This window comes from Hermetia illucens, chromosome 3 (genome assembly GCF_905115235.1).
Source record: "Hermetia illucens chromosome 3, iHerIll2.2.curated.20191125, whole genome shotgun sequence".
Classification (NCBI taxonomy): Eukaryota; Metazoa; Arthropoda; class Insecta; order Diptera; family Stratiomyidae; genus Hermetia; species Hermetia illucens.
In genome coordinates, this window is record NC_051851.1 from 129,390,708 (window position 1) to 129,462,796 (window position 72,089).

The 72,089-nt window shown below is 43.4% G+C and overlaps 1 protein-coding gene across 1 annotated transcript; it reads right to left on the reverse strand.

The window, feature by feature from the left end:
* Nucleotides 1-22,379: 22,379 nt before the first annotated feature.
* LOC119651745 (tribbles homolog 2-like) lies at nt 22,380-48,786 on the reverse strand. The gene is made up of 4 exons (XM_038055475.1): nt 47,726-48,786; nt 39,426-39,718; nt 23,572-23,763; nt 22,380-23,445 (listed from the first exon to the last, which is right to left on the reverse strand). The coding sequence occupies exons 1-4, from the start codon at nt 48,290-48,292 to the stop codon at nt 23,160-23,162; spliced, it is 1,338 nt and encodes a 445-aa protein (XP_037911403.1). The 5' UTR covers nt 48,293-48,786; the 3' UTR covers nt 22,380-23,159.
* Nucleotides 48,787-72,089: the final 23,303 nt, after the last annotated feature.

A 72,089-nucleotide genomic window follows, 5' to 3' on the forward strand; every position in this document is an offset into this window, starting at 1 on the left:
TTGCGTCCACCGTAGAGTGGGCGCGTCGGAAACCAAACTGGCGTTCCAACAAACCATTGCTGGCTTCGACGGTGGGCAGGAGTCTGTTGTAGATGACTCTCTCCATCATCTTCCCCATTGTATCCAACAGGCAGATAGGACGATACGACGCTGGGTTTCCAGGTGGCTTGCCAGGCTTCGGAAGCAGCACCAACTTCTGCTTTTTCCACTGGGCAGGGAATATCCCTTCTTTTAGGCACGCCTTGAAGGTGTTGGCGAAAAGGTCGGGCCTAGTCTTCACTGCCAGTTTCAAAGCTCGGTTGGGGATGCCATCCAGACCTGGGGCCTTGTTATCACCGAACCTACCATATATTTCCCTCAGCTCCTCCACAGTTACAGGCGGTATTATGCCGTCATTTAGCTGGACAAAAATTTGCCTTCCCGTATTTTCGTGGTGAGGGAACAGAGTGGTAACAATCTGTTTCAGGAGGCGCGGACAGGTCACCTGGGGTGATTTCCGCAGCCTTTTCATCACTACTCTGTAAGCCTCGCCCCAAGGGTTTATGTCGGCATGGTCGCACAGCTGTTTGAAGCAGTTCTTTTTGCTCCTCCGAATGACTTTCTATAGGCGGTCACGCAATTGCTTGTGTGCCTCCTCTCGACCGTCGCCACCGGGTTTTCCCCTGAGCCTCTGGCAAAGCCTCCTTGCCCGAAAACATGCGGCTCACAAACTTGCGATTTCGTTTGTTCCACCAGTAGTTGGATTGCCTACTGGGGAGCCATCGCCTTCTAGGCATAGTAGCATCGCATGCTTCCGTCACCCATCGAGTGATCTGGGTGGCTTTCTCTCCAGCCGTACCATTCAGGGATATGTCGGATTTGAGCACCGCGGAAAACGTGTCCCCCTCGAAAGCTTTCACTGTCCAGCCAACCCGATCCACCCTTGATCTCTATGCAGATTGCCTGGTGGTCGCTGTGAGTATAGTCCTCACTGACATGCCAAGCGATTCTACTGGCTAAAGTGGCACTCACGTATGTCAGGTTCACTATAAACCCCAGGCCCCTTCCCCGGAAAGTGTACGAAGACCCAAAATTCGCTAGTACCACGTCCAGCTCCGCGAATGCTTCGAGGAGAACACGTCCCCTGACATTAGTTATCCGGCTGCCCCATTCAAGAGCCCACGCATTGAAATCGCCTCCTATTATGATCGGCCAACGTGCTCTTGCATCCAGAACAAGAGCGGCAAGCATCCGCTCATACTCGACGGCCACCATATATATATAACTATGCTAGGACTCAAAGACTCAACGGAAGCCAAGATGAACCCCTACGTGAGGGCAATCGCAAATTCTCCTGATTTAGCATTTTATGTAACCATGTCTTCTTTTTCTACTATAGATATTGCCCTTATAAACTTTTCCGAGCTGGATCATCTTATCCATACGGATTAGGTAACCGGCCCATTGCAACTTGTTGAGCAGGATTTTATTCGCAACCTGACGGTCATAGTATGGCTGATAGATTTTGGCGTTATTTAAGCTACGGAATCGTCCATTCTCATGTAGGGGGTCAAAAATTCTTCGGAGGATTCTTCTCTTGAACGTGGCCAAGAGTTCGCAATTTTTCTTACTAAGAACCCAGGTCTTCGAGGAATACATAAGGACTGGCGTGATCATAGTCTTGTACAGTAAGAGCTTTGACCCTATGTTGAGACGTTTCGAGCGGAAGAGTTTTTGTAAGCTCAAATAGGCGCTGTCAACAATCGTGCGCGGATTTCATCGTCATAGCTGTTATCGGTTGTGATTTTCGATCCTAGATAGGAGAAATTTTCAACAGTCTCAAAGTTGTAGTCTCCTATCTTTATAGTTCAACAGCGCTTCGATGCTGTTGGTTTTTTTTTGTTCTTGCCTTGATGTGCAGAGGTTAAGATTTCGAACAATTTATGCAATGTTACTTCTGTCCTGGGAGGACCGGGAAACTGATACGTTAACAACGCTAACTTCTGTTTGCTTGTTTTGACTAAAATCTAGAACTACTGATTTTTTATTCAAACTATTTAGTGCGCCGCTGCACCGCTTCACCAACTAGGAGGATGTCACCCTTGCGTACAAAGCCTTAATGGTTGCTTGGCTGTTGGTCATAATGACTATGCTATCCTTGACGCTTGCATCGTACCCCCACGATCGACAAGCTTCCAGAATATTCTTGCGGAGTACCCAGGCGAATTCCTGAACACCATACCACTACGATACACTAAGCGTATCTGCGGAAAACCCCACACTGACTCCACAAATCATCATTAATGCGTCGGTAATGAATATTGTGTCAAAACCTTGCGACACGTGGCCGCTTCCACTATGAAGATCGGCTTACGTGTGGCGTAGTCCGTGCGGAGTGCCCAGAGTTCGTCTAGGAAGTATGGCCATGGGGCTTCGCTGTCCAGCACCCGGACTCACGTAGTCTAAGAGCACTGCGCGCTACAGCATATTAAATGTCGTGGTCTAGGAGAAGGAGGTGTTGATGTACATTGAGATCATCTGCTGGGCAAGACTCGAGAGCCCCGGGAGCATCTGCACACGTGGTTCTTTGAATCGTATTGAGCTCCAATCTATTGTACTTCTTGCTCAGCGCCACACAGCGTAATCAAACGTAAGGTACATTTAGAGAACCATAATCGGCCGGAGACCCCATTTGCTTGCAATAGCCCTCTTGCTTTGCATCGCCAGCTATGCAGACTTTCTTAACTCTCAGTTCTATGTTCAATCTCCAATTTAGCGTAAGAGTTGTTCATTTGGCCGCAGGAGGTGAGTCCGCATCATGCGGCTCACAGATATACCTCTCCCGATAATCCTTCCATGATGTCACTCATAATGGAGGGAAGCATCACTGACACCAATATCACCAAGTCGTCGGCGTACATCACCACCCCATCCAAGATGTGTAGAATCACTATCAATCAGAGCACCAGAGAGGTTTCGTCACCCTGGGGCGCACCTCTGGTCACAGCTCTGGTCCGGTACCTACATCCTAAATCAGACTGCATTATCCCAGTTCATAGCATGGATATTATCCAATCCGTCAGATAGCCGTCCAATCCAATATTGGTTAAGACTGCCTTGATAGCGTTAGTCCTAATGTTGTTGCATGCTCCCTATATCTCCGGGAGGACAGCTAGAGTACACTGCTTGTACGGTAGTGCTCGCTCAATCGTGCCAATTACCAGCCGTTTCTCCGTAATCGACCTTACGTGGATATCCAGGACGTACTCTAAGTTCTTCTTTGAAAGACTCCTGGCTGCGTCTGTCCGCTTGCGGTATGAAAACCACGCGCGTGCGCCGCCAAGAGGGTGGTACGTATCCCAAAGAGATTCAATTCCAATAAATTTCAACTTTCACTTTTTGTCGCTTCTGTAGCATGACTGGCATTACTCTATCTGGGCCCGAAGATTTGTATGCGGAGTACTTTAGTAGTAGGAGTATCTATTATCGGTAATTATCGAATTGATAGCTTCACAGGGCTGGAGCTGCATACCTAAAGCTCTAATTTGCAATCCTCCTCGTTGGCGGGGTTTCACCCGAAGATTCCGTCCAAGAGCTTCCCGAATTTTTAATAAAGGATGGGCCCCTTTTTTCTTTGGACATAATTTCACTGAGTCTTGCAGATTAGCTGGCAATGGGCTGACAATAGTGCAACCCGCCGCCTCTTGAGCGTCTTGATGACCGACCTGTACCTTTCCAAGCAGTGCTTGTATTTCTACCAATATTTGTACTTGTAGCGGACATGTTGAAGATCTCTCCGGTTAGCTTCGTAAGGCTGGACAGGTCTTCATTTTATCGCGACGACAATGTCTCCTTGCTGTATTTAGCAAGGCACGAAGCTTTAAAGTCGGTTTCAAATATCTTTCCATCCATCTTTCCAACTTTCATTCTTGATAACTTGCTCAAAATTTCCTTCATTCAATCCTCCTGAGGACCCTGAAAGGGTTTGAGCCCTCTACAGTTAGATCTAAGGTCTGTGTTCTGAGAAAGATTTCTGGTCAGATACTTTCTAGTTTTCCACCCTAAGAATCCCATTTTCGGCTAGTACGGTGATATTAAGGACCTGCTCCCAAACGTCACAGTTCTCCGAACTGGGAAAATGGAAGGTTGGTGTACTGACCCTTCTACACACGGATAGATTTCTGTTAATGATAAAATCAAAGAATGGCTCACCTCTTTCGTTAATTTTCGAGCTACCTCAAGCGTATGCCTTGCATTGGCATCACAATCTATCAACAGGTTGTCCATCTTTGCTGCAATTGTGGACGGTCGGTCGTCAGCCATTTAAGCCAAGGAAATAGACACGTTCTCCGCTCTCGCCTGCTCCAGCTTGACTACGAGTAGGTCGCTGGAACACTGAAAAGCGTGCACATTCTTTCTCGCGAGAATACATGCTCTGTTCTCGTGAGTCCTCTTGTGCTACGGAATAAATTATAATATTTGCTTTGGAGCCCTTTGAACCTGATCCTCTAGGAGAAAGACCTGCTGATCAACTGAGGTGCACTTCGAGTTTTACAGAGTTATCTGCACTAGACTCAGCATGATCTGCTTGAAGCTGGTTCGTCAATCCCCGTCGGACCGTCGATTTTCATCTTCCCCAACAGTTCACTGGCGGCGCTGACTGGATCCAGGTCGTCGTTCGGTCTCGCGGAACGGAACATTTTCACCTTTGCGTTCCAACTCTGAACCGCATTTTTTTGTAATCGGCCTCTTCCAATGCTTCCAGGCACTGTTCGTTTATAAGGAGCAGAAAAGGTTGGCTGTTCGCCTTGGCTTCCTCCTCCTTGATAACACTGCAGTCATCCACGGGAATCCTGGGGTTCTGCAGGCGCAAGGATTGGACCAGCTGGCCCTTGTCCATGCGGACCCTCGACAACCAGATGCGAGTGACCGGCCTCCTGGGGATATTGTTGTATGGCATGATTTTCAGCTTTACTCTCTCCTAGGCGTTCCTGATTTTAACGCACAAACTGAAAAAGTCTCTGCGTGCTACAATGTGGAATCCTCCTTGCGTGCTGCAATCTGGAATCCACGGACCACCGGAGAATGAATCTACCCTGTCCGCCCTTACCGTCCAGGAGATGCTCGATGACCATCTCCGGCGGCCTGGCCTCAATACTGATCCACAATTGCGGCGCTACGCCCACCTAAGTGACTCTTCCACTCCATTTAGTGGCGCTACGCGCAAGTAAGTGACTGCTGGCCATATCGCTGAAGGGTTTCGGAGTTCGTGACTCGTCGGCCGGCTGTTGCTGCTTAGCTGTTTGCAGATGTCGCTTATCGTCCGAGCCCTTGCGCACCCTGCTCCGCTTGTGTTGTTGTTCGACCTCGTCTTAAGATTGATTTCATTTGAAGGCGGTGGGCTTCGCCGTCTGCGCGTTTCCCAGGTGTTTTTTCTTATATTCTTCGAAAATTGTCTGGTATTTAGCGAGGTTCTCTTGATCCCGCTCGTAGACAATATCGGCGTCTTTATTCTTCTGGTACTGTTTCTTAAGTAGGACTCCACTTCTTTCCCGGCTTCGGATGACCGACATTCTTGTTAGTCCTTGCTTTTGATCTTGAAGAGTATAAATCGGGTGTTCCTGGCACCCCAATTACATACATCAAAAATATTTTATTATTCTAGACAATCTGGTTACACTTGCGTGAACGGTTTTTTATGAACATCCCCATTGGGCCTTGATTATAGATCATCATCGTGTACAGATGTTTCCATAGAAAGCAGCAGGTTGTTATGTGTACACCTATATTTGCGCTAATTGCCCCCATCGCGGCCATTCCAGTCACTGCTGATAGTCGATTTTCTGCACGGGATTTTTTGCTCGTCTACCCTCTTTCTAAACTTGTGTAGGAACGGCTTTTATTAACTCCCCCTTTTAGTAGGATAGAAATGATGTCATCTGCAGCCATAGATTTCTATCACAGGATTGAGTTAAATGCCAACTTCACCCGCCCAAGTGACATCATTTTGGGGGCTGTAGACAAGCTACAATCTAATTTTGAATTCTATCTGAGAAGTGCAGTTCCAGAAGATGGTTTACCATTTATCTATCGCTTTCTGTATATGCTTCTCACTCTGTAAACGAAGGCTACCCAATTGTTAGCCACGTTTCTTTTAAGGATCAATCTCAATCTCTAGCAGACTAAGTATGCTCGCAAAAACATTTCCATGATGGAAGTTTATGCTCTGCTTCACAGATTTCTGGGAATGACACGTAAAAGTACTAACCCCTCAACAACGTCTTTTCGAATAACTAGGATTTGCTTCAATTTCAAGGTTGCGAGTTAGTTTTTCACAAAAGCGTTTCCAAGATAGTCATTTGGCCGATCTTACGCCCTCTTGCACAGGTTTCTGAGCCGGTTTGGGAAAAGAGTTTACATACGCGTCTTTATTTCTCTCAACAGGCGTTAATCTTGACGTGTAATTTGGAGTCCGAAAATAAGGAAGCCACAGGCAACAATTGGCAGAAATTCTACTGACCTGACCTTAATCAAAATTCAAGCAAACAGTAAACGAGTAAATTCTATAACTCATCAGTATTAAACTGGGAAGCGGCGTTAGTTAATGAAGTGCGAAATCTAAATATGTACATTTCAAATCTAAATATCTACATCTTAATATGGCCTAACAGTAACAAGTAAACAGCAGTAAACTGTCTAAACAAATAAGAATTCAGCTCCTGCAAAGCAGTAGCAAAACGTAATGGACGGATTTTATCAAATCATTAGTTCGATTCCAGTGGAGTTTAAAGATTAAAATTGTTTGTAATATCCGCCAAAATATAAACAAAATATGTTTCTCATATTTACATATGTTCGTAAATATGATATGCTCCTAGCATAACAGCCTGAAGGTCCAAATTACATCTACAATATCCTTTTCGTAGCTCGTTGAAAGGTTCTCAAGAGGCTTCGCGATGCACTGCACCGGGCTTCGATCACAATCGTAGACACTATCCAGACTTTGCTTTGCAGGAATAGGAACGTTTTGCGTGGTTTCTTGATCCGTTTGATGTTTGAACAATCTACAAAGATAGGGAAAAGGATAGCATTTTGGACCACCCTGATTCTGTCTAATTGACCCCTAGTTTTCTAAAATTGAAACCCTAATTAATTGGAGTAAGGAAAAATCAATTTGAAGTGCAGATTCAATCGATGAAAAACAAGACAACAGAGTCGCAATGGCGGGCGTTCCGAACATGGCTAACCTATTAAATAAATTGGGGATTCCCCATCAGTCAAGAGTAGCACTCACTGATTGACGTGAGACTTTTTGTGGTGATATTATCAGCACTATGTTATCATCAGAATCGAATTGGTTTTAAGTTGCGTAAATAACTTTAGAAATTCCTTATAGTACAGCTGAGCAATGGGACGTCTGTGAGTTGTATTGTCCAGAGGTTTCATTCTAAATTTTTATACAAAAATCTTTATACATTTCGAGGTTCCCCACTGTGCGTCGGATACTACGAGGAAGAGATGTATCGTCCATTAGATGATGAAAGACCTGCTCAGTTTAGCAACATTTTATCAAATACTACTGAGTGAACAGGATATTGTCGTTTATTATAGGTAGGGTTCTAATCTCCTATTATAGATGGTCTTGAAATGGCATCAGGAGACAGTTTTTCACCGTGCGCAAAGCGGGATTTTGACAAGTGTCAATGTATGTCCATTGTTTGGCACTTAAGTTAAGAGGGCAGATGGAAGATGCGTAATTTGTTACGGTTCTGCCAATCGTTTTGTGGGTTACCAGCAGGCTTTCCTCATCGTTATTCTCGTAGGAACTTTAAGCCAAAGTTTTGAAAACCTTGTTCCTGCTTGACAACTGGTTACATATAATAGAGGCATGTGCCAAGTGGTAAATAGTGGAATAGGATTGCCTTCTAACATACCCACCTGCATCTTTACTTCTTTGATTCATGTGATGAAAAAAATTACTGTGGACTTGAAAGTAGCTAGTTTCAAGTTTCTGGTCTTCAAAAATCTCTCAACTTTATCCAGATATGCACATGCACATGTTGAGATATCGTTTGCGGTTGTCAGCATCGAAGTCCTTTTGATTATTAGATACGAGAGCCATGTCTGGCTCATGTCATCTAGAAGTCTTGTGTGACTGACCTTCTCAAATGTCTTTGATAGGCTTAAAGGGCCACCAAAATTGTTCGTCGACCAGGATGAGGTGATGAGGTTGGTTGAGACCATTTGACTTTGGCGTGTTATGGCATTCAAAATCGTCGTGGGATTGTGCACCTTCCAGTATCAAGTCATGTTGATAATTAGTGAGTTGAAGAATATCGCAAGTATCGGGTAGTAGTGCTTCGATAATAAAATGATTGGGTAATAAAAAATTTGGGGCGGGGTAGTGTATATCATTTTAGTGTTATTCCCTATGGATGAATAGCTTCTTAAACAAATTTGGATGCCGTGAACAAAAACAACTTCAGTAATAAATGGAGGTGGTAAATGGTGCAGGAAATAAAATATTAGATTCATCATCATCAACGGCGCAAGAAATGGGATCCGGACTAGACCTGCCTTAATAAGGAATTCCAGACATCCATCCCGGTTTTGCGCCGAGGGCCACCAATTTGGTATCCCTAAAAACTGTCTGGCATCCTGACCTACGCCGTCGTTCTATCTCAGGCAGGGTCTGCTTCGCCTTTTTTTTCTACCATAGATACTGGCCTTGTAAACTTTCTGGGCTGGATCATCCTCTTCCCTACCGATTAAGTGACCCGCCTACCGCAACCTATTGGACTTTATCGACAACTAGACGGTGATGGTATCGCTCATAGATTTCGTCGTTATGTAGGCTACGAAATCGTCCATCCTCATTTAGGGGGCCAAAAGTACTTCGGAGGATTGTTCTCGCGTTCGTGAATGTTCCCAAATTTTCTTGCTAAGAACCCAAGTGTCGGAGGAATACATAAGGACTGGGAAGATCATTGTCTTGTACAGTAAAAGCTTTGACCCTATGGTGAGATGCTTCGAGCCGAACAGGCTCTATTGACTGCCAACAAACGTACGCGAATTTCATCGTCGTAGTTGTGATTTTCGATCCTAGAGGAGAAAACCTCAGCAGGTCCCAAAGTTGTAGTCTCCTATCTTTACTATTCTCCTTTGGCCAGCCCCGCTGCCTGCTTGATCTGGATGAAGGCAGTTTGTACATCTCGGGTCGTTCTTCCCAAAATGTCGTTATCGTTAGCATAGGTCAGTAGTTGAGTGGACTTAAAGAGAATGTCTCTGACATTTACCTCAGCATCACAGATCATTTTTTCCAGGACCAGGTTACGATTTTTTTTATCATTTTCATATCATACTTGGGGTAAGCTTCGAAGCTTCGTTCTACTGCCTCGTAGAAGGTATTATTCTCCGATTCTGTAGTCTCCTCCGTAGGGGCGTGACCGTTAATGAAGCTTACATTTCAAAACTTCGCCTTCATCCTTCTCCGCCTATAGCTCTTTGTGAAAAAAAACTTCCAGCGGTCACCACGTGGAGGTGGACATAGGGTTTCTCAGTGGAGGTGTTGGTTTTGGCACAGCAGGCGTTTGCGAGGTTTTATGCTCCATCGTGAGAACCAATCCACATTTCGTCCTGGGACCTATACTACTCTTTGACCATATATTAGATTGGTTATTAATAAAAATAAATTAAAATCGCATCATGAACCTAAGGTAAGTGCATTTATATGAGATGATAAAAAACCCATCAATTTGATGCTTTTCAAATTTTGGTTTGATTAAGAGTCACTTAATTTCCGTCTTCATTTCTGAAAAGTGGCTTTCTTTTATCATCATCAATGAGGCAACAACCGGTATCCGATCTAGACCTGCCTAGTTCCACCAATTGTGCGCTGATTTCGTCATCATAGCTGTTTCTCGTTTGTGATTTTGGATTCTAGATAGGGGAAATTATCAACGGTATCAAATGGTACTCTTCTGTCTTTATTATTCTCATTTGACCAGTACCATTTGTTTCTGTTGCTTCTTTCCTTTCTGATGCTGACGTTGCCACCATATATTTCGTCTCGCTTTCATTTATCTGTAGCTCAAGATCTAGCAGACGACAATCAGCCGAAATTTTTCCACGGTTGATCGCGGATATCTTCATTTCAGATGCGACCAAGCCGTATTACGCTACTATTTCAGCGTAATATCTTGGTCTCCATTACCGCAAGGTGCCGTTAATTGCCTTTTTTAGACGGCCAACACTCAGAACCGTAGAGGGGAACAGGGTGGATAACACTGCGGTAAATTTTAGATTTAGACGTTCGTTGATGCGTCAATTACAAAGAACGCTAGTTGTGGGACGTCACGTCATCGAAGTTGCGCTAATGCGTGAAGCAATTTCATAATGAAGTTCACCATTGGCTGATCCGAGATATTTAAATCGCTAAGGTCTGGGTAGATTTATATTCAATCTGAGACCATGTTGCACGAGTCGAAAATTCCATTTTTGAACAACCCATGGAGAAACATGGGTAATCGCGCAGTGTGTATTGAACAATGTCACGAATACAATTGCCAATGTGTTCAATGTGTTAAAAATATTCATATTGGAACGGTTGTGTTTTCTTGCCAGTCAGATAGTATTCTACGTTCTTAAATAACCTGATTGAAAAACTCACTGAGCCACAATGTTAGCTCCCAGCTCTTCGCTTTCTAGAGCCGAGATGCGATGTTGCCAGGTTCTTTTGCTTTATCGAGTCTCATTCGTTTTATTGCTTCCTCTACTTCAGTTGGGCTGACAAGTGAAATTGCTCCAAAGGTCGACAGTGCTTGTGAAAGTGGAAGCTGAATAAATTCTTTGGTTGAAATCTGTTCGAAATATTCTGGCGATCTTCGTCTCTGCTCTTTGATCGGTAGCAAAATAACGTGTTTTTTATTAACGCAACAGAAGTGTTCGGTATCCTGTGTGCGTTGGTGCCAGCTTTTGATAAGTCGATACAGATGTCTCTCGCTTTCCCGAGTGTTCAGTTTTTCGTAAAGATCCTTGTAATGGACTTCTCGGGTGTTTCTCAGTTGGCATTGTTGAAAATTTGGCAATTGGCCAACGTTTTATCGTCGAGGTAGAGGCATTCCTTTTCACAGGCCTTCATTTCATCATCGACATTTCAACGCCAAGTATCTCGCTTAATGAATTGGTTATCTGGCTTGGTGACCCGAGGGTTGCACAAGCCGTTTAGTGGATCGCGTCTTTAACTTGGTTTCACCATTCCTTCACATTTGTAATGATTCGTGATAAGTGAGATCATTTCTTCTTTCTTCTCACGAAATTGTTGCCATTTAATGCGCTGTTTTATCGGTGGTTTGATTCACAAGACGGCGATCAACTGCCGACGTGAGGTGCGTTGGTCTCATAGCGAACTGCTTTGCAGTCTAGAGAGTGATGTTGCTGCTTTTATTTGACCTCAGTCAGCTCAGTGTCAGCTTAATCAGAGAAAAAATCGGATCTGCTGTTGATTTGTCTCCTTTCTTATAGGTGGACGCTGAAAGTGGATATCATCATCTTTAATTGCTGTACTGACTGATATTCCTCTTTTTATGTATAGGACAGATAATGTCTCGTTGTCAGCCATCATTAATTCACTGTCCCAAACCTTGACCATTAGCTGATGAACTACTTGATATAGATGGTCGCCTTCATATTTAACTAGTTCGGCACCGATTTTTTTAACCATGCTTGGTGATGGCAGCATCTGTTGGTCGCCTTCAGTTGGTGGGACCTCCAACTCACTGATATTCTGGTTGCTGAACAGTTCATCAAAATAATCAACCCATCGCTATAATGTGTCTATGCCGGTCGAAAATGGGATTTCCCTATATGTTTCGGCAAAATGAGTATCGAGGTATATGTATATATGACTTCATCCTGCTGGCTTGTTGATAAAACTTCCGCCTGTCGTACAGTTGCCCCCTGTACTTATCGAATTTACAGGCCTCTTGGTTCTCCCAGGCTTCCTTTTTTCTGCTTCTCTACTCATAGCCGCGTTTTTTGAGATAGCTGCATTGCCCGATATGGAGCATTCTTCCATTTCGACGTTAGCTTGCATTCATCGTCGAACCGGTCGTTGCTTCTTTTTTGCGACTGGGTTTCTGATATCTCTTCAGGTGGTTGAGAAGATCATTTGTCAATGCTTCATTTCCAGGGCCTCTGTTAGCTGCTTAGAGAGGCGGAAATCCAACTGGTACAAACAGTCAAATATTTAGGAGTACATTTCGATTCCAAGTTAACGTGAAAGGCACCATATCCAGGAGCAATATCAGAAATCTTGCAGATTGCTCTGGTGCTGCAGGAATGCGACAGGTAGGACCTAGGGACATTCCGCAAAAGGGATTCATTGACTGTATACTTCCATAATGAAATCCATTTTGATGTATACATGCATCGTCTGGTGGCCCAGACTGAACTTTGCTAACAGCAGAAAGCTGCTGACGCAGATTCAGAGGCTCGGTTGGCTAAGTATTACTAGAGCAATGAATAGTACGCCGAGCGCTGCACTCGAAGCTATCCTAAATCTACCATTGGATTTGAAACGGAAAGCAGCTAACGACGCATATAGACTACTGTTGATGCGTGGAAAGGCGGCCAATCATATAGTCATGCGTCCATCGGGTAATTCCTTGGCAAACATCTGATGCCCGCCGATCATATGGTTTCCAGATTTGTCTTTGAAAAGACATACTCCGTCGTAATCACCAAAAATAGGATTACAGACTTAATAATCTTTATCGACTGGTCAGTTATGGGGGACCCATCCGAATATGGAACTGGCTCGGCCTCTCGGAAAAATGACGACCATATTCCAGGCGGAGATATATGCCATTTTATTGGCAGCGGTAGAATGTCCGCGACAAAAATGGAAAATTGGAGGGGTCACACCATTCAACTGTGTTCCTAGTTGGGCAGCATTATCAGTAGTCAACAATAACGACATATCAAGCCAGTTGGTATGGAGTTATCATCAGGTGCTGCTGAAATTTGGGAAGAAGCTGACAGACTGGCCCGCCAAGGTTCTGGATTCACAATGATGGGGCCAGAACCAGCTTTTAGCATCCGGCCATCCACTGTCAAGTCCACTCTGAAGGGAGAAATTACAAGGATTCATGCAGTATGGAGAAATTCGAACTTCTGCCGGCAGGCGAAAATCTTTGTGAAGGAACCCTGAGCCGCTAGAGTGGCATTTTTTTGACATGACATTGCTCCTTAAACAACTACATGGAAAAAATTGGAGTGGTGATTTCGGCTATTTGCAGCCAATGTGAGGAAGAGGAAGAGACGGCCTTGTACTTCGAATGCAGCTGTCCGCCCTCCTCAGACCTTAGACGAAGATACCTTGGTAAGGTTTTCTTCAACGAAGAGGCTACGCATTCGCTCGAACGCCGTAGGCGAGAGGCCGTTAAATAGGCGATCCCCGGGGATAATAGAATGGGCGTAAAAAAGGTCCTAAGTGCTTGGAGCTGCGGCCCCGTTATACTAAACTAAATTAAACTAACAATGACAACGACTTGCTGAGAACTGAGCAATATAGATATCTCGGAATAATGCTGTCCACCAATGGTGCATCAGCGCAACTTGGATGAGGGGGCATTCAGCGACTGGTGTTCTTTGTGATCGATAAAATTTATCGCAGTATCGACCTCTCCAAAGACATTCATTCGGTAGATGATGATTTGAAAGTTTCTCGACTTTCTTTTTTCATTGGCTTTCAATCCAGTATTTCTGGCCTCTGACTACCGGCATTATATCTATGTTGCCGGAGGGAGCTTGTATTTAGGTGAATATATATGATTGGATACTACTAGTATTAACTAACATTTTGCGGACGTGGTACAGCTATTTTAAATATGTTTGAGGTACATTATTTCCTTACGCCCAAAAATGTAGGTGGTCACTTCTTTTGGGATTTTCACTTAGGATTCCATCTTCATCCTGATGTCCTTTGCCTTTTGCATACATTTGCAGAGATTCGTTATTTTGTACAGTTTTTGCGTTAGAGGCTGTTATGACTGTCGGTTAAAGTCGATGAAAATCTGGTACACATCGATATACAGTATTTTCTCAGCACATGCTTACCTAAGAATATCGAAGCTGTTTTAATTTTTGCTAATTATGTTTATCGCTAAGAACATTGGATTTTATACAACCCTTTGAATACTGGATATGTGATACCGTTCTGTTAATCATCACGAGCCTGACAGTCGAGTTTATGAAGTGCATCTTTTCCTGATTTCGGCGGATTTGGAACTAAAGGTTTTCCTTCATCTTGCTTATGCTGCCTTTAAATCGTTCTGTGTCATACTTTCATTCATTTCATTTTGATATTTTCTTTGCTTGTATTTAGGTTAAAATCTTTGGCTTTCATTCCTCCTCAAATTTAACTTTATTTTCCAAAAAAAAGAAAAACTTATTAATGCCCGAAAGCAACAGATCCTAAAAACTGAAATTTCCCAATTCTAAATTTACACGAATAAGTTTCCAAAGCAGACCCAACGCAACTTTTCCCCTACATACGCCTCCAACTCAAAGGAAATACTTAAGTGCCTACGCATCTGCTTCCGATGATACGCATAGCAAATAAAAAAATCAGAAAAGAGAAAAAATAAATAAAATTCAAAGGAACAACACAAATTCATGGCCTGTGGAAATATGAGAACTTTTCTATTAAGGCGAAGAAGCGAAGGACTCATGCGAATGAGGACTACTGTTGTTGGACACGTCCATGATGGTTCGGCAGCGGCCACCTGCTATTTTTTTCTATCCTGTCTACGGTTAAATTTTGTTTGATTTCGATGAAATTCGTTTGTAGAACATGTAGAAATCCTCACACGGTGGCACTACATACGATACTCCGGACTCCTTGAGGTGGAAAGGTTCTCCTTGATTATGAACGACATGTGCTGGAATTTTTGTGTGGAAGTGATAAGGATCATTTGAACTGTCCAATATAGCAAATTTCGAATAACCAGGATTACTGGATTTAGGAAATACTGTTATGGATATATGCTTGGAGCAATGAAGCTAAGATTTTTTTTAAAGAACTTATTGTGCTTACATGCTACGATACATGCTAAGATTCCAAGCATTTATTTATTATTTAAAAGGATCGCTTGCTTCATATGATCCTTAGCGGTTATTGCGCTACCTTGAAATGCATGCAGTATTCCGTAATTACCCATGGTGACGTTTTGATTCTCTTTTATCATATGGTGAGTTACTGTTGATTTGGTTTCCTCTGCCGTTCTCCATGTCCTGTGCTCTCTTCTACATAAAAGAAGAACCACAGTTTCATCACCCATGCCCATGGTAGCATAATTGGGTTATCCCCTATAAACAATCGATCTGTATACTTAAAAATTAAAATTTTATTTCCTTTCGATAATTCAGAGTTTTCTTTCAGGAGCCGTTGAAATTGTTTGTATCTGTAGCTTTCTTCTTAATGTGTTCTTTACAGTTTTTTGTGTAGGTAGGGTAGGTGATTGCTTTTACGCATAGAGTGTTACTCTTCCGAAACGGTACGTCGATAACAAACTAAACTCCTCCCCGTCATCGGAGGACTAGCCTTGAACTGTTTGACACATTCGGGGTAGCTCTCCCGACTTAGGGAGCCTTCAAGAGAGATAATTCCTGTCACCAACGGAAGGGGAAAGGAGAAGTAGTATTGCTAGTTTAAGGAACTCCTGCTATTCGTTCCCTTCTCATGTCGAGCTCAATTTTTCAAAAAGACTCCGACACAATGCGCAACACGATTCCATCTGCCAGCGCTTCTCTGTATCTCTTCGACGACATTGTCTCGAGAGAGCTTCCCTGTATCTGCATAAAGTTGTCGACGCATTCCATCCTACGTTCCACAAAAGAAAAAGGTATGATCGGCATCTTTCACCACTTCATTGCAGAACACAGTCAGGGTACCTTTCCAATCTTGTGCAGCTAAGAATTAATCTCGCCATACGGATCAGCACGCACAAGCAACCACCTTCCTTGACTCTTCTCTCTTGCGTATGGCTTTACGTTTCTAAGAAAGAAGGGTAACGGGGATCACCTCGGGTTCACAATAACAGCCAGTTCTGAGACAATACGATAAGTAGATACCACTCGCAAAGTTCCTCATCTCTGAACTTGGGCAAGACGCTTACCATACCTCTTGCCGAGGGCATCAGTCCAAACCTCTGCGCCATAGAGCAGAACGAACAACTTTGCACTCATAAGAATACATCTCCTGGTAAATGTAGGGCTCCAACGTTCGTTGTTAGCCGACTTAAGGCCGAAACTCGAACTGCTGCTTTGATTTACTCGAGACAAACTCAACTTCAAGTCAATAGTTAACTCAAGTTAATTAACCAGCGTCCTACAGCCGACATTATCTCTATTCACTTCTGCCCCCCTAGCCTCTCAGATAATCCCTCAATATCTGCGAGAGATAGCTCGGCACGTGGAATTTGTATATCTTACGGCATTGAAGGCATTTCTGACATCAAGCGTCACAAGCAGCACTACTCGTCGAGAGTGGCTGTGTACCTTAGCTCGATGAACCACACCCACGACCTTCATAGCAGCATCCACCGTAGATCTCTATAGGCATCTTCTCATTCGGTATTATATACGTAAATGCTAGAAAAATCAAGTCAAAAGCCATCGGAATGTTGCTGCCAAAAGCTGACTCCTAGGTCAAGAGAGAGAGGGGGCGACATATAGTTTATTCGAAATTAGACAGCATTAGGTATCCTTCTAAAACCTGAACTGAACACGATTTGCTAATAGACAATATTGTCCGGTTGATACGCACTGCACTACGACGGGAGTCAGCCAGCGAATTAAAAGAATACGCGAAGTCAAGGGCGCTGTCATTAGCAAAGTTGTGGATTAGATTGAAAGTGCTATTTAAGAGGTCATTAATGAAGATGAGAAAGAGGGTGGGTAACAGAACAGTACCTTGAGGTACCCCGGCATTTTGGGTAAAAAGTTCTGATTCAACACCGTCCAAGACAACTCGAATGGATTGAGGAAGCTTCCAATCAATTTGAAGAGCTTGTCATCAAAACCAAGTCCGCAAAATTTGGCTAAGAGGGCAGAGTGCCATGCTCTGTCAAGCCTTCGAAATATCAAGGGTAACAACTTTGGCCTCGCCGTTATTATGAAGACAATGATTCCGTTTTTCCATGAGAAGTATCATCAAGTCTTTGGTTGAGCGCATAGAACGAAATCCGTATTGTTTGTCATTGATATGGTGGATTGAGTCAAGATAAGTCATTAGTTTAGAATTGATAAGTTTTTCAAAAACTTTTGACAGAATTAAAGTTAATGCTATTGGTCGTTAGTTACAGGGATCAAAAGTCGATACGAGGAGTGGCGTCCCCGAGCAAGTAGTTCTAACCCCCCTAGCCGGCATAATACCTACATCCTAGGTATTAGCCTCGAGAAAGTTTCTCAGTGAAGGGCGAACTGCTAATGACCGATACACGTCGGGACATACTGGGAGTCCCCGGAACCGCCGAGAACTCCTTGTCAACGTCGATGGAGTGATGTGAACCTAGCTCTGCCAAGGTGGTAGTTGTGGCGTGTGTCAGGAGCCAGTCCCTTCGGGACTCTGGTCGGGTAGTGTGCGTTGAATCGGTATTAGTAGACCACGTTGCCCCGAGCGAGCGCTAATTCGTATGTGAGTTCTAGGATCAGCTAATCGTAGGTTAGGCCCCCCAGGCTTTGTCCCCGAGGATATACCCGTTCCTGACTATTACGACCCGCTCCCTTGCACACGATGCGCTGGTGAATAACTTAAATGGCGAACAAAATCAAATCAAACAAGGAGATAGAGGAAATAGAGAGTGAGCTGGCTGCGTTTATACGCAGCACGAAAATGCGTCGCTCGCCCCAGCACCCAGCGAAAAACCCAACAAGGGCTGAAATAGCCGACGTGACATCTCTCCGTCTGCACGGACGTGCAAAGTGATGTGGCACCTTCAACGGAGTTAGGAGCCCAGACCTTACCACGCAGTGCTATAATTGCGGAAAGAAGCACAGTGGAAACTGCCGAAACTAACCAAATAGTTTCGAATATAGGCCGAGTGGGAGGGCTGTTGTCTACTCTGGCACAAACTGAAGAGGAAAGGCTTATTAAGAAATGCGCGGCAGTTGTGAAGCGCATGCCGTCAACAACGTTCCTCTAGAAAAATGTCAGCAAGGTGAAATGGAGGAGCTCGTGGACAGGATTTCATATTATAGGCGGACATGAAAAGAAGAGAAAATTGGCGGCAAGCAGAAACAATCGCGCCTCCCGACGAGAACACTACGAGTACCAAACGGATCACTGACAGCCTATTGCAGAGGGAACTGAGAAAAAACAAAAAGAGGAAAGAACATCTGAAGGAGACTTCACTCAAGTTCTCTTAAGACTCAAAAGGAGAAGGCGAAGAGGAACAAGAGACAACAACACGTCGCGCCATCAGAAGACCCTCTGCCTAAAATTAAGGGCTTTTGCGGAAGTCCTCAATGAAATCCGTTACAAGATCAAACCTGAAGATAACGAAGCAGAAGTGTCTTCCATTCGTAAAACGAAGGGTGCTGGAGTCCTTGTCGAACTATGCCCGAGGACAATAAATAAAGTTACGTTCTGTGAAGCAGTCAAGGGAACCCACGTCTTCTCTGGAAATTCGAGACCCTGACTGCCTCACAGAAAGGAACGAGGTAAAAGAGGCCACCAAACGTGAATGTCCGGGGGTAACCAATGCCCGGATTGGTATCACCTCTGCGAACTCCCTAGACCAAAAATTCGCTGTGGTATAAGTTGCCGAACAATACGCGAAGAAGCTTTTAAATAGCCGTAAAATAAGAATTGGTTGCGTAGTGTGTAGGATATGAATCCGGGCCACCCCATCCAAATGTTACAGATGTTTGGATTATGGGCACACATCTACAACCTGTCGGGGACCTCACAGAAGGACAACATGCCGTAAATGCGGTCAGCCAGGCCATAAAGTGAACACCTGCAATGAAAAGGAAAGCTGCGTCCTATGCAGGGACCGTGGCGAGACTGATGAGAACGTTGCGCGCACTGCGGGCTCGGGGCGATGTCCAGCCTTCAGAGCAGAATTGGAAACAGCTCGGTCAATATGGTCCGCATTCTACAAATCAATATGCACCGGAGTGCAACCACAGGAGTTGCTAGCGCAGTTCGCTGCAGATACCAAAACTGATTTTGTGCCCATCAGTGAATAGTACCGAAACAAGCACCCAGTTTCATGGTACCTTGACATATCAGATACCGCTGCCATCTGGGTTCGGGACGGTACCCTCCTTAGAGTTCTTACCCAAGGCCTAGGGGACGGCTTTGCCTGGGTTCGGTGTCTATCTTATGCCGAATGAGACCATGCCAGACTTTCTACGCAGGCCTGATATTTTGGAGGACGCTATCTTAGGCAAAGATGGGCGGATCCTGCTGACTTCAATGCTAGGGCACTTGAGTGGGGCATGCCTCACACAGACTCCAGAGGGAAACGAATTCTGGAAATGGCGGCGAGAACAGGATTGGCAGTTCTAAACACCGGATCCACCCCAACGTTCCAGCACCCGGGCTGCGAGGGAAGCATTCCAGACGTAACTTTCGCGTCGGAATCATTGGTGTCGCTGGTGGGCGGGTGGTGAATTCTGTGACTTCTCGGCAAGCGTCCATCAATACATTGCCTTCGAAGTGGTGGACACAAACTCTCGGTGTGCGGCACCCCGGCGCTCTTTCTGTGCATGGAACGTCGCTAAAGTGAACACCGGGAGGTTTGTGGAAACTCTTGGAATAGGTGCGGCTGCGCTGGAGGGTACTTCTGGGGGCGGTGGCGCTGCAACCGACACTGTCGTAAATTCAGTTATGAACCTGATAACGACGACCTGCAGAGCCTCCATGCCCAGGAGGGCATCGAGCCATTGCAAACCTTCAATGTATTGGTGGGCAGTGAAAATCTCAGAGCTCCAGAAGGAGTGTCACAGGCTCCGCCGCTTAACACAACGTCTAAGCGACCGGGAGGGCGCATGTACGGAGTACAAATCAGCCAAAAGGAGAATCCGCAGCGCAATAAACAAGAGCAAAGCCCGCTGCTGGCAGGTTCTGGTCGACGAGGTGAATGGGGACCCGTAGGGATTCGGTTACGAGCTGGTAACCTGGGGCCTGGCCGAGCAGATGGATCGAACTGTAAGAACACTATTCTCTGCGCAATCCGTATGGGATGATGACGTCGGCACGGAGAGCGCGGAGGACTGTCTACTTTTCTCTGTAAGAGTTGGAACAGGCAGTCCTCTTTATGAAAAGCAAGAAGGCACCAGGACTCGATGGTATTACAACACCGGCCAGACCTACTGCTCGGTGCATTCAATGCTTGTTTGAAAGAGGGCACTTTCCCTACTCGTTGGAAGGCGGCGAGGCTTACTCCGATCCATAAAGGGAAAGGCGACCCCGGGTTGGCGTCTTCATTCCGCTCACTATGTATGCTTGACACTGCTGGAAAATTGCTCGAAAAGCTCATCAGAAGTAGACTCGCTGAAGCGATACGCACTGCCGGAGATTTATCTCCCCGGCAGTTTGATTTTAGAGCAGATGATGCTGTCATGTAAGTCGTGGATCGCGTTCGACGAGCGGAGGCACATAGTCGCCGAACTCGACGGGTGGTGCTCCTCGTAACGCTTGACCTCAGAGATGCCTTTAATTTCGTAAGATGAAAAGACATTCTAGGCACACTAGACAATACTTTCCACGTGTCGAACTATCTTTTAAGGATATTGAGGGATTATCTGAGGAACCGCTCCTTGCTGTATGAAGCACTGGAACGTCAGAGGAGGATGGAGGTCACGTCTGGGGTAGCATACGGATCCATCCTAGGGCCGGACCTCTGGAAGGCTACCTATGATGAACTCGACATGACAGAAAAGTTGCGCCTGGTCAGTTATGCAGATGATGTCGCGGCGCTTGTTGCTGGACGCACTCTTGAACAGGCGCAAAGCAGACTCGGCATATTGATGCGACGGGTAAGCCGATGGATGACTACTCATGATTTCAACCTTGCACTAGAAAAAACCGAAGTAATCATCCTGACTAAAAAGAAAATTCCGACCCTGCGTCCGGTATCGCTCGGCGAGTCGATAATCGGGTCAAAACCTGCGGTAAAGTACCTCGGGCTGACTCTTGACTCAAAGATGAGCTTGAGCTTTTTTGAGCAAATCGAAGCAGCAACAAACAAGGCTGCAGCTGGAGTTTCGGCGTTGAGTGGGCTAATGGCAAATATTGGTGGTCCTACATCCCCTGATGGGTTCAACGCAGTTTGTCCTGCCCTACGGCGCACAGGTATGGGCTGACGCTCTTGGCAAGGAAGAATATCATAAGCGTCTCGCGCAAGTACAGAGACGGGGAGCTTTGCGTGTGGCGTCTGCGTACCGCGGTGTCTCTGAACTGGCCGTGATGGTGATCGCGGGAGTGATCCCCGTTGCCCTTCTTGCTAAGGAGCGGCAAGCCATACACAAGCGCAAGGGAGATGAGCCAAGAGAGGTTGTTGCTCGTGAAGAATGGCAACGCACTCTAGACGAGTGGCAGCTCTTTTGGCAAAACGAAACTAGAGGCAGATCGACTGCGCGGCTCAACGGCAACTTAGGTGCGTGGCTGAATCAGAAGCATGGTGAGACTGACTATTTCTTTACCCAATTTCTAAGTGGGCATGGAGGTTTCCAGTCTTACCTGCACAAGATTGGAAAGGCTCGAGTTCTGGATTGTGCGATTTGCAATGGAGTTATGGACGACGCCCATCACACTTTTTTTCTTGTGGAAGGTGGGATAGGATTCGTCAGCAGCTCTATTTAAACACAGGGGATCTCTCTCCAGACAACATTGTCGAAGAGATGCTGAGGAGTGCTGACAATTGGAGCCGTGTGGCCCATTACGTTGGGGTTCTTCTCGTTGCTAAGAAGATAGAGCTCGATCGGTGGAGGAGCCGGACGGCAGGAGGTTCCTTGAACTGACAGTTCCACTTCTCCCCTCCCGTTGGTGAAAGGAATTCCCTGATTTGAAGGCTCCGCAAGGCGGGAGAGTTCGGGGACTAGCCCGAAGTAATGTGACAAACGGTTCCAGGCTAGCATTCTGACGATGGTGAGGTGTTCAGTTGGTAGTCCGACGACGTACCGAACAGGGAGCCAACACTCTGTGCGTGAATGCATTCACCTACCATATCCCCCCCCCCCCCCCCATATATATAAAGGCGATTTTCGGAAAACGTTAAGATATCTTAGAGAAACCTTTTAAAATACTCACTTGTTCAAAACTGGCTTTAACTCTTTTTCTTCTCACTGAAAATTATTTACAGAACCAAATAAAACACCAACAATTAAACATAATCTTTTCCATTTATTATAATATTTGATTTATCACAATGTCTTGATGTATGGATGGAGTTATAAACTATTTTCTCTCTTTACTGTCTCTTCTGATAAAATTTTTAACAACAAGCACTTGGGGACATTATCAGCAGATTGCGTAATTTGGATATATTTCGTTCGTAATTTTCGCAAAACAAGCTATAGACAAGAGGGAACATCATTTTCTTGACGGAAACTAGACTATTTTATCTGATAAATGTGTAATGATTCACTTATGCTAATATAATTTATTTAAATTTAATTCAAAAGCGAGAATAATTTCGAGAAGCTATGAATGCGAGCAACAAAAATGCTCAAAACATAATTATTTCAATGAATTTTAAACTTACAAGGAGAACTGTACAAAAAGGGCTATCACAACATCGGATAGATGATACACTACTGCCATTGCGAAGGACGACTCTCCGATGACGACGACGACATTTGACTGGAAGCAACTTATCAGCTTCTGTTGCTGGACGAAAAACATCCCGATTCCGATCCTTTTTCCCTACAACACGAAAGCACTGCGATCACAATAACGCTGACAACAATAGCGGAAAACAATAACAATAACTATTGTTCCCTTCTACACAATTTTATTGGAAAAATCGGACGCGCAGCTATGTTTCCATTACATATACCGTCGTTTGGGACGTGCATCACAATTTTAATTTACACTTTTCGATTGGATTTTTCAATTTACATCATGACAGAGATTTGTTGTGATTATTGCAATCATATCCGGTATATTCTCATGTGAAGTCCATAGAGTCTAATTCAGGAACACGTTGGTCATCTGGCGAGAGATCATTGATCCAGCTATTGCTGCTCAAGTAGGATGAGCCGGATGCCTCGTCATCTTCAAGGAGCCACGGGTGATAGAGCACGTCTTCAGAGGTTAGACGATGCTTAGGAACTTTTTGCAGGAGGGATCTAATCAGACAACGAGCCTTGGATGAGAGATAATCTGGAATGGTGAATTGACAGCGAGCGATTTTTGCAAATAGCGAGGCGTGGTCAGGATCGTTGAACGGATATCTAGAAAAAGATGGAAAAGAACAAATGATTTTTTAGTCGATGCGAAATTGAATGGAGGGATATGACATTGAACGGTTATGAAAGGAAAATGTAGGAGAATTAAGGAAAGATTTTTTGAAAACCTACCTTCCAACCAGCATAGTGTAGAGGACAACCCCTAGTGACCATAAGTCTGCCGCTTTCCCAGAAAAATCTGAATTAGGTTTCAGTATTTCTGGTGCTACATAGGCGGGACACCCAATCTTCTCCTTCAAAATGTCATCGTCAGGATTATCAAGGACGACAGCATCTTCCAGCGACTCGAACTTTAGGTGATTTCTGTAAGGAAAAAATAAAAGCGCTATTGAGTCTGGTCTTAAATTTTAGTGGGTTACAGACTGACTATTAATCGCACTGGTTATCTACACTAGGAGTGCTTCATGGCATATTCGCACTTAATTATCCTTAATTGATATAATTTACGCTAATGCAATAAGTGATTGCTGAACCAACGTACGCTACACTAATCACATATTGGATTGACTAACGCTGACTACATTTTTTCGTTTTCTCGTCTTGTTCTTCCCGGACACTTCTCATAAAGTTAACATAAGAATATATGTATGCAGGAGTGTAAGCCTTCGTTGGTCACTTCTATCCGGTCATGAACGCGCGTTCACTAACCAAGAGGAAAATTAAATTATATCGTCCAAATCGAATTAAGATCTGTACAGGAGAGTGTCTACGCTAATTAAATATGCAATTGTTGCTGGTGCCTGGGAGGGTAGTAGGCCCGGTTTAAGGTCTCCACCGTCTGTATTTTGTGTAGATAATTTAATAATTCACCTGTGAAGGGGTGTAAAAGTGCATGTTCAGGTGAAAGAGTCTGGCGAAGAAACGTTATTAGCGCATAGCAGACATAGTCAGCCAAAGTAACATAAAGAAGGATTGAGTTGCTTTAATGGGCTTAATTTTTGGGGGATGAGATGGCCCTGTCGTGGAATACAATTAGTCACCCTAGATTCTAGCGTTCAGTAGATGGCCATGCAATTTCAAGTATGCAGCGTGACGGTGCAAATCAAATTTATCAAATTGGCTTTTCATAACAGAGCCGTCAAACGGGAAAATTCAATTAGATTCAATTATTTTCTCTTGCCAATAAATGAAATTATAGATGACCTCTGCATGGGAATAGATGTGTTGTGAGGTATGTGGGAAATTTTGGGATTGGAAATTAGATTTAGATCGATGGAGTGGAATGATCCCAACGCTTTTTTGTTTGTTTTTAAAACAATAAGTTTAGTATTGAAACACTGATATGGCGCCATGATTTATTTTACAAATAGAATATATTTTTATCGCTCTATAAACTCCGGGGGATTTGTTGATGAATAGATGAAGCTCTTGATTAAATAGCTTTCTAATCTTCTAGGGAAAAATATATGGTTCAGCAATAAAAACACTTTAAAAATATGAAGTGGATCGCTATTTACAGAAATGTATTTTCTAAGCTTAGCAATTAAAGAATATTTTCAGAATCAGACTGCAAATTGTACTTTGCTATCTGCATCAGCGAATCAGTAAGAGACGTGCCCATTCTCAAGAAATTCTCAGTTATCTCGCTGAACAAACACTCGAGTCATGTGAATGTTGTTATCACACTTTCCGTTATCGTCACAAAAATCTATGTTTGCAGGAATTTATTACGATAAAATGCGGGAATTTCGCAAACACGTAAGAATTAAGTACGTGAGTATAGATTCGTATATTTTGCGCCTTTAGTATTTTGGAGAGAGAGCGGGGTGGCCTAGCTTCTGTGCTTCATTGCTCTTTCTTCGGTTGTGCGGCATTTGTTCAGCAGCTTAACACGAGACATAATTAGGATCCGAAAAAAGCTCGAAGGTTTTTATAGATGGGGTGACACTTAGACGAAGTGGTTCTGTTCTGATCACTGCAGTAAATTAGAACTACCAGTTTCTAGCCATGTTTTATGAAAAATGTGAGTATGATCTCGATCGGGCTGAGCAGTTCATTTTTCAAGCCACTTTGTTCGGTAAGCTCAACTTTGGACTATTGGTAATGAATAAAACTCAGTCGAAGCGAATATATTGTGACGGCTTGATCAAAGTTAGCCGCCTAGTGGGCACTTGTTGCTGCGGCCGGTAGGTCCACGCGTGGGGAGTGTAGAGAAGCTAAACAATCCAATAAGTCATATTTGTATTTTACTGCTAAAACGACTCAAATTTCAAGTCCAAAATGAAAAAATACTCGTATATGCCAATTGGCAGATGATCAAGCGTAGCTTGCAGAGTTCCTAACAGTCGACGTTTTTCACATGTTCCCTCTCCCGAAGAGACAACATTTTACTTGTTTTAGTAGACACGTAAAGCTTAGATGAAAATACTATATCTCCCTAAAATACTTAAATCAAAAAAATCCCGCAATTAGCACCATATGACGTCCCTAGTGATCGGATTTAAATACATCCCTTCCCAATTCAACCTCCTAGCGCTTTCGCATTTCGATTTCTTCTACAATTTTAAAAGTGGAATAGAATTTGCAACAAAGAGTTTGTATTCAATTTTGCAATACGAAAACATAATTTTGATGGCTAGATCCGACCCAAAATTGATCAACAGTGACAAGCCTAGACCGGGATGCCGATTGTTGCGCCATTGATAATATGCTAAAAAGGCTCAGATAGTTCCAAAAAGAAGAGCCTAAACAGTCATCTTCTTAATGCTTTTGCAATGACACAACCTCACTTGATGCAGAGCGTTTAAATCGAAGTTAATCTTTTTTATGGTCCTAAAAAACCGTCAGCTTCTAGAAAAAAAAGAATTGTTGAAGATATTAACCTTTGCCGTCCGTGGGATTAATCTCAGTGCGCTTCACGCTGTAAAAGCGACAGGATGTCAGTCTTTGTAAAACTCTGCGCGCCGACCGTGTCACACACTGTCCTACTAAGAAATTTCGAGGTGATTAAAGACCTTTAAAGAGATTCACGACAAACAACACTCTGGGTGGCCGTCAACCAGCTAAACCGAACGTGTTGGATTGTGACCGTCAATTGGGTATCAAGATGGCCAATAAACAGAACTTGTCGTCTACTGTTGTGTTTCGCTTTGTTACTGAAAATTTACCGATGAAGAAAGTGTCCGCTAAATTCGTGCCCAAGGTATTGTCAGACTACCAAAAGACCAAAGGTGCGGAAATTTCAATTGAATTTTTGTAACGTATTGAAATTTTGGACAACGTCATCAATAGTGATGAAACCTGGGCTTTTCAATATGACCCAGAAACAAAGCTCTGAGTGTCACACCGACCAGTCCCTCAAGCCGAAAAAGACCAGAATGAACAATCGAAAGTGAAAGCAATGCCCATTGTCCTTTCCAACAGTAAAGGAGTGGTCCATAAGGAGTTTTTTCCTCAAAGACTGACAGTTAACGCTGCCCACTACGGGGATGTGCCGGAGAGACTCCGTAAAAGGGTCATCCGCTAGCTGGAAACTCCATCACGACAACGCGATTTGTCACAACGTACTATTATTCCGCGAGTTCCTGGCCAAGCACCAGATGTCAACGAACCCTGTATTACAGACGATGAGATTTAGACATTCAAATATGACATGCAAACAAGGCAACAGGCATTGAAACGGTCTCCACTCAAATTAACCCAAATTAGGAACAACACGTCAAAAATCACTAAAAACTGATGGTTTGATTCGACTATTTTTTCGATATTTGTGTTGTTGTTTACTCAGAATTTCTTACAGTAAAAGCCGAAAAAGATTGAAATTGTGACAAAAAAAAATCTTGGACGTTAGCATTTGCCAAAAGTTATCTTCATTAGACTTCGTCAAAGGTACTTTTTACGGACGAACCAAAATTTAATCGATTCGCTATTGATGGCAAAACATACGTAAAGCGTCGCTCCGGAGAGGAATTCAAGGAAGCTACAGTCATGGTATGAATCGTCATGGTACCGATCCAATTTGTCAGATCCAAAGCACTATGGATGGTTTTGTATATGTATATGTGTTAAAAGACCAATTACTTCCATACCCTGGGAACCATCTGCCTAATGAATAGATTTTCCAAGCAGATAACGATTTCAAGCATGATTAAAAAGTGGCTAAGACCTTCTTGCGGGACAATAAGCAGTCTTCAGGCCTAAATCTTGTTGAGGCGCTCTGGAACGACGGGAAAGTCAACCAAAGTTCTTGTATTGTACCGTGTTATAGTAGTAGTAGGTTGGAGGAATATTTCACAGGACCAATGATGATAGAATCAATGCCTCGCAGATATCGGGCAGTGGTTGAAAACAAACGAGGGCCAACCAAATATTAGGTTTCAGAGGAATTAGTAAATTTTTATGTGATTTTCTGTTTTGTGTTATTTGGAGTTTTTTTAGCAAAATTTTCATGTGTTCAATATTCTTGAATGCAAATTCCATCCTATGCATTTTTTGTCATTCCCTATGTTATTATGTGTTATTACAGCGTTTGCTAAGCTTCGTTCCTATTTCCCTATTTATGTGGTCGCCACTGTATGCCTCCCACACACTCCTTTGTGGAGTATGACAAAGTCTATTTTGTAGTTTTATTGTTTTCTTTATATTTCATAAGGCGGCGCTTCTCTTTCTTTATCATCACATTTAATACAGAACAATTGATAAACCTACAACCGTGGGATAAGCACAAAAGCAAACACAAACATCCTTGACACAACCGGGATTCGAACCCAGAGCATCGAGATCGAGGGACTGACGCTCAATCAATTCGGCCATTGTACGGGCAGGAACGGAAATGCACAACAATCGTTTATTGGGAGATCACACTTTGAGATCATTCAGATATCTACGGTTGCAAGCATAATATTTCGGAGACCGCAGGCCATTACTTAACCATAATCATCTAATTCCGAATGCATTCACCTCCGTTTAGGTAATCCCCTTGATGATATTCCCTTTCAATTCTTAATCTCATATTCCACTGAACATGTAATACGACATTATGAAACCTTCCCAGAAAAAAAAACAAACAAAACAACCAAATTACAAATAACTTCCAAATGCATCTATTCATTCACTGAAGTATCCAGCGTCATCGCATCCACTAAACGTTCCATGCCACAAGGGAGAAAGTCACTTTGCGAATTTCAAACGCAGCGCATTGCCCAAAAAAAGTGTTCGTAATACAGACTAACGACAGCTAACCTCATAACAATCTTATATTTAAAGTACTAGCGTTCGTACCACATTTTACCTATTCCATTTCAAAATGATTGCATTCAATGACCGCCTAACTATCTCCGCCAGCTATGACTCCATGAAGACTTTTTTGATTCGGATAATAAATTTCTCTTTTACCGTCTACAATCGAATTTTACGTCCACACCACAACTATGAGGAACTAACTGATGGCGGTCAGAAAAAAAAAGATCGTACGACTATGAATACAAGAATTTCGAAATAGTCTGCAAACAGCATGTAACCATTGCGTATTTTGGAAACTGAAACTGCTATCACTTCTCTCCAAGTCAATTTCACGCAGGTGAAGTTCAGTCACCTTTGATTTTCAAATGCGGATGGAAAATGGGCATAATTTTCCTTGTAACCGGACAGCAACCTCGCAGTCAACCTGAACAATGTATTCAGCATGAATCGCCATGCATAATATATGTAGCGTGATTTACTTTCTTTTCGGACGCCTTAATTCCGTGGCTAGCTTCATTGACAAAAACGGTATTGCGCAATTTTCGAGGAGTTCAGCGACCCAGCCCAACAGAGCGATACTAACGCTACGCACCTTATTTTATTGCTGTGATCGCAACTAGCATACTCAATTTGTTGAGCTGTTTAGAGTATCTTTCAAGTATCATACAATCAAAGATGCGGGAAAATGCCTAAGCGAAAGTCCTCTCACTCGTGCCATAAATATGGACTTGTTTGATGTGAATATTACAGCCGGGATCGACGACCTTCTCACTGATTTAAGGTACACTTCAGCGTGCTGAACTACAATAGTATCTTTTAATGAATCAGTTCTTCGAACCTTACGCTGGACGATCGTTTCGAAAACACTTAGTAGGCTAATGAAATGCACCTTGTTATTTCTCCTGTAAAGCGGAACCAGATTGGTGTATCGCAGCATGCTAGTGACCATTGATAATAATGCTTCTCGTAACGTTATAAAACAGCATGAGATCCACAAATTATTACCGTGTAATTCTATACAATCACCGCGTTGTTGAATGAACACTATCGGCCTGTGCTGCGAACCTTGTGGAATCTCTATGGACTCAACGTGCTTTCTCTGGCACTATCTCATGGTATCAGTGATTCAGTTAATTTTTCGAAAATTTTACATTTACTCATATGTGTTGATGGAAAGTAATCTGAAGAAAAATTTCACAATAATTTAACTTTCTCCGGTAATTTTATATGAAGCCGCGAGTGTTCGGGAGAAAGGTGATTGAACTAGAAATGATAGGTGGGCTCCTGTGCTGCTAGCATGAATGCAGACCTGTGATGTATTGCTAAACTTTAGAAGTGCTTATGTTGTGGCATCTTATGTTCCAGCGAAATGTACTTTTCCACATAAAATATTCTGGTAAAAATGGCTCGTAAGCAATACTCTAATTGCCGATTATGTATCTGAGATTGCATTCAGAACTCTACTTCCCCAGTGAACTTACATTCCTTGAAAGCAGAGATTTGCAAACTTGATTCCTAAAGAACTAGACTTGGACTTTCTGGAACGAAAGACTGAGCACTTGGCATCTAACTCACAGCCGAGCTGCACTAATAACAATCCATTCACACTTAGCTTCCAGCCATTGTCAATCCTACGACCAATACAATTCGTGCAAAAACTATTTGCACGACATAGAAACTCTCTTTGATTACCCAACATTCGCAATCTTACTTTTCCTTCATTTTTGCTTTCCCATCGTGTCTTGGAATAGGTCGATAACCTTCCAGCTCTTTCCCAACACCATAATTTCTCCGGGTCGATGTCTGGCAAATGAAATGTAATGGGCAGCCAGCTAAGCCCATGATGGACCGCATCCAAAAGTCTGTATAGGTCGGCTCAAGACTTCCCAAGACTTGCACCTTAGCATGATAGGCACGTTTCGGGTCAGTGAAAGACTTTTTCAACACCGCCTCGCCAAGCACTTCATGGGTACTTCACAGTCCATGTAATTTCTCTGCAACGATTCATGATTCCATTTTTTTCTACTCCACATCAACAAAACATCCAGGTAAAAGTAGAGTTGTGATTTCATCATATCATGTCTAGTTACTTCAGTTGGCTTTTGTTTATCACCACTCGGAGTTGTATCAACGAAATACTAATCGAGATCTCCGGGTTCAATTTTCTATTTCCTCTTTTGCACTCAACAATCAACTGGGGACGATTATGCTGAATGTAATTTACGAAGAGAAAAAAAAATTAAGGAAAAAGTATTGTGGAATGTTTGTTGGTTTGTCTGAAATGCGATTGTCTAATTGCTTGCGGATTGTTGCACAACAGGGCATCGACTCTGGTCGGTGTTTCTTCCTTCTTGGAAAGCGTAAGAGTAACATATGGTGCAGATTGGTTTAATGTCTGTTACCATTTGTTGCAGATGACGTTCGATTTGTTAAATCACCACTTGTTGGTTTTGTTTTGTATTCAAGTGGTGGCTGGTGAAGGAAAATCATTAGAGAATCGCCATTTATTGATGTAACAGGAGGCACACTTCTGCGGAATGAATTATGCACCCCCAGCTGAGCTTGTTGACAGAGGAGCGTACGTCTCTTGGGTTTCCTACTGTTATATGTGTGATCTGGGAAATTTGAACGTCCCATTGCTGCTAATGGCACTTCGAACTCTAGAGCGCTATTAGTGCTGTAAACGTCTAGCAAATTGGTTGAAAGTGTTATGTTTGGAGATCATGTTATTGTGAAGACGACTAGACGGGGACGTTACGTATATAACCTCTTATGATGGCGAAATTATGGGGAGTTCGAGGAAGAGCGTGAGTTGTTAATTGGATGAAAAAAAAAAGGGAATAGCTTGAAAATATTCGGGCCATTTTATTTCTCAAAAATACGGGATTCCCTCAGATGGCTGACGGTATGCGATTGAGAAATCAGATATTTTTTTGACATACATGATCGAAATTCCTGGGAAGTTTGTATCAAAACTTATGCTTCCCTCTGATTATTTCAGTTTTATCGATTAACTTCTTTATATTGCTTCGGACCAGGGTCGTAAAGGCAAAATCCGCACCTACTCCGATTTCCCCAATAAAACTAACGACCCGGAGGGAATCACCGCCTCACTCATATTCTCAACGAGCCTAGTTTTGACATCAAGCACATGAAGACTCTTACATGTTGAAAAAATCGACCGCTAAAGTTGTAAGGCAAAAGTCGAGTACTCGGGAAAACAATAAGAAGAGCATTTAGAATTCGCAGAACCACGAACAAATTCTGCCTTCAAAGCTATTCCTTTCGAGGAGGTCGCCCCAAGAGCACCTGGCGTAGAACAGTACAGGAGGAGAGCGGGCGTTTCGATAAATCCCGGAAGGAATTGTAGCGCATTCCAATGAACTGATGGTTGACGCACTATGCCATTCCAAGGGATCAATAGCAACCAAATATGTGTATATAAGCTCTCCTTGAAACGAGGAAGCAAGGGGGGAATTCCAGGGCGCAGATTTAGAGAATAAAGGGAAGTCCCCAATAAATGAAAGCTCGATTCGCGAAAGTCAAATAGATAGGTGATATGGTTATCCCGTCCCATAGCTACTTTATACCTAATTGTCTGACGTATGGTAGTTGAATATAAGTATGTGTTCTTTTTTTTTAGGATTGAGGGATCCTAAGTCCGCATCCACTTGATGTCGGTCCGGAACAAATGGATAGCAATTTACTCCCTCTTTTTTTGTTCCACGGACTCCTCGTTTTGGGCTTAGCAACCCAAGCTTCAAAAAGCGAAGGCGCTTTACGGTTTCTTACCAGGACAGGGGCAACTCCTGAGACGCTGCCTCACCAACCGAGTTGCTCCCCATTTGGTACGATCCGACATCAAGTGGACGCCAACTTAGGATCCCTCAATCTTCGAACAAAATATGGCCTGGCCAAATTTTTGCCCAAACTATTAATGGGTTTACGGGTAATACAATTCGCAAGCATGTTGTGTTTTGCGAATTATATAATGGAGCGTTTAATATCTGTGCGCATTGTAGGAAAGCACTAGTTAAGTCTAAATCAATAATATCTGCCATACACGTTCTGGTAGGTCACGTCAGCTACGCCCGAACAGTGCACAGGCAATCGGCGGTCAGAACATGTGTGGAATCTGGTTGGGCTGTCAATTCCGATTCTACAAGCGGCCGGTGATCGTTGATTGAAAAACGATTAGGCCAGTCGGTACACGCGTGGGGTAATGCACTCGGACGGCCAAGGTTCAACTGATTTTGCAGTCTGACTTGTCGATATATGTCTTGGATACTTGCCGAAGTGTATATCTGGCTTAAGAAACTAAAAATATCCTAAATTTGAACCAAAATCCATAAATTTGATATCCCTAGCAATTGTCAATTCGGGAGCGCAGACAGCACGTACTCGAGGAGGGTGAACAAACCCGAGTCTATAGGGGACTCATCTGAAGCTGCTCTTGCCACGAAGCTTCACCGGAGATTATCTTCTGGTACAATGGGAACCGGGATGACCTTCTGAGAGCATATGCTCCGGGAAAATGTGCCCTCGGCTCGATTATTGGCGGTTGTCCTACTTCTGGGAGTTTCGTAGTGATTGTGCCTACATCGTGATCCGAGTGTGTGTCTGGCTTAAACAACTGCAAATATCTCAATTTTCAACCAAGATCCATAAATTTGATATCACTAGCAACTGTCAACTCGTTACGGAGTGCCGTCAGTACCTACTCGAGGAGAGTGATCAGACTCTAGTCTCTAAGGGACTATGTGGTTGTTCCCATATCGCGGGCAGAACTCCTCTTTAAATCAATCTGTGTTTGAAGAGGACCGTACGATTATACCTACACGGCAGGTACGTTATAGTCCCAGGACCTTCATCTCTAGCAACTGTCTGAGGCAGTGTCTGTCACGTCTTCTCTCTCTACCATAGATATTCCGTCATAGACTTTCTGGTTTGAATTATTTTCACTTATATCGTGGCCAATAATTTTTCAATGGATTCTTCTCTCGAACGGGGCTGAGAGTTCACAATTTTGCTTACGAAGATTCTGTCTCCGAGGAATACATGAAGACTAGTCAGATTCTTGTTTGTTTAAATCAACTTGAACGAAAGGCAACTTAGCTGGTTATTTCCAATGACTATAGATATTTTTTGATTACGTGACAAACAGTGAGTTGGTCTCTTTACCTATTTTGAAGTGTGAGAGACATTTTTCTAAGACCAGTCAAAAAATCGGCAATACCGATATTAAAGAATATTTCTCGCTACATCACTACCGTCACCACAATTTGCTACTACCCTTCCAATTTGGAAATTCTTATCTCCACGCTCCCAGCATCAAGTATTTTGCGCAAAGTTCAATTGACCGTATTCTCCAAATTCATAATGACTTAGGCCTAAAAATCATACGAGCCTCTTAAATCTAAGTAAACAAATCATCACATTTTACAACGCAAATACTCTTATCACGTACACTACCCAAACCCAATCAACCAAAATAATCCACGTAGTTAAACAATAGACGCATACTCATTTCGCAAAATAGAAAAGACGCCACACAATTTATGCAATTGTTTATTAGATTGCAACAAAAAAATTGTGTTATCTTTTTTTTTCGCGACCAAAATTTTTGCACATAGCTTGATTTGATGTTTCCGAGAGAAAATAGAATTCAAGTAAGCAATAAAGCACTAAATAAACTACAGAATCAAGATGATGAAATAGTCAGAAACGTTTGCCGGAGCACGTTTTGCGCGATTATAATACGTCGCGGTGATAATGGATTCTGTACTTTGCTTGAGTCACGAGTGGTGTTAGATGATTTGCAACGTTTGATAACGTGATTGCAGCGTCAGGTAACATACGAGCATTGCGCTTAGTGATAAGAAACAGCTGTGCTAATTCCAATTTCCGAATTCATGATTACGTGTTTCTTTTCATGTTCATTGGGGTTTCACATTTTTAATACGTTCAAGCAGACATGTTTAAGATATTCTTAAAATATTATGCGCTACGGCAAAAGGTCTTATGAAAAGTTATTCTCATTTTAATGGAGAAAACATGCTTGGATTTGTATCAATTGTTTTTTAACTATTTATAAATTCCCTTCAATTTATGACTTAAATTTTAAATAATAATAGAAAAATATCTAAATCTAAAAATAGTCTCAAGTGTAAAAATTTATAATGCGATCCACAACAAAGCTTAACTTTGATGATCGCACTCAGACCGGTTCCTTCAAATTAATTTTATTTATTGGAGGAACGAGACTCGCATGGTATCGTCATCAAACAAAAAATAATAATGGAATTTCTTAGTGTATATATGCCTTTAGTATGTGAAATTATTCACTTTAATATGATACTGAAATGTTATGATATATTGTATAAATAAGGGTGCGTTAATAAACACGAACAATACAATACAAATACTTTAGTTAATAATGATCAAATTTGCGGCAAATTTTCCAATATGGTGCCCTATATTATTCCATGTATTGGGGAATTTAATATAATAATAATAATAATCGTTGGCGCAACAATCCATGTTGGATCAGGGCCTTGAAGTGTGTTAGAGCACTTCATTCAAGACCGTAACGGTACACTAGGAAGCAATGTGGTCAGCATTGCGCTCGCCCGAGATTATTACCCTGATTTAACTCAGGTACTCATTCACAGCTGAGTCGACTGGTGTCCGACGTCAAATCAGGATACAAATTCCACTGCCACCAGTGAGATTTGAACCGCGACCTTCCGTACGACAGCCTTGCGCTCTAACCACTCAGCTATCCGGACACCGAATTTAAGCATGAACTTAAGGGAAGTTCATTTTTTACTTAGCATACTCTTCAACGTCTTGGAATAAAAGACTATCCTTATTTGGACTACAAAGTTGCCGATTACGCTGCAGCATTTCTTTAAAACACTTTCCCACTAAAATTGCGAGCGATCGTAACCAAAAAATACAATAGTGGTCTGTGGGACCTTTATACAACACCTTGCTCGAGCCTTTCGTAGCAGTTTGCAACAGTCCACCAAGATTGAACTTCTCTTTCTTTTAATTTTGCAGTATAGATGCCTTTGCGCGAGATATCATCCAGGTCGTTGAATTCAATGATCATTTCCTGCTGTCAAGCTTTTATCTCACTTTGCTAGCCCAAGACCGTGGCTTTATAGGGACTTTCTGATGGACTTTTTAATTCCACCATCAAGTTCCTTTCTGTGTGTGTTTAATGCAACTAATATTATTCCTAAATTTCGGTCACGCTTCTTTCAGGAAAGGTAACGTATGATGCCTTCCCTCTGCCCTGAACGAAATCGCAAGTCGTCTGTTTTTTGAATTACGGTGTTCTAGCCCAGGACAGAGAGGTCCGTGCCCCAGAAAATGAGAAACGAAATTTCTTTCCAATTGGTCCGGTCCACCAGCAAGTGAACGAATATAACGAACTCAGGACTCCCTCATATTCTTAAAAAAAATTGTACAGATTTCTGAACAGGATATGTTTTCTCCACATATGAAGACGGCGAAGAAGGCTATCTAAGACTTCTTCTTGACATTCCAATATATTTACTTTAGAAAAAATTCTAAAGCCAGGCTCACCACTTGCCCTGGCTGTCAGCGGCTTGATTTAGGCACAAATGAACGGGTTTCAAACCAAAAAGCATACAATTGTCCCCGATTTGTCCGCTGATATGAGTATATGAACTCCAGTTCAAAGCCGAACTATAAAATTGACCATAGCTATCTCTCGTCCTGAATCATGTCTTTCAGATACAATTACTGATTCAATCTTAAATATCAATCCAATCGTCCAAAAGCTTGTGAACCCATTACTCAATCCTTTTATCCCCCTGACAATTCCTACTCGATTAATATTTTGCATGACAACGTGCAATAAAAGTCCACCATTCCAACTAATATTCATCTGCAATAGCTTTAATCGAACTTTAATGTCTTCAATATTCTTCCTGCCTCTTTCGATCCCAAGATGGTGAGCAAGCAATTAAGATGAGCTCCAACTTAAATTGTCTTTTTTTTTTCTTTGATTCCCTCAAACTTCATTACTTGAGTCTGAATTCTCTTTTTGTTCATTAGTTGATTTTTGACCATGATATTCATTGCTGAAGTGAATTTGCATTACCTTGAATAAAAGACACATCACACAGATAGCACAAAACCTTCCAATGATCACAAGTTTATTTGCGAATGTAATAAATTTGTCTTGTTGACTTAATCAAGGGGAGAATGGGAAATGGAATAAGATGTGAAGGTGGTTGGTTGGTGGTTTCATTGTGATGTATTTTTGTGTATTCGAGCAATGCTAGCTTCATGCTGTATATGAATGGACACAATAATGCATTTATTTCTCGTTTTGCATCTTAAACGAAGGAAAAATGGCCTTTGTGACTAATTTGTTATTATGAGTAGCATGGAAACGTCCAGCAAAATGAATTTGCTTGATATTTAAATGACAATTTATGTGCTATTGATGTTGGTACCCAAGAGTGAGTACCGAGTCCTAATTGCAGCAAAATCCAATTTCTGTTAATTATTGGAAGCAAAGATGTATCATTTATTGATGGCTTAATATAGATAAGAGTGATTGGTTCGCAATATTTAATAAGAGATTGATTGTAGTTATTTGCGAAACTAGAATATAATTTATGGTTGAATGACTCCAATCAAATGATAAGAAATATTATAGAGTAGCAAACAATGTTACTATCTTAGTTGGATGTAGTTGGCTGAGTGTACCAGGTTCGAATCCCGATTGAGTCATGGACATTTCCGTTTGCCTCTATACTTCCCTGGTTGCTGTAGCTTTTTACACGAGCTTAGCATTCCCTATTCATTCGTTTCCTGTGCAATCCACAAGAATTTAAGAAGTTTCGCCGTGAATATGACAATTCTGAAAGAGGGGGAAAACCCACTATAAACCCCCCCCCCCCCCCAACTATGAAAAACCCATCAAAAAACGGGTAGAAATCCCAGGATTTCCATGAACAACATTTCTCTCCACCCGCTTAAGCCCCACAAATTACAAAAATGCCAGTTCCTGACGAATGAAGAGGAAATGCAGCTTAAGGACGTCGTCTGCTGGTACAGGCTGTGAAAAAATCGTCTTTACAGATAAGGACCGTTTTTTTTTACAATCGACAAGACGACAGAAGTTGGTCAGTAGAAACTCCAAGACCCTCGTCTGTTGCTGAACACTGTCAAAATCCATGACCTGCCACAACATGGAGCGAAATTTGTGTAAGTAGAACGAATCAATCAAATCAAAATGAATAATAAACAATAAAAAAAAATAATTTCCATAATTTTTGTTTAAGGTTAAGTCGATGCTGAGTCCGCCATCTACTTAATGGTGGCTCGCAGTAATTTTGAAGAATAACTTGCTCCTTCTTTGTAGTGTACGGAGCACTCTTTTTCTTGGCGGAACACGCAAATTTCTCCAACAAGTATTTTATTTTCTGATGGTTTTCTTGGACAGGGCAAAGACAAACTCATCAGATGCTGCCTTACCTTTGACTAGCGGAAGAGCGTGATCAAAAGTAGTTATGGATGCTGTCGGCTTCGAATATATTTATTCAAAGCTCGACATGGGTATTCATCTAATTGGACGAAAACTGTGCCCTTGCATCCTGGGATGAGACTTAAAATCGGTAGACCGAAGTAAAAATGTGTTACTCCTGGCCAGAGTTGGATTATCAATCCAAATTTACTAGGACCATTGGAGAGGGGGTTTGTTGTAACGTCGAATTTCTCTTAATATATATCGGGCGGGACATTTTGCGTCATTGCTGCAATGACACCTACAGATTGTCTAGGAATTGAGCTGTACTTCCTCTTTGAGAGGATAAATTGATTGGTGTTACTGCAAACTTTTGTGTGTTGACAACTGAATTAAGGGGTTACATCACTGTAGAAATTTAAAAAAATCCAGAATTATTGTTGATGAAATGTCTTAATACCTTAAAAATGACATACTTAAGAGAATTGAGATGAGGAAAGTATTTCGATTTCTCTATTTTGAATTTTGGCGCAGTCGCTCTCAATCCAATGCGAACATATCCAAAAGTTGAAACGTGTTTTTCGCCCAGAAACCGAAATGAAAAGCATGAGGGCGATTTCAATAGATGTAAAACCTACAAATTACTGCAACTGGAGGAAATAATATATTTTTTAGCGCTCATAAAGACTTTCTTAAAAACATCACAAGTTACAACACCTCACCCCTTAGTTCCAACAAAATCTTGCAATTCAGTCTGATTCAAATGATGATGATGAGACGACTTCGGAAATTGCTGACTCCGTGATAAATGTTCAAAGTCACACGTGCTTGCAAGAAGTGCTTACGTAGACATTCATTAACTAACAGTTTAAACTAAACAATCGCCCAAGGTACTGAATTTCATAACAACTTGATATCGATTTGATTTTTCATCATTCTACCATCGTCAAGATCACTGATTCACGTAACATTGAATCCGACCACAATGATTTCCCGCAACCTCTCTAACCGCAAATCAAGGCCCTCCTTTCTGCGAAACCTACGAGACATCCGCAAAACAAACATACATTCATAATCGGAAAAAAGTGCCTCAAGAAAAATCTCAGCACAATCACAATTCCCCTTCTGGAAAAGATACTCCCAGCATAAATCTACATAAAATAAAGGTACCCATTCTCTGCCACAGCACCATGTAAGGCCAATGTGAATAAACAATTACCAGCACTAAACCAGCAATATTTGCTCTTTGCATTATAAATTTTTCTCATCAACTCACCTGTTACGGTCACTGAACACGAACTTCCTCAGCTTGATATCACGTAGAACAATTCCTTGATCATGGCACGATTTTACGGTTTGGCAAATTTGCCGGAATAGTTGTCGAGCTTCCGATTCACGTAGTCGCTTCCGTTCTCGCACGAATGAATGAAGATCACCATATTGCGATGGCGGTAGAAAAATATAAGTTTGATCAGCCACTTGGAGAATTCGATGGAGTGGTTTGACGTGCTCGTTGCCATCCAGTCGAAAGTAGGCTGATAGGATTTTTGAATAGGAACTGCCGATGGCCTGTGAAGAAAGAAAAATCAATTTTTTCATTAAATTCACGTCTTTTCGACAAAAAGGAAATATATTCAAAGGTAACTAGAAGAGCTCAAATCTTTTGAGCACAAAAGGACCACAAAAAGCAGTGAAAAATTTGACAATTTTACCGGCGAGTGGACATTAAAAAGCATGCGAGGACGATTAGCGTAAAGCATATCACTGGTCACGCATGAATATATAAAATGTTTCTGTAGACTTTAAAAGACGATTAAGTTTCAGCCCCATATTAAACAACACAATCCAGGACTTTTGTCTATAATAACCAGATTTCACATAAGATTAACCATATCTCCTGTAACCTTTTTAAACTTTCCAGTCACCCTATTAACCTCTCATCTCCCTACTATAACCAACCATTAATTGCAAGTCCATCACGCATGAAAAAACCCACAAGAATCCCAACAACTTCAAGCCTCAACACCATTAGGCACGCGCTGCTTCTCGACAATCGCAACTCTACATGCAAGAAAGAGGTTTTTATCTTTTCTCAACAAAAAAAGAATCTACAAAAAGACGACAACAAGAACATTTTACAGCATCCTCCAAACGACACCCACAGATAAATTACAACAAACATTAACATTTGTGCCCTCGAACTTGACTTCTGTATTTTCGAAAGAGATTCAAGATCCATTTTTGCTGCGCTTCAAAATCCGCACGTATAAGCATATACACGTTAGTTGGACATTTGTAGGAAGCCTCCAGAGGTTTGGAGGCATGGGGCTTGGGGACTGGAACTAACTGGAAATGAGTCTTTTTCAAGCGACCTCCACAATTCGCTATGCTTTCACGTTTGTAAATACTATTAAGACCTCTTCAGTGTGATGTTTCCAGGTTGCTGCTGCCCACTATGCAGCCTGTACGTGATGTTCCCCCATTTACTACTTTTCGCCATTCTGGAACGACTCCGGGCTCAGCACGGGGATCGGGTATATGTTCTTTAAGTAAAAAACGATATCCACGTATATCTGAAACACCACACGAATCGCCGTATGTGCACTATAAGCTAGCAGCGGGAAGAAGTTCAGTAACCCTTTCTCGTCACTGGTGATGTTGCAGATTTCGATCTTGGACGGTTTTTTCTTCTAACTTTCAGACTCTGGGATGAGATGGGACAGAGTGATTTTCAGAGGTAGAACTGGATTTCTTCGTTGTACAACTCTTTTTTACGAGGCTACGAGATTCATAAGTTTACGTACGTGATCTGCATATGTGGAAAAGTTCTACTACGGCTACTATGATTTGTGGAGAGCCCGCAGGGAAGGGTGGCTGATGATTTTTTGATTGCTACTGGTTTTGAATTTGAGTAGTTTTTGCGTAAAGTGAATATTGTTTTCGCAGAAGTTATAAACAAGTTCTGTCTGTTGTGGGGAGGAAAAAAAGTATTCATAGTATCTAATGCGTTTGCTATAAAAAAAAAAGTTGAAAAAAGTAGTTGGGATTTTTAGTACTACATTTGAAATTCTCGAAGAAGGAACCTCATTTTAACTATGTATTTCTTAGTACTCAATGATTATAGGCAAAACCAATAAGACTAGAAGATATACCTACGTTTAAACTATCAGCAATTTGATGGTTGCAACGTCAATTTCCATTCGCTTCGTTATCGCCAAAGGGCTGGTCTGAACGTACTTCTTTGAGGTGTTTAAAAAGATAGAATTCGCAGCATATTAAGCCAGGAATATAGGGGAAAAGTACTAGCGTTTTCTATCCCAAATCGGTCATAATTCACAGCGCTCACTGAATGAGGCTGAACATTGCCATGCAAAAGAATGGTGCTTCCTACAGATTATGTTCTCCTTAGAATAGATAATGTTCGAACATCCAAAAAAATCAACATGAAAAGCACCTCGTCGATCAAACGCTTCTTCCCACCCGGGTGATATAAGCCCATTTTAGATAACAATTTGATTCATAAATGACCCACTCCCTTCCTGGAGTCAATTAATGAGTAACTGAAACAACATTTTTGCTCCAAACAGTTCTGACATGTGCCAATGATTTCCGTATGACATATGTATTTTTGGTAATTTCTGCAACAAAGTTTAGTATTTTCATAAAAATGTGTGATTTCGTGACTGATAGTTTCACTACGTGGAGAGTGCAGCATATTTTGATCGAATGTTTTGCTAGCCTTACCGCGATTATGCTCTATCCGAATCGCTATGCCGAGGTTGGTTTCACAGTTTCCATAGTTGTGATTTTGACATCCGTAATGAAAAACGTGGGAGGCCGTCAAAAAACTTTGAAGATTCAGCACTAGAGATTAACAGAATTAGCAGATGTAATGAAGATCAACTACTTTACGACGTTTGCAAGCAATGGGAAAAATTCACGAAGTCAGAAAATGGGTAGCCATCAACTGACTGACAGACAAATGGAAAACAGGAAGAACACATCATAAATTTTGCTTAAATGATGCAGCAGAAAGAGCTTCCTCCATCTAGCCGTAACGGGCAAGGAAAAACAGATTTACTTGGAAAATCCCTTAGGAAAAAATCGTTGGTCAATCGTAGACAATCCGAAACATCATCATCGAAACCAAGTCGGTCCGGGAGGAAAGTAATGCGGTGTGTTTGATGGTTCTCTTTCAGAGCAGCGTATACCAAACTTTAAGAAAACATCGTTGCGATAAAGGAGCTCCTGGAGAACGACGAAGGAAATTATTCCTTCAGCGCATTTTAGTGACTAAAATCCATATTCAAGGATCAAGGGAGAATTGATCTTTGATTTCTCAAAGATGTCAGCTAGTATCGTCTCTCTTTCGAAAGGAAAAAAATAGTCTCTTTTCAAGCCAATCAGCTCCTTGTTACGAGGGTCGTTTGAAAAGTCCCTGTAAAGACAGAAGGATGACACTACTGGCGCATATCGAGACCATGTTTAGTTAGTCGCATAGCTTGGAAGAACACACACGTAGATCGGTCTATTTCTTTGTGTTTGGCATTTGTTTAAATCGAGGAAGTCCAGTAATTTTTGATAAAATCCATGCTATGATAATGGATGGCAGATGAGTTAAGGTGCGTGAGTTTGCTAGTGCTGTGGACATCTCGAATGAACGGGTACATAATATTTTGCATATACATTTGGACATGACAAAAACCAGCTGCAAGATGGGAGCCGCGATTGCTCACACCTGACCAAAAACGAAATCGTGTGAAGTATTGCAAGGACGGCTTGCATCTGTTCCAGAAGAATCCGCAGGACTTACTATTTATTCTCCAATTTGACGAAATGTCTGGCGAGAGAAAAATTTTATTCAAACGAGGAGGTGAGCAAATTCGGAAGAGATCAACAAACTAGAGCAGCTTTGGACGAAATGTCTAATGCCTAAAGGGAGATAAAGTGATAACTTGGAGGCCCTATCCAGCCCTTTATGTCAACTTTTTTTCGTACCACACATTTTTCGCTTCCGATAATACTGATCTTTTGCTTCTTTCTTCTGATCGGAAAAACAGCCTTTTGGGAGGAGTGACGATCACCGATGATTAAAAACGGATTACTCAATGTTCGCTAGAATTAAAACAGACAAGTAAAGAAGTGACTAAAACATCAGAGACCGATAAAATATTATTGTTTGCAAAGAAGTACTCGCCATTGTGTTTTGAGATTCCGGACATTGTTTTAGTTTATGAACCGCAAATGGTGATTAATATTATCGACAACTGGGCTAAACAAAAGGTTGTCACATCCAGAAGCTACGGAAGAAACAATTTTAATGTGACTCAAGCTAAAAACCGATCCCGTTAGCAAAAAAGCCGCCTAAAACACAAGTTGATACGCTACCTAAAAATCACTCAACTTACTTCGGAGAGGCTTTCAACTGAGAAAAATGACGAATTTGGTTCAAACGAGACCACCCCCCTTCTAAATGCTGAAGAAGGAGAAGAATATTACTGAAAAATCGACTCTCGTCTTTTTTTTTAATTTGAAGATGTCATTGTCTCATTTTCGTCATAAAAGTTTTGGACGCCCACTTTCTCCTTTGCATTTCCTAAAACAATTTGATAATACTTTCAACTCCGCTCTGTATGAAACTATTCAGTAATTAGAGGGTAAACATTAAAATGACACATTTGTGGGCATATTGAAATTAAAAAAAAATGCTCATTCTTTTTTCTTGCCTGAAGACTAAAGGGGAAAAAAACTTCGTCCTTGCCTGAAGACTAAAGGGGGAAAAAATTTCGTCCTGTTTGATGTTAATTTTCTGCTTTCGTATACTATCTTAAGAATTTTGAAATTTCTTGCCTCTTTGAATGTCCATTTGACAAAAGTAAAACAGAACCTTTATAATAAAAAAAATGCAGAAAACTTCTCATCAATTTTTAATGATTCGCTAATCTAGAGAAATATGTTGAAGGTAGATCTATCGACTTCTGTCTGGATCATTCAAAGTAGTAGTACCAGTAGAAGGCTAAAATAGCAAACTTTAATGCATTTTTTTCTAAGCTCCTTTATTAGGCATAAACATGCAGCTTTATTTACAAATTAATCTACCTTTTGAGAGTACTAATTTTTTTTCATTCTCATCTTTTAGCTATTTTATAGAGGACTCTAAAGCTGACACCTCGAAAAGTATCTCATCGGATAGCTGACAGTTAATATCAAAAGTTGTAAGTTTGAAACATAAAATTTAAAGTGCACTTTAAAAGCAAGGTCTCTCACGGGACCATTTATGAAAAATTGATAGAAAAAAATAGAAAATTTGTTCAATGTTTTTTGCATGCTAAAATTTTTTTCGATTCTTTGATCCAATCGGGGTGATTTGCAATGTAAAATACGTTCACAAATTAAATGCACTAAGATTTATTAAAACTGGTTCAGTGGATTCCGCGATTAACTTGTGACCAGTTGAAAAACAACATTTTAAGCGAAACGTTTTATTTGTTGAATATTTTTGTGATAATCGAGTTTTACCCCCTACAATTGATTATTCTGCAATCTTTGGGTCATATAAAAGTAAGCCTTCTTCTATGCAAGCCAATGAATAGGAGCAATGCGAATCTTAATATTAAAAATGTTTTTTTTTTTTTGAAATGTTTAATGTGTCAATTCACCGGACAGTTAACTCGGCTTGAAATTTCAAATTGCCTGTAGCATTTAATATGATGAAATGAAGAATGACGTCGCCATGAAATTTTCAATGTCACGTCATATGAATGGTTTTCATCTACCTTTTTGTGAAATTCCTAAAGGCATTTTATGATGAAATACATGAAATGTGATAAAGTATTTCACCAGAGGCACTAAATCAACAGATAAGATAAGTCTTAAGGAAGTCCGGGTTAGATGGTAGGTATACCAATTTTAGAGATCGTTTACCTAATCTATAGTTTCGTGGAACATGAAGGTATTTACGGAAGACCATTCGACAAAAAGATAAACCGAAAATCGCTAAAATTCTTACAGCAGCCTTACTGAATTTTATTTGTCGTACAGGTATAACATGCTTCAGTAGGAAAACATGGTCCTCATAGAAATATTTACTGCTGCCTTTTGTGGTTTTTCCATTGCGGCCCATCACAAAAACAATTTTGCTGTTTTTGCTTTGATCACAGGAAGAATCCAGCCAAGAGCAACAATTTTGGCCAATCTAAACGATTAAATGAATGTTGAATTGCTGCAACTTACGAATGAAAAATTCGAAGTAGAAAGAAAGACAATTTGAATAAAATGCATTCTATTCGAAATGACTTCCTTTAATTAACGCTTCTTGACAACAAAATTATCGAATTAGGATACGTTTTCTGAAACCAATTAGTATCCTAACTTGGGAAATTCCTGCACAAAGCAACTGCTAATTTTAAGCGACTTAGGGGGTCATCCTGTAAGGAGGGTGTTTTTCCGCTGCCACGCTAGAGGGCGCTATGATCATCCTAAAGAAAAAATGTAAGCGGCATTTTAACGTGCAGACTTAACCGCAACACAGTCCGCAAACTAGGATTATAAAAAAATATTAGAAACTAAATTTTTGGTGCCTTGCTAAACTTTTTTTTAAATTTTAGTGTTTTTCCACTGCTTCTTTGATGCATAAAAATACGGCCCAATGAATCGCAATTATCCTAGTTTGCGACCTGTAGAAATATTTTCTGAATAAGTCATGAAAATTTCAAAAAATTTCGTTGGATAGATTTTTGGCTAAGGTGGCAACAGATTTTCAACATGCACTTTCAAGTCAAACGCATTTAAAAACTAGAATGTGATTAATTACAAATTTGAACCCCCGTCCTCATTAATCCAACAAATTCCTTTACTTGATTTTATAGCGTTTACTATCTTAGTCAGTGAACAATGACGTTGAGTAAAGATTGCAGCTATGCTATACTACGCACTCTTGTCACTTTTGGTAGTGCACGGCCCTTTTATTTCAAAAATGTGTACGGATACTGACAAACCTTTTAACAAAATAATGCATGGATTGTTGGAATGGCCGAACTAACGATCAAATCAAACCTACTAGCTCATACTAACATATAGGAAAGAAGGTCGATCAAACGACCTCATCTTTTATGGCGCTACAATCGATTCTTGGCCTATGGATCTCCCGGCCAGCGACCGCATCCTATAATTCCGGAAATCGACCAAAGTGTAACTTGCGTTGCGTTTCCTGGTGGTCCTTTCCTTTGCCTTTGAGTAGGAGCCTGCAAATTCTGTCCCCTGTTCATATGCCCTAAAGGGCTTGCCCACTAGCGGCTTCTGATTTGTTAGGTATCTCATTCATCATCGGCCATCCACCCTCACTGAACCTAAGATTCTAGTCAGGACTCGACATTGGAGAGCACTAATTTTTTGCTCAATAGGTTATGGTGGGCGAGTCACTTAATCCGAATGGATGAGGATGATCCAGCCCAAAAGTCTATAAGGGCAATATCTATGGTAGAAAAAGAAAACGAGGCAGACCCTGCCTAAGATGGGGCATGGCGTAGGTCAGCACGCCAGACAGCTTTTAGGGATATCGAATTGGTGGACCTCGGGGCAAAACCGGGATGTCTGGAGTTCTTTATTAAGGCAGGCCTAGACCGGATACTGGATGTTGTGCCGTTGATGAAGAATTTTTTGCTCTCGGCTCTGGTTCATTTTCCACGACTTACTGACGTAACAGAGGTCAGGCCAAATTTTGAGTTGGTTTTTGTGGGCAACCATTATACACCTGTTGTCCTTTGTGAGAGTTGTATGGTCAAATCCACTTATGGGACAAAAATTAAAGATCTACCGAGTAAGGCCGGCCCCTAAAATCGTGAAAGTACACATAGAAATTTTACGAAAAACAAAAAAAAAACTAATAATCTCCGTCCTCTGTCCGCTGTCAAAATAAAAAAGATATGACTATGGCTAAGGAATGTAATGGAATCGTTTTGTGTAGACTAACTCGTAAGATGCTTCTGGAAATTGATAAGTTTCTAAAATTTTCTAACGAAATTAATTGGCTCCGATTACTCATCTTCATGTTATAGTGAGATCACTTTGAAACGCCAAGGCTACTAGTTTTCATTGGAACTGTTAACGTCTTATCTCATGATTCTTTCCGGATAAGCAATAGCTCATGAGGTGGAGTCATTTTCCCCAACATTTGTAATTCTTCTTTCTATGACTTGCGTTTTCTTTCCGTATATTTCACAATTACTATCTAGAAATTTTCATTTTGAGATATTTTTGAAATTTGACGAAAGAACCAACGATTATTGAAAAAGCACAATGGTTGGCGATGTGACGGGTTAATAAGGACTTCCATAAGCCTGCAGCAAATTCGGGAATATCATCAACATACCCTTTCCTTATGGATCTGTAGTGCAACTTTCGCTGCGAACAGTCCGTAAAGACAAGGACAATTAAATAAGTAGTGTGAAACCTGCTGCCTCTCCTAAGGTCATCTAGGGACAACAGTAAGAACTTAACCACCCAATCTGAGGCAATCGTCCCCTATCTCTCCTTTAACATCTTCTTTAGACATAATCATATCAGAAGTAGTCTCACCTTACAAACAAAAGGTTGTCCATTCCTCAAATCCACACACTCAAAAAACGAACTGCCCGGGATCTGATTGAGCAGCAGATACCGATCCGCCAGGACCGTCACCGGCTGGTTATTAGGCAGGAGTTCGGCATCGCTCAAAAGGCTTGGCACGCGATCGTTTCCGGCCTGTTGTCGCTGCAGCAATTGACTTTGATGGGGTTGATACGCTCCAGCGGCCGCAGTACCCGTCGCACCAATTACCACACCACCGGCACCATTCCCGCTTCCGGCATTTATTCCTCCGGCGGAATTCGCAATCAATTGTGGATTCACTGCACTGACATGATTATACGGAAAAGGGTACGGCACGGCAGAGCCACTGATATTTTGTAAATTCTGAAGGGTCTGCGCACGTTTCTGGTGGACGACACGCAACGAGTTGGCACTCGCGATCGGTGAATTCAGAATAGATTTGATGCCGGCCAGGTTGCCGCCGCCTCCGCTTCCGGGACTAACGTGCGGAAGGGAAGTGAGATTCGCACCTCCCAACATATAGTTTCCATTTGATGGCTGCGAAGATAAATCCATTTTGCTAGTCTTGCAACTTAAACACAATAATAATCTCCTTCGTATCACAGATACAATTCTCCCAAATTTTCACACATAAATTAACTAATCCACTTTCCTACAACTTCTGTTTCCGGCCCTCACACTGGACATTTCATCACCGAGAACTGTCGCCCGCGTGAATCAGTTCCGTTCCGCCGTCCAAAGGACAGGAATTGTTTACAACAAAGGTCAAACCCGCAACACTCACTGCACAACTATCAACTTGTTTCGGCGTCCGGAGCCAATGTTTCCCGACAAATTCGGCAACGAATGATTGTAGTTTTGCAATCGCAGAGACGCGTCTTCCGTCCAAGTTGCGAAACGATCCGCTTCCGATGAGCTCACGTGTCGCCAGGTATTCCACGGCGAACAACTTGCGAAATCCAGAAATCCGACTGAGCTTGTCGACTGTGCGAGCGCAACTGAAAGTTGGATTTGAAAACGCTGACGGAGTGGCGAGCGTCCGCGGCTGACGCTATCGTCGACTGTTCGCTGCGTTCCTGTGTTTTGCTCCGAATTTGCCTCAGCGTCGATACGTGTTGTTGTTGCGCGCTGGCTACGTTCTTCCGCTCCCTACCCGCGCGCCGTGGATGTATCTAAATACTCGTGCACGGGCGGCCAGATTCCGGTACATGGGACACGAAACAGCGCGCTGGCAACCAGGGCCGGGACGCGCAATTCCAGCCGTCCCTTTTGCTCTTGCGGAGCGAGAGACGTCATCGTGGACGGACCACGCGGCACAGTGACGGGGAATTTCGTTGTTTTGCTCTTGTTTCCGTGATTTTTTTGCTCATGCGAAATTCTGATGACGCCGGGACGCTACCAGAGTCGAAAATGTGACGACGCGACGCGGAAAGTTCGAATTTTCGGTTACGTTGCCGTTTTGAATCGGGAAAGATAGATACAAAGTTGCTCGGCGTTGGTTAAGCGTGGACGCTGGGCGATGCGAGGTGGTTTGGGCTGGCTTGGAGTGCAGGTCGACGGTGGAAAGTGCATTGGCTTGAGTGCATTATTTAGTGCACTTTGAGAGTATTTTGATTTTTGCTGCTGGGTCAACCGGAGCATCATTGTTTCGCAATATATTGCAATGCAACCTACGATGTTAGCAGTTATTTGATACCATTTCGCCACCAATCGATTGCAACTTGTTGATTAATTTGAGGGTGGTTGGGGTTTTTTTTGTGAAATTATTGGGAACTCTAGAACTAAATATGACCACCTAGAAATATTCACAACGGCCGGAAAGGTCAATTTTTCTAGACTAGTCCCTGAATTCACGTGCCCTGGAAGTGTGGAATTTTTACCCGCTAAAACCCCATTTCTCCAAGTTACTATTAAGATTTCCCCATGCAGCAGCTTCTTGAGCAAATTTCAGTTTTACATTTACAGCGAGTGGTTAAATTATTACACAAAAAAAAAACAATTCATGAATATTTCTCCTTATCAATGCTTCCGCGTTAAATCATTTCGAACTTTTGATGATCAACCAAACAACAACAGTTAAAAGGTACCAAATGGTGAAATTGTGAGCATTTTGCAAACAGAAAGTAACATTATTTCCGAAAATATTTAACGCAATTGTTAACGAAGTTTTTAGATTATGTGCTGTGCTCATGTATTAATGAATGAATTAATCTCCCATTTTGGATCCTACTGGCTTAATATTTGGTAAGTGATATTTTATTCTCTATTCTGCAAATAATTAAATTATTTAGTTAGAAACAAAATGGAAGGAATAAAATCATAAAGAAACTAACGCGCGTGGGATGGACGGGGAAGGACTAGCCTTGAGGCGATTCTAGCACCTATGCGACGAGTGGCCCAAGTCTTCCTTTTCTCTTCATGGGAGCCAGATGACATGATGGCCCTGCCCCGGCCCACTTCAAACTAAACGTTCGGCCCTGCCACTTCAAATATTGAGTTGGGGAAAAGGAAATGTTGTATTTGTGATCGAAATTTGAGGCTTTATTTAACATACTTAGAATTATCCAATTTAAGTCAAATATGCGCCGTTTTGTTTGCAAACTTGTTGCCATTTAGAGGGCAATTTCATTATCCCCCCCTTATAAAACCCCCCTTCTGATCTGCAAAAAACTCAGCCAGTTTTCGCAAACCTCTTTTGAGGCCAACCTAGTAGCACCAAGAGCGCTTTGCATGGACCAAAAGAGATGGTAATCACCTGGTGCCAGGTCCGAACTATAAGGTGAGTGCGATAAGACATCCCATCCGAGTTCCCATAGCTTCTGGCGGCTCATCAAAAATGTGTGAGGCAAAGCGTTGTCCTGGTGGAACACAACACCATTCCTATTGGCCAGTTCTGGCCGCTTCTGGTCAATCGCCTGTTTCAAACGGTCGAGTTGCTCACAGTAAAGGACCGAATTGAGGGTCTGGCCATAGTTGGTTTGGGCCGGCTCGCCGGCCTTCGACCACGATCTTTTTCGCTTGAGATTTTCGGACGTGATCCACTTTTCATCAGCAGGCGATTTTATCGGTTTCTACGACGATTGGCCTACCAGTACGAAATGTATCTTCGACATCCACTACACCAGAACGAAATCAATCGAACCAATGCCGTTCTGTGCGAATCGTTACAGTATCGGGGCCATAAATAAATAAATAATAAATAAAATAAATAAATAAATAAATTTCACAAATTTTTTCGGCCGCCTTCGTTCCATTTTTACCTCTCAGGTAGTAAAAATGTAAAATATGACGAATTTCTTGCTTGGTGAACTCTATATTTGACGTGCTATAACTTGAGACTGACATGTAAAATCATAAAACTTTCAAAGAGACACCTGTAGCCCAGATTGTCGTCTTCGAATCACCGTATAATATGACCCGATGCGATAAGTACAACACAAGATATGTTTAAGTGTCGCCATCTATTGACAAAATACGGCATTTCTTTTTCCCCAACCCAATATAATGATCGGGATCCCTACGTTTTGTGAGGAATCTGATCGGAATCGCAAACCCAAGTTTCTCCCAGACTAGGAGGGGTGTGGTGACGGCACGGCCATCCTCATAACTTTGACTAGTCCGGCCGAAACTCAAAGCCACGATCCAAACCAGAAGTCAACAAAACGCGACATTGAACTTTACTATTTGATGAGTTATTAATTTCAGCTAACCCTTCGGCAAATATTTAAAAGGTGTAACTTCAGAGATTCGGATGGACAAGGACCATCCTGCTTTTAAACTACATCCTCCACTCTGGCACTTTGGCAATCATTTCAGGCTATGCAGAGGAATCCGCTGAAGAGCCCTGTTTTGAGCTTCAAGCTCGAACTTACGTGAGGAAGTTCGTTTAGGCATCAGAGTATTCGCAAGGGAAGGAAGCTCTGATCCCAATATTAATAACCCCGGTGGGTATAAATCCCAGAAAATAGCGAGAATGCCACCTTTCGGGTCCCAAGTTGGGCGCCAACTCTGTTGCGTGCGCAACAACTCTTACTAGAAAAATCGACGAACTCGCAAGAGCCCTTCGGTGTCTGGTGCCAAAAGCTGCAACATAGAACGCGAACCCGGTAAAAATGGCTATGGGTTTCTCTATTTTGGTAGCCCACACATTCAATACGGTGTTGGCATTGTCATCTCAAAGGGTTTCCGTGATGAAATCGAACGATGTGATGACCTGCTGCTGAAGCTCACCATTATGTCAGTTGATCGCCTATTAGCTTCTTTATCGCGTACGCATCACAGACAGGTTGGCCGAATACCGAGAAAGGTGCTTTCTAGTAAGTTCTCGATACAAAGACGTGTAACGTGCCTGCTGATCACTACATTATCATTGCAGGCGACCTTAATGGTCATTCGGGTGAAAAGGCAGACGGCAATATGTGCCATAGGAAAAAAGGGTTCGGAGCACTCAATGAGGGTGCCGAGCGTACAGTCGATTTTGCGGGCACCCATGACTTTGTACTTGTGAATGCATGGTTCATCAAACGATTGTCTCATCTTCCTACATTTCACAGTGGAAACAGTAAAACGCCAATTGATTATATTCTCATAATACACGTATGGTTGCCGTTCACACATACGCGGCATCGTTCCCATCGGTTACCTGAAATGCCCTTCAGCACCCCTACGAATTCCCGAGGCGATCGCACTCCTCCTTTACTGTTCTGCGCCAAATGCCCTTGGGGCGACGCATTCGTTGGCCATCTTGGAGATTCCACTGCATGGCGTAGCCAGCAATGCAATTGTCGCTCCTCTTTAAAGTGTGACCTATCCACTGTCACTTGCGTTTTCCGATCACCGGGGGAGGGGGTAGATCAATTCGTTTACGCACAGAGTATTAGACTCCTGCAACAATACGCCGTTGGAGTATCCACTGCACACCTCTCTGTCATCAAAGAACTAGCCTGGAACCGTTTGACACATTACTTCAGGTCAGGGAATTCCTTTCACCAACGGAAGGGAAGAGGACGAAGGTAGTTGTTAGTTCAAGGAACAATCTTCTTTGCAATAAGAAGAGCCCGAACATAATGCGCAACACGACTCCATCTGCCAGTGCTCCTCAGCCTCTCTTTGAGAATCTTGTCTGAAGAGGAGAGCCCTGTGTACGAATAAAGCTGCTGACGAAAGCGGCCCCCCCCCTTTCACAAGAGCCAAAAGTGTGTTCAACGTTGTACGTCACATCATTGCAGGACACATACTCAGGAGATTTTGCCTTCCCAATCTTGTGCAGATAAGACTGAAAACCCCCATGCCCACTTAGAAGATTGGTTAGGGATTAATCAATCTCACCGTGCGTTCGGTTCGGCCACGGATCTAAATTGTCGATGCGCCGCACAGTCCATTTTGCGTTGACGTCCTTCATGGGCAACCACCTTTCTTAAATTTTCGCCCTTACGGCTGTGGATAGCTTTACCCTCCTTGGCAAGGGGGACAACGGAGATCACTATCACGGCCGGTTCTGAGGCAGTGCGATAAGCAGATGCAACTCGGAAAGTTTACGATGCACCTCCTTGTCAAGGGCGTTAGCCCATACCTCCGCGCCCAAGCCGAGCAGAACAGATTGTGCTGCTTCTATAAGTAGACGTCTCCTAGTAGGTATAGAGCTCCCAACATTCGCCGTTAGCCGACTCAAGATCGAGACTTCCGCTGCAGCCCTGTCCACTACAGCTTTGATTTGCTCTAAGAAGCTCATCTTCGAATCGAGCAGAAGCCAAGGTATTTAACAGCTCTATAATCAATCCGCCGATCGATATGGGACGCAAGGTTGGGATCTCCTTCTGGTCAAGATGAATATTTGTTTTTTTTTGCAGCACAAGGCTAAAACCAATCATCCATCCGCTTACCAGTCGCATCAACTGTGCGTCTGGCAACAGGTGCCGCAACGTCGTCTGCATAACCGGCCAGGCGTGACTCTTTGGGCATATCGAGTCTCAATAGACTATCCTGGGAAACGGCCCTAGGATCCCTACATGATTTCCATCCTCCTCTGGCCCTCTAGCGTCGCATAGAACAGGGAGCGATCATTAAGATAATCCATCAATATCGGCAAGAAATAGTTCGGCACGTTAAATAAGTTTCTTAATATGTCTAGCATATCTGTCCATGTTTCGGAATTGAAGGAATTTCTGATATCAAGCTCCTCGCACTACCCACCGAGATCGAAGGCTGTGTGCCTCGACTCCACGGCCTCCATAGTCCAGCATCCACCATGGATCTCCCTGTTTTGAGCACGAACTGCCTTAGGGATAAGTCCCTGGTAGCGCGGATCGCTTCAGCGAGTCCTGACGGGCTTTTGGAGCACTTTTCCGGTCGTGTCAAGCATACACAGCGGTCGGTATGCAGACGACAGCTCCGGGTCTTCTTTTGCCTTGCCGATCAGCGCCTTTTCGCTACCTTCTAGCGACAAGGAAAAATGACCTCCTTCAAGCAAGCATCGAACGCCCCGAGCAGCAAGGGGACAATCCTCGACGTTTTCCACGCTATTGACATCAACCCGTACGGGATGTCTGGGGAATTAAGCCCGCACGATGCGGTGCAAATGGCCGGTACTTAGTATGGAGGTTTTCCGCAGAGCCTCGATTTTCCGGGTGACAAGCTTATAGCCAAGTCCCCACAGGTCCTCATTCACCTCGTTGACCAGGTTCTTCCAGCTACCTGTTTTGCTTTTATTTATCGCGCTGCTGATACTGATCTATAATAGTAATAATCGTTGGCGCAACAAACCAATTGGATCAGGGTCATGAAGTGTGTTAGAGCACTTCATTTAATCGCCTCAGATTATTACCCTGACTCAGGTACTCGTTCACAGCTGACTCGACTGGTATCCAACCTCAAATCACGATACAAATTCCACTACCACCAGTGACATTTGAACCGCCACCTTCCGTCCGATAGCTATAAGCTGTCACCACTCAACCATCCGGACACTGATCGATACTAAACGCCGAGTGCGCATGCTTCCTCACTGACGTGTAAACGTTGTGCCAAACGGCGGAGCTTATGACACTCCCTCCGTAGGTCGGCAATTTCTGCCGTCCACCAGAACACAGAAGACTTATCACATTTGTGGCTCCTCCGGGGCATGGAAGCCTCACACGCTGTCGTTATCAGGTACATGACTGAGTTTACGACAATGTCAGCTGCAACGCTACCACCCTCGGAAGCGCCCTCTACCGCGACTCTGCCTGTTCCAAGAGATTTGATGAACTTCCCGTTGATCACCCTCGCGATATTCCACATGTAGGGCGAGCGCTGGGTTAGTGCACGCCGGCAAGTAGCACCAACCACTTCGAACGCGATGTACTGGGAATCACTTGCCGAGAAGTCTTCTAGAACTCACCACTCGTCCACCGATGGTGCCCGAAATTCCGAGGCACAAGTGATGTCAAGGATGCTTCCTTCGCTGCTTGGGCGCCGAAACGTTGGCGTGGATCTGGTGTTTAAAACTACGAGCCCGGTTCTTGCCGCCATTTCCAGGCTCCGTTGCCCTATGGAGTCTGGCCGAACCATGCACTATTCAAGGGCTACAGCTTTAGAATCAGCGCCTACTCATGATTCGCCTCTCCGTGCCCGAAATGGCGTCCTTTAGAGCATCAAGCCGGCGCCGAAAGTCCGGCGTCGTCTCATTCGACGTCAGGTAAATGCTAAAAAACGTTATCCCTAAACACCGAATCCAGACAAAACCATTCCCTCGGCTTTGCGCAAAAACACGGAGTCAAACGTCGTCCCGAACCCAGATGGCAGCAGTACTCGATAAGTCGAGATGCCATGAAGCCGGGTCCCTGCCCCGGTATTGCTCGCTGATTAGCACAAGTTCGGCCATTACGTCTGCACCGAACTGCGCCAGCAGCTGGTGGGCGGTTGCGTTCCGTTGCATGTTAATTTGCAAAAAGGCGGATCATTCTATTGGTGCCCTAGCCGTCTCTAGTTTCGCCCTGAAGATTTGACATCATCCCGAGCCCGCAGTGTGTGCGACGCTCTCACCGCGCCACGATCCCTGCAGAGAACGCAACTTTCGCTTTCATTGCAGGTCTTCACTTGATGACCTCTAGCATGCTATTCTCCTGTTGGATCTCTTGCAAGTTGTTGACGTAGGTCCATGGTCACCTGTAGCATTTGATGGGGATTATCGGCATTTGAACCCTGCATACTACCCATCCGATTTTGATTTTCCCGCTGATAAGGAGTTTTCTCGCGTATTGCTCGGATGTGGTGGAACATCGAGTTTCTGGCCTCGAGCATTTACAGAGGCATTAGTTACCTCTGAACATTCACGCTTTATGCCCTGGCATGGCAAGAGGGTGAGGAGTACTCTCCAGAGTCCCACTTCTTACTTCGCTTAGGCCCAGAATGCCCAGTTTATATCGCTGGAAGCTCAAGTTGAAGAAAACGAGTCGTTGTTGACATTTCGGTATCAGTAAAGTTTGAAAATTTGCAGGTTGCTAGCCCACAAATTTTTATCCCTTTTATTCGCCACTTACGACAAGCACGGAAGACTTTGAGTGTATTCTTAAATCCCAACTCACAGGGCAAACTATATATGAACATGCGAAAAGCTGCCATTCTTGTAACTTGGGATAAAGTCCGATACGTGCTATCCGGTAACAGTCTCACCTAGTGGACTCTACTCTAGATTTGGATTGTCTTTTATTTATCATGTATATGTTCGTGCAGTTAAAAGCCACAGCGTCACTGGTTGAAAGAAATATAGCAAATACTATATTTCCGCATGGTCGCAGATACTTGGCATTAGGACGCACCATCGCTGTGACGCGGTCCTCTGGACTGTGGACATTGCCCTCAACCCACTCAAGTTGTAGGCTATGCAACTGAGAAGAGGAGACCATTCAGCACATAACAGCTACGTGGAGGATGCTCGCATTACTGAGAACAACAACCATCATAACTCCGTTTGCAAGATTCTTCATCAAAACCTTGTGTTGAAGTATAACTTAATGGAAAATTATCATCCGTATTATAATACCTAGAATAATGGGGTCATTATTGCCTCCAACCATAGTGTCAATCACAATATAACAGATTTAGTACTACTTCTCAAGGAAGAACGAGCATGCTTCATAATGGATACAGCATTACAGCTGGACCGGAAAACCGTTGAAAAACAGCAAGGAAAAAATCTGAGAGCACGGCCACTTGTCGGGCGATATGAAGCAGATATGGAAACTACAAAAGATGTTATAGTCGTAATTACAACGACGGATTAGTCCCGTGAAATCTACATAAAGCGCTAAAGAAGTTCGATATAAGGGCTGGACCATACATGAAGCTTTCAGCCTTGCGACTTGTGCTATAATCCGAAGAGTCCTGTTCGGTAACAGTCTGGCTTATTGGGCTCTGTTTTCAATTTGTGAGTTATACTATTTTAATATGCCATCTATTTGTCACTGCTTAAAGCGTTTGCGATAGTCGGGGATGTAGAAATATGCAAGGTCGCAAACACTTTGCGTGAAAATGCATGTTGCCATAAGCCCATTCTTAGGTTTGTCGCCCCCCGGTCTAATTGGACGGAAGAGGGTTCCTGGGCTTTTTTGCTATATGGTATGTGACATTACAAGTCATCTTGAAGAAAGTCAATAATCTCCTTCCTGTATTATCTTCACAGCTTTCTGGCAAATTAATTTATATATACATATGACGAAGATTTACTTTAATTTATTATTATATATTATTATAACTTGACCCAGCTTAGATTCATATTATTCGGCTAGTAACGTTACTAAGCGTTTAAGCCGAACTCCGGATTTCCCCCCCCCCTTGCCAGAAATCAAACTTCAAAAAATTATATGATAATAAATGGGAGTTCCAATCTCTTTTTCCAAGGATATGTCAGTAAAGCAAATGAATTCACGATTTCGGCACTGGTCTAAAGTCTATTTTAGAACATCTTACTTCAGGTAGTTTAGGAAATAATGGGTAATTTTCAGGTATGTCATCTTTTGGGCGCACTTTACATACATATATCCATAATATTGCAAACACGTGAGGTCGCTTTTTTTAAAAATTTCATAAATATCACATGTTGTTAGCATGATCATAGAAATATGTGCAGTTAATTTAGCTTGAGCTAGGGGCGTGAGGGGAATTCGGGTTTGGGATATGAGGGATCCTAAGTCCACATCTACTTGAATCTCAGTAGTGACGTATAAATAGAAAGCGCAACGACCGGGGAATTGGAGGCTGGACAGTGAAGCACAAGACTTACCATAGACAAGAGAGGGATTAACTTAGCGGGCAGCAGGGAAAGGTACCCATGGCACGTGTCGAAATTTCAAAATTAAGAGAATATCTAAGAATTTGCATATACGTCATTTAAATTTAAAATAATTTTGTGCTATTGTCATATAATAGCGCTCACTTGTGAACTGGATAATCAGGAAAGGTCTTACACCCTCTCAAAACCTGAATACAAAGCTTCCAATTCCCAAATGAATTATTATTAATCTATTTGCAAATTGTATATATTTTTTTTTACTATTCGAAATAAAATATCACATTGATGGAAATGAAAAAAGCAAATTTTCTCTGAATTTGCTTATGCTGTGCTTTCTCGATGATGCGAATGACCGGAACAGGGTGCGTGAAAAGTTCTGAGATTTTTTTCAGATATAAATTCAATAATTATAACATTAAACAAAAACATTTACTACAAATGCTTAAAATTCCCGCCTTAGGATTAAATACAAGTTGATTACGGAAGTTGCCAATCATGCCTGCACAAAAATTTTCCGTAATAACTCCCAGGCGCGTGTCAGACCTGTTCTTCGAGGAAGGACCAAACGGAGTAGTCCATCGAGTTAAGCTCCGCCAAGTTCGGTGGCTAAACGTCCTTGCCCCAAAATTCAGAAACAGCTCTTCACTGTCAACAATTGTTGATTGTTGGCTTCTACCCCTTTGAAGCGTGAGTGACCTGCTGCTTTAGGGCGTAGCGGAAAATCCGTTGCTAACAGCTGGCTGTATTGGTCTTTATGTTTCTTGCGATAAGAACCAACGGCCCATAGCATTACCAAGGCTGGAAAATGTCTCTGGGCGGGAGTTTTCGCTGATGCAGTCATTATTAGGCCACAACGTAAGCACAACTGAAATAAATATTATTCTATATTATTAACACATTCTGGATTAAAATTAAATAAAGGGTTCTAGAAAACCATCACAAATAGCAAAAAAAACATTGTGCCAATGACAAAAATAGCAAAATTCAAAATTATCAGAACTTTTACGCAGAATACAATTACATATCACGGGGTATATTACATATGCGGAGGAAAGTTATATATTTGAAGGAAAACTTTTGATTCTTTTCCAAGTCTTTTTTTTTGTTCATACACCGAGGTGGGAAATCATAGAACAACGCGTCTGCTTCCGCTCAGCCGCACGTGTGAGATTCGTACTTACTAAATTCCAGGCCCGGTCCCTCTAGCCGGAGCCTCGCCGGATCACGGACCAGGAAATTTCGCGGAATACCCCAAAGCGATGCAGGTGCTACCTGCAGCTACCACCATGACCCATGGGGAACTGGGTAATATGGTAGTTAGGGCCCCCATGTTTTCGCTCAAGCCGTACCCTAACGTTGGGAATGAGCCCTTGCGGCCAGCGACCCTTCATCATATACCATGCTGCATTTGCCTCTAAACGTCTTGCATGCTACAGCACACTCATTTCTTTTGCCAGAATGTCGACTGGGATCATACCCGTCACCACCAATTTTGCCTCGTCTGATGTAATTGTAAAACCGCTGGAAACCCTTAAAGCCGTGAGCCTTAAAGGTAAATCGATTTTACCTGCTTCTTTTTATGAGAGTTTGTAAGCGCGTCTGCCCACACAGGTGACGCATAAAGTAGATTGGACTACACTACTTCGGCTAGAAGCGACCTCCGACAGTGTTTCGACAACATTTTATGCAAAAGCCGCGGTGGCACTAGTTACCTTTTGACATGCATACTGTAAGTGTTTCCTAAAGCTCAGTTTGGCATCAATCATCACCCCCAGATATTTGATAGCCGGGTTAGTACGCCCAATTTCTACCTTGTCAATCAATAGCTTTCTACCGCTTCCGTTTTCCTATCCGCCAGGATAAGTTCGACCCTTTCCACCCAGAACCTTACCGCTCGCATTGTCTCCATCGCATGGGTGTTTTATTGTAATAACTACAGCCAAGTCGTCCGCAAAGCTGACAATCACCTCTACTACACTATACATGGCATTCCACACCGGGAGACCCAGCATCGAACCCTATGGTACCATGGCTATGACGACATGCTCTTTGAGGCCATCCTCCGGCCCGCACCAGAGTGTCCTCTCTGAGAGGTAATTCTCGATTAGACTAAAAAAAAACTAGGAACTTGTCTATTTCGGCCACTTTAATTTGGTTCCAGTTTGCGGAGTTAAATGCATATTTAACATCTAACGTAAACACGGTGCAGCAGCCGCCAGAACTCAGCGCATCTTTCGCTAGATTCACTACCATGCTTATTGCATTGACCGTAGTAAAATGCATGCTGGTGTTCCGGTAAGCCATTGCTGCTTTCAACGATAGATAGCAGTCTATTGCAAATGACTTTCTCTCATCCCCATTATGTCCAATATACCTTCTTTTAGGCACTTCTCGAAGATGTTAGCAAAGTCTTCTCTGCCGGGTTCAAAACTCCTTTAGGGATGCCACCTCAAACCTGGGGACTTGTTGTCGCCGATCCTACCATACATTTCCCGCAGCACTTCTTAGTTTACTTAAGGTATCACACCCTCGTTAAACTGAAGCACCGCATGTCTTCCACTGTTTTGGTAGGGAGGAAATAGGGTGTTGTCAAACTTTTTCAGAATTCGTAGCCGTTCGTAGCCTTTTTGTTATCGCCAGGTGAGTTTTATATTGGCATAGTCGCAAAAACGTTTGAAGTAGCTTTTTTTGCTCTTCTGAATTGATCGTCGCTATACTACCAGTATTTGAGTTGAATACTGGAGAGCGGTCATTTTCTGGGCATGCTTCCATCGCCTACTGGGTGATTTGGGTGACCTCGAGTCTTGAGCGGCACGGACAACATGTCTTTCTCAAAAGGCTTTGACCGTCTACCCGAACAATCCATCCGCCATTCTGGAAGAACTGTTTTTCGAGCTCGATTTTCGTTGGTTTCCATGCATATTACCGGCGCCCACGTATGTTAGATTCACTACGCATCCCTGGTCTCTTCCTCTGAAAGTGGGTGAGGCACAGGCATCCGCGAAAGTCACGTTTAGTTCCCCCGATGCTTCGAGCAGAACACGCCCTTTCAAATTCGTTGTCCGACTGTCCTATTCCAGAGCCCTCCCGTTAAAATCTGCAGCTATAATTTGCGGCTAATGCATTGACGCATTGATTATAATTTGAGTCAGTTTTGCAGTGCTTCGATATATGCATCCCTATGCAATCAGAGCTCTCGCTCCAATCGCTAGTAATTCTCAATTCTAATCGGATTCTGTTACACAGGGTGTTTTCTTGCTTACCCCTACAGATTAATACAATGTCATTAGCATAGGCCTAGGTTCCTTTATTCCAGTATTTGTTAGCTCTCTCAGGACTTCGTCAATTACTACACCGACTTTAATGGGAATAGTAATTTACTCTGTGGATAATCTTGGGTTGTGTTAACTGCTACCTATTGCTATTTCCCGACGTTACGAGGCACTACAGCCCATTATTGGCTTTGGCCTTCATCCAACGATTTCGATCCATGGATCGTGTCCTCCAATTTTGAAATGCGAACAATCATGCGCTGCATTCGTCAACAGAACCTGCCCAGCACTTTAAGGGTTTTCCTACCGGTCTTCGTCCTTCTGCCCTCCCTTCAAATACCCTTTTAGGTATCCGAACGTCTCACCATAGGGTCAAAGCTCTTACTGTACAAGACTGATCTTGCCAGTCCTCATGTATTCCTCGGAAACTTGGGTTCTTAGCAAGAAAAATTGCGAATTCTTGGCCGCGTTCGAGAGAAAAATCCTCTGAAGAATTTTTGGTCCCCTACATGAGGATAGACGATTCCGCAGCCTACATAATGACAAAATTTATGAGCGATACCATGACCGTCCGATTGTGGATAAAATTCGGCTCAATAGGTTACGGTGGGCGGGTCACTTAATCCGTATGAATGAGGATGATCCCACCCGGAAAGTGTATAAGAGCAATATCTATGGTAAAAAAAGAAGACGAGGCAGACCCTGCCTAAAATGGAGCGATGGCGTAGGTCAGGACGCCAGACAGCTTTTAGGGATATCGAATTAGGGGACCTCGGCGCAAAACCGGAATGTCTGGAGTTCCTTATTAAGGCAGGCCTAGACCGGATACCGGTTGTTGCGCCGTTGATGATGATGATGAATGTCGCCCACATGCTGAGCGTGACCAGCCTATTGCAACTACTGAAGTTTTATTAATTTAGCTCCCATTATTCTCTTGAGGATCATCCTCTCGAAGGTATCGACCAGTTTTTCGGAAGATTGTGTTAGGGTCCATGTTTCACATCCGAGGCATAGCACATGTCTTATTATTGTTTTGTATACTAGAAGCTTTTCTTTTCTGTGGATGCAGCTCGGTAGGACCGAGTAGAAGATTCTACTTGCGAGCCGGATTCGTCGTTTCCATTTTTCGTCAGTTGTTCGCCTCACTATAAAAATGGTGTCTACAATTTCTAGGTTGTACTCATCTATTGAGTCTCATTTTTCTCGTTAGCGTCATAATTTTCGCCTTGATTTCAATTAATTCGTAGACCAACTTTGTATGCTGCTTTATCGAGGTTTATAAATATTTCCTTTGCTGATGTGGAAGAACGCGCCATGATGTTTATATCGTTCGCATATGCGATGATTTGGCAGGCCTTATAGAGCAGCGTTCCTTTACGGTCCGCAGGCAACATTCGTATAACATGCACCAGTGCCAGATTTAACAGTGGAGGTTGTTTCAAACCGACGTTTGTCCGAAATGAATCTGTCAAGTTATTTATTGACTTTGAACAATGCTGTTGCGTGGGATATTGTTAGATGGTGGTATCGGCTTGTTTCTGACGACTACCGCAAGCGGCTTTTCTTGACCTGGGAGTCGGTTTCTAACAGACTTCTAATTGCAAGATTCTGGTTCAGGTTAACAAACATCACAACTGTAAAATGCTATACAGCAACAAAGACTCCAGATGTAGAAGGATGCCTTCTGTGACCAATTACATGCAGTTCAAAAGAGGATCCCTAGAGGTGTAATTGTGATCGTGATGGGTGATCTAAATGCCAAGGTGGGCTCTGACATGTGATGAAGAAATAAGGTCCTGGCGATCGACACGATAATGGTGGAAGATCGTGGATTTCTGTAACTTCTGCCGTCTCGTCATTGGTGGCACATTGTTCAAGCCACACTGTCCCCCTTGAGCCTAAGGAGAACCAAGTGTAGATGGTGTCGCTTCTCTTCCTCGATAGGAAGAAAGTCGACTTCTTTATTCAGTCCTGCCCTTTCTTCGATTTCTTCTTATGCCCATTCATTGGTGCTCAGAGGTGGCGGTGAGGAAGATGGGGCGGCAACCCTGTCGGCCAAACCAAAACCAAGTGGCCAAGGAGAACCTCCATAGTGGTGGCACCGGGAGACGCTGTACTCACTTTGGTTTGCCGGCCGTGACGCAGTAGGCGAATGCTCCAAAGGCCTAATCAGGGCGATCAGACCCGAGTCTGCATGGGGACTCATCTGAAGTGGTAATTGGCCACGAAACTTTACCAGGGGTATACTGGTACCATGGGAACCGGGATAGCTCCTGGAGTCTCATACTTCGGGTGAACTCCCGTTGTATGGTGAGTACAGCTCGGTTGTTTGCGGTTGGCCCCCTAGTGGGAGCTTCATGGGGGTTGTGGTGATGCTCAAGCGAGAAGAGACCTTCGGACCTCATCGTGGTGTTGCGTTTCAACACGGGTGCCGTACTCCTTAGTTCGGTAGAGATTTAGGTATGTCTTGCATCCACCAGTATGAATGCTCAGCCATGCCCTTGGTATAGACTGGTATCGTTGTTGCTTGTCTCAGCGGGGCTCTGATTGTGGTCACAAAATCAATCCGTGTCCTAAGAAGACCGTGGGATTAAGTCTTCCAGACAGGTGCTCACGTAAAACCCCAAGGACTTAACTGTGCCCATTCATTGTTAATTGTTAATTGATGCGGAATTTGTGGCTTTAATCACCTCCAGGTATTAGACTAACACCATGTGCGCCTCAAGTATATAATCCCCAGTATATATCGACAGTTCTGTTTTCTTCCAGCCTAGCAGCTTCGGGACTACGGTCCCAAGCTATTCTGCCGTATCCTCCCTTGCGTATTTTACCAGGACCCATTCTGATATAAAGCATATATAGTTCAACACGTGGATGATAAGTTTTTCGATGATTTCCTACTCCTCCTGAGTGAGCATTTGTTCCATAAATTATTTAGGTAGAATGGGTAGTCGGATGCCCTCAATAGCGCTATTATAGCTAACGGTAGGTTTACTAGCTCCTTCCCTTTTGATCTTGGGTTGGAATTTGTGTTTCTTTCGAGCATATGCCTCTGTGGGCTAATCTCTACTGCCTCTTCTGGTTCCAGATCAACGCCAGTGAGGACTGCTTTCATCTTGGCCTCTAATATATGGACCTGAAGCGTACTTTCATTGATTACGGCTTCCTGATCATGGACTTTAGTTGGTTGTGGTCTTGGCAGCAGGCCATTGTTGAGTTTGGCTCTGCTGGGTAGGTAGCCGCTCCGAGGAGTTCAATTAGCGCTGTGGCGCGCCGTTTTGATGCCAGGAATTCCTAAGACCGTGATTGCTGTTATGAGAGCAAGGAGGCAGACCTTCAGAGCCAGCCAGTAGCATTCACAAAGGAAAGTAGGTCTCTCACCCTGCAGCTAAACACATCTCTCTGAGTTCCCTAAAAAATGGTTTACTTAGTGTCCGCAGCGTGACTCTAGCTGGAGCTGCTTGAGGGTTTCTCCCTCTCTCTTCTCCGCAGATTCGGCAATGCGAATTGTAGGCTATGCCGAGTCCCCTATAGGTCAGTGCCCGGTGGAGACCACAGTAATCTTGTATGCATTTGCACGCGTCTGATAGAAGAGCTTTCTCGATCGAATTTTGTTACAAATGGGTCAAATCCTCCTTGATTTTGCACAGGTGGTGATGCCTTCGCCATATGATGCCCGCGGCTGCTAAATAGTGCAAATGGAATCCACGCTTGAAAGTCACCAGCAGGATATCAATAGCAGAGCTCAATCTGGCGAGTCCGCCAGCCCGCTCATCCCCCTCTATTTTCCTATGACAGGGAACCCATAGAAGGGTGACTTTGAGCGTGGCGCCCATATTGTAGGAGTATATTGAGAGCATTTTCCGGGCAGGACTGCGGAGCCCCACCTGCACACGCGGTTTTTTGAAGCCTATTAAGCTTCGTTCTATAGTACTTTTAACTCAAAGCCATACAATAGAACCGTACGTTAGGATAAAGCGCACCAGAGAACAATCCTGGGCCGGAGATTCAATTTCTTTGCAAAGGTTTTCTTGCAGGCGTAGGAGGCTATACAGGCCTTCTTAACCGGCAGTTCTATGTTCAATCTCCAATTTAACTTCGAATTCAGGATTACACCCAAATACCTCGCAATGGAGGAAAGAACCAATCTTTGTTCATTCAGCCGCGGTAGGTGGAAATCGGGTACCCTTGCCTTGGTGGTGAAAAGTATCAGTTCCGTTTTTGGTTGGGTTTATGCCGAGTCCGCATTTTACGACTCACAGGCACACTTTTTCAAACGCTCCTTCCATGATGTCGTTCCTGTCCAATATTCGCACAATTTTGGCCATTACTATTAACCAGAGCAGCGAAGAGATGGCCCTATAACTATGATGAAGTGGCTGGCTCCCAAATCCGACTAAATTATCCTGATTGTTAGCACGGATGTTATCCAAAGCGTAAGATAACCCACCACTCCAATACTGGTAAAGGTTTCCTTGATGGTGTTGGTGCTAACATTCTTCAATGCTCCCTCTATATCCGAGAAGGCAGCTAGAGTATACTGCTTGTACTGTAGTGACCGCTCAATTGTGCTAGTTACCTCGTGGAGAGCGGTTATTTGAATTTGCCTTTGAGGTAGGCATGCTGGGATTTATAGAAGGGCGTTCTCTCCATAATCGTCCTTAAGTCGATGTCCAGGACGCGCTCTAGGCTCTTCAAAACGAAAAAGGTGAGGCTGATTGGTCGAAAGTCCTTTCCGGACTCATGGTCGCGTATGCCTGCTTTCGGTATGAAAATCACAAAAGAGATGTAGCTCCGATAACTCTAGACAAGCGACCTTCTGTAGCATGACCTGGAAATTTATATGCGGGGAGGCTGTTTATAGCCCAGCCGATCCTATCCTCGGTAATTATCAATTTGATAGTCTCGAACGGCTGGGCGGATGTACACTCTCACTCACAATCCTCCTCGCTGGCGAAGTGCGTCTGAACCAGTAGCCCCAAGGTTTCACCAGAAGATTCCGTCCAGGAGTCTTCCAACTTTTTAAAAAAGGATGGGCTCCTAAGTTGCTTGGACAGAATTTTACTGAGCCTTGCAGATTTGCTGGTGCTTTTAATGTTCCGACAATTGTCCACCCAGGACCGCCTTGTTGAAAATCTCCATTGTCAACTTCCTGTGGCTGGACAGATTTTCATTCCACTGCAGTGGTAGCGTCTTCTTGCTGTATTTAGCAGCGCACGAGACTTTAAAGGCGGTATCGAATGCCTTTCCCAGAGCCCTGACCTTTGACTCCAATTCATTTATCATGTCAATCTTACTAATTTTCGCACCGAAGAGTTGGTTCTTGAAAACTTAACCAAACTTCTTCCTGAGGTCTCTGAAAGGTTTGGAGATCTCTGCGGTGAGATCTAGACTGAAAAGTATCCAACTATAATCTGAGAAGGATGTCTAGGCGGATTCTCTCTAGTTCTCCAATCTAAGAAGCTTATTGCCGGTTAGTAGTTTGATATCAAGGGCCTCCTCCCAATCGTCACAGTTGTCCGAGCTGGGAAAACGGAAGGTTGGTGTGCTGCCCTTATTACACATCAATAGATTTGTATTAACGATAAAATAAAAGAATGACTCACCTTTTCCGTTTATTTCCAAGTTGCCCCAGAGCTTATGCCTTGCATTGGCGTCGCAACCTATCAACATGTTCGCTGCTATGATAGTGGACAAATGTTACAGTTCTTCTGGCGAATCGGTCGTGAGCCATGTGAGCCGTGGAAATTTTTACCTGCTCCAGTTTCATTGCAGCGCACACAGAAGAGCGTGCAGACCTTTCTTCGAGAGGATACATACTCTAGGTCTGTCCTGATCAGCTGTAGAATCCGATCCGAGGTTGTTGTACTAGCGCGATGTCAAGCAGATTAACCGAGGCGCTTTTCGATTGCTGCACATTTATCCGGCCTATCTTCATGATCGCATGATCTGTTCGCTTGGGGCGTTCATCAGTTCCCATCGGACCGTCGATCCTCACCTCTTCCAACAACTCGTTGGTGGCATCGACTGGATCCAAGTCGTCAGCCGGTCTTGCGGAGCGGAACGCTTTCACCTTTACGTTCCTGACTTCGAACCGCACTTCATAGTTTCCCTTTTCCAGCGCCTCTAGGCAGTTGCCTTTTATACGGAGCAGGAAACGTTGGCCCTTGCACACTCTGCGCCACTTATGTTTTTGTTCGACTCCGTCTTGAGATCGATTGCGTTTGAGAGAGGTAAACTGCGCTTTCTGGTCGTCTGCCAGGTATTTGCTGTTATACTCTTCAACAATCGCGCTATTTATTGAAGTCCTTTTCATCCCGCTCATCGACAGTACCGGTCTCCCTATTCTTATGCATGAATATGCATGGCCTTCTGGTACTGACTTTTGAAAAGGACTCCAGTGGACCTTCGTTTCTTAGCTGGTTTCCAGTGATCCACTTTTTTATCGCTCTTTAATTTCGGGGGGTCCCCCGACTTCGACGGTTTTGGGTTAGGAGTGCTATGGTTGGTACTCGCTACACCCAACTTGACGGCAGCGGATTCCAAGCAGGAAACCACTAGTCTGTCTTTTGCCTCACTCGGGGAAGTTCCTGCGATTGGTTTTAGCACAGCGGTGTTACAACTGGCATCGTTTGTACTGCTCCAATGGCTTTTGTCTCCTGGCTAGATGCCAGCAGCTCGTCCTCCGATGATGCGCCTGGCATCATCACCCCTTCTTCTTTCGTCGGTTTTTTGTTTTTATAAATTGAGTCCATGTCTTGGTCCCACGAGTAGTCCGGGAAGAATATCCACCCTTGCTAGCCCCCTGCACCCCCAAAGTAAGGGTCTTATTTGAACTGAAGGTGCCCAAATATTTACAGTTCGCATACTAAAGATCAAGCTCCCCATTAGCCACGCAGCCCTCGGCGTATGCTGTTCCATGTTGGCTTGGGGTGTTGTTAGCATTTTCTACAGTTTAGGAAGGACAAACTCCGGTCGGTTGCTTCGCCAAATCCACACCCTAACACATGATTAGCAGGCAAAAAGATCCTTGTCAGTTAGGTGAACTTACTCTCAACCCGGTCCTACACACTCTTGGTCCGTCCGAAGACGATTTCCAGCGGCCACTGTGAGGATGTCATGTGAGGACTTGCCGAATTATGCAGCCTTAACCTGAAGCATAATCGGACCAGGCCGCCTATTCTCGTTCCAAATCTGCGTCACTGAGGGCTACTTTCATCTTGACCTTTCATATATGGACCTGAAACGTACTTTTGTTGATCCCAACTTTCTGATTATGGGTATTAGTAGGTGGTGGCTTTGGCAGCAGGCCATTGTTGAGTTTGGCTCCGCTGAATGCCTTCCCGACTTCTCCTTTCTTGAGTGTCTGGTTATCACTATTGCTGAGAGGCTTTAATCTGTTGGACCAGTTTGTCTGCGGTATGGGTCCCATTTGTTTGTTGCTGAATCCCCAGTAACGTTAAGCGTACTCGCTGAAGCGATCAGATATCAGTGAAGCTCCATTCGAATACACTTAAACTAAATATTGGTTACTTGAGAGGCTTACCTTCTTGAGAGCCACATGTCAACCTCCCGGAGAGCGATAGGTTGGTTCTGCATCGGTCTATTCTGCATTCCACTTCTTGGCCCATAAAAAGATAAGCTCGGATAGTTTTCATTTAAGAATAAATTTTAGGAAAAACACCGTCATTTAAGCAGAAGTAATTAAGCGTCTGAGCAACTGTACACCGTTACTTAACAGTAAATTCAAAATTGCCATGTTTCTCTTCATTTGGACAAGCGAAGATCTTTACCGAAAAGTGGAAAAAAGTAAAAGAAATGGATAACGTTTTGTAATTATTTGGTATCCTACAAATCCCTATCTTAGTGAACTTTTAATTTTCAGCTAACTTTTAAGTAACCGCACCGGGATTTTGCCCACCTATTTCCTCAAATGCATATTTGGATCTTGCATTTTAACTTCCGTGACCTTTCCCTCCTTTTGGAAAGGGGGCAGGCCTTGTTTGACAAAATTTGAATCTCTCGCTCTGTTTAAAGTATCTTGAATTACTTAGAAATTGATGACTATTTACAATTTATAGTTGAGCCCGTCAAAAGCACAAAAATATTAAAATTCCCCGGGGACCTCTGCCAACCAATTTCGGTTGGTACATTTTCTACATTCCTCATCCACCTCAGACCAAGACGCAAACCGCCGCAGACCCCGAGCATTCTCCTCCAGCGGCCCGTTTCCACCACGTTCCGCAGACGAGATTTGCAGATGCTTCCCCGCCGCACATCTTCAAGAAGTACAGTCGTACGGCGGCCGTGCCAACAAATCCGAGACTCCGAGATCGTCTTGAACTTGGACATTTTTTGGCATCGTCGCCGTGCGCACATTCCGCGACCGGAGGCAACTGTACAAGGCGCGAGGTGACTTTATCGCATATTCAAGCCAGCGTGCCCCTCGAGCCAGGACAGGAACTGCGAGCAGGGACCGCGGCGGGTCGGGTTGCCGGCGCTGATGTTTACAGACTGGTTGCCGATAAGCAACAACTGGAAAGGAGACGGCGGCCTGAGAACGAGCGGCGGCTTCTTGTGGTTTTCTCTTCGCGACGTGGTTTAGCTTTCTTCCGATGGGAAATTGGCGCGAGGCGGCCAACATTAGACTTCCGTTTGGGCGGCAAAACACGGGAGGCCGGAATTAATCGCCATAACTACGGACGGTAGCTCGCTAACTTGTAGCGTCGCCGCCACTCAGAACTTGTAACGGTTTCTCCGCGCCGCCGAGAATTCAAATCAAGGACATTGCGAAATGCCTTCACGCCGATTCGCCAAACGGCGCGGTGACGTCAGGGTAGCATGATCTGGGAAAAATGCGCGACTCATCGATCATTCACGCGAAAAGGTAGGACTCGGTCTTGTCCAGACCTTCCCGATGCCTGCACACCTTGCACGCACTCTCGCCCAGTGCGTGTGAGTGGTGAGAATTGGTCCGGATCTGTTCCCTGGGAACAAATGTCCATCCTGAGGACGGTGCACGTATCGTCGGGCTGTTACCTGGTGCTGCTGTGCTGGACCGGTGAATTTTGCCGAAATTAGTCATGCGCCTGTCCGCCCGGCCGCCTTCCAAGTTTGGGCATTGCGATTCTGAATGGACCGTTAAAATGCTTTTTGAAAATTTGAATGAAAGGAGCGAGACGGATCGTGCAGAATCGGCTCTCGGCGGGATGGGCTGAATGGGCCGCACCACCAGCGAGGTCTCGGGCGGACCTCGGCAGTGTTATCGCCGCCGCCGACTTGCGTATCGAAGCGCCGATTGTTATTATGCTAAATATGAAAAGTGCGGGCAATTATTGTCTGGTTTCTGGTCTACGCTCAAGGTCGTGATGTTCGTTGCTTGTTGCCTAGTAGAGGCTGTAGGTGAGCGTGACTTTACCTTATGCGGCGGTGGAAGGTTCGCTCCGAGGCGGTACAGTCTGCGAACGGGCGGTGAGTCATTTTTAACTGTCGTTTTCTTATCTTTTTTGTGGGCGAGTGGGTAAGTGCGGTAGCCTCGCAAGATTGATTAGTCACCAAAGGATTCTATGCATCTGGATGGGCATAGATAATTCCACGAGGAGGAATTGTGTTGGGTATGAATGGACCAGGTATTTTCGGAAAGTGTTTGCCATTGATGCGTTCACTCCGATCCTGGGATTCACTTCAAGGGTTGTGTTGACAATCTCTCATCAAAGCATTAGTCAAGGGTAGAATAGTTTCACATTTTCCGAACAAGGTCTCCAACAGCCTTTCAGATTTGCAAGGACATTAGCATGATCATCATAGTTTTCCTTTAAAGCAATCGTTTATCATCCCTTTTCGGAACAAAGACGGGACAATAGGATTAAACCGAGGAACGGTAATGATTAGCACCGGCCAAACCTGAGAAGTGCATAACGGTTTAAATGTATGTACATTAACTTATCCTCACCAAATCAGCTTTTTGTGTAAAACAAAACCTCTTTAAAATCCGTTTACTGTCTGGCCGTCTCCTTTTTGTAGAAAAGGACAGGTTCAAAACCTACCGCTGGCTCCTGCCATAGAGTTATGTGAGACTTTTACTCACTAAAACCGAGGGGACTGTCATTCCGGTATTATGTCGCGGGGCAGGTTCAGTTACGGACTGCGGCGTCTGTCGTTATTTGTAACTCCTCCCTCCTCTGTCCCCTGCCCTCTCTCTGATCTCTGTCCTCTCTTTGCTCTCTATCTTCTATGCCGCCTGTCCTGTGTCCTCCGTCCTCTCTCGTCTGTCGGTTGTCCTCTGTTCTCTATCCTCTGTTTTCCGTCCTCTATCCTCTCTGTCGTCTATCCTCTGTCCTCCAGCCCCTGTCTTCTCTGTCGTCTGCCGCCTGTCCTCTATCCTCTCTCTGCTTTCTGTCCTATATCCTCTGCCCTCTATCCTACATCCTCTATCCTCCCTGTCGTCTCTCGGTTGTCGTCTGTCGGCTGTCCTCCGTCCTCTCTGTCGGTTGTCGTCTGTCCTCTCTCTGCTCTCTGTCCTCTGTCTTCTCTCCTCTGCCGACTGTTTCCACCGCCCTCCAAGATGTTTCACAGGCTAGCATGTGGTCCACGACATGCTCGGATGTCACCCGTGCCCCGGCATCCATTTTCACATCCGCTCTGTGTGCGGCGAACCATGGGCAGTTAAAAACAACATGCTCCGCATCCTCCGGAATCATCACGCATGTCGGGCCATACGGGGGGTCGTCACGCACCAAATGATAAAGGTATGCACGGTACCCTCCGTGCCCGTTTAAGAGTTGAGTTAGGTGGTAACCAACCTCACCGT

Bases quoted from the DNA above. Each gene is read 5' to 3' on its own strand.
- LOC119651745 (XM_038055475.1), bottom strand. From the start codon at position 48,292: ATGGATTTATCTTCGCAGCCATCAAATGGAAACTATATGTTGGGAGGT. The intron at 39,719-47,725 runs GTGAGACTACTT...CTTTCTTCACAG, and splicing joins GACAACCTTTTGTTTGTAAG to GCCATCGGCAGTTCCTATTC. The intron at 23,764-39,425 runs GTGAGTTGATGA...TTTTCCTTACAG, and splicing joins GTGTTCAGTGACCGTAACAG to AAATCACCTAAAGTTCGAGT.